Below are 72,089 nucleotides of genomic sequence, written 5' to 3'. Positions count from 1 at the left end.
AACTTCTACTACCCAAAAAAAGGGTTTCAATGGCAGACCTTCAATCAACACTGTTTCTTATGATGTGGGCCGCCTAATGTGGTATACGGCTGATTTTTGGAGGGCGGCCCACTGCCCTAAGGGCCTACAAGATGGATGGTGTGGATATACAAAACACATGACATGGTGGGGCCCATGGCTCGACCTTGAGGACTACTGTCCGTCCGCCCAAATGCCGCAGGCGCTACCTGCGCCTCTAGCAGCAGCAGCGTCTGCTGCATACTTTATTTTTTTTTAAACGTGTAATCTCACGGTTTTTCAGGCATGGGGCCCGCATCGAAGAATCCACCTCACCCAATGGATTCTATAGTCCATTACCAATCCATCAAGCCTAATATTGGGCATGTTTCGGCGTGTAGAAAATTTTAGGTGGATTTAAATGGTGAAAATCACTGTTTGCTAAGGTATGGCCCACTAGTTAATCAGATCAGCTTCATTTTTTGGCTCAACGCCTAAAATGAGTTAGGGAAGAGGATGGACAGCTTGGATTGAGTCCATATGTCATTGTGGGGCCTATATGAGTGGCTCCCCCAAATAGCCTTGAACCAAGGCTACTATTTGTGTTTTCCCTTCAACGTCCAATGTCCAGGGACGCTGGACAGTTGTGCTTTCAAGTGGGCTGGCCACATGGGCCACCAAATGAGGGATGGGGTGGATACAACACTTATAAAGTGGGCCCCAACTATGGATGAGTTGAATAAAATACATGCCTTATGGTAGGTTTCATTTGGGTGGGCCACACAGCCACATCATCACATACCACAAGAAAGAAAAAAAATGAAAGAGAGAGGGAGAGAGGGAGAAAGAGAGAGAGAGAGAGAGAGAGAGAGAGAAAGGGAGTGGGACACGTGTGATGGAGGGTCCCCAACACTATGGGCCCTCCCTTGCATGATTTACAATATACATCAAGTGGGTCCCATTTCATATGGGCCCACCGATCAAAATCAATGGTGAAGATCCCTTCTCCACAAAAATGGAAGGTCTAGATGACCTTCTTTCTAACTAGAAAGTAAACATCATGATGGGGTCTATGGAGAATGGCCCCATCATGAAATGATCATGATAATCAAGGTGGGCCATCGAGCACATTTAGGGTCCAAAGTGAGATCCATACCATCAATCGGTAGGCCTCACTTGGCCCATCATAAAGCATGAAATCTAGGCTATAGAAGCACCCACCATTTCATCTTCTTGGTCCGTTGGAAAGCCGATCTCCTTGTGCTTCACTTTGATGGAAGGTGATGAAACGAGAATGGTTAGGATGAATGAGTTTGGGGTGGAAAGTGGGCCACACACGTTCAATTGCTCTCTTGAAAAACCATGGACGTCCACTCCTCTCTCCTTACTTGGTTACTTAGGAAATGTGAAGCGAAAGAGAGAGAGAGAGAGAGAGAGAGAGAGAGAGAGAGAGAGGGTTGTAAGGAGTGATGGATGTGAGGTGAGTGATGGGTGAGGTGAGAATTGGTTGACTTTTTGGGTTACTTGACTTGTGGAGAAAGAAATCATGGGTTGCTCTTGTACTTGACATGAGATGATTGATTGATTGATTTGAGTGAATGATTGAAGGGACATGTTGTAGAAATTCACTTGGGATTGCAAACGCCCTCCGTTTCTTCGAAATAAATGCCAGCCCACATCTTCTGGCTTGGATATTGGATCGGTGCGTGAGTCGCAGCGTTGGAACCGTTGCAACGGTACGATCGCAATGGTACAAGTCTCGGATTAAGCAAAATCAAATCTATGAGATTCGACTTACGGTTGCGCACAAATGTCGATTATATGTCGCAAGTTGCTGAAATTTGACGTGAAGGATCGTGGGAGTCGACGGAACAGTACGCATGAGGATACGGGTGTTATAGCTCTCCCCACCTAATAAAAATTTCATCCTCAAAATTTAAAATACGACACAACCAATATAGAGCTTAACCAAGGGAGAGAAATCCTATTCGAACACAACATGCCAACATAATCAAACACTAAAGAGATGGGGACAATGCCTGCTAATCTCAACCTCCTACTCCCAAAACACCTCATCAACACTATGGTGATCACATTGAACATTGGATTGTGGAACAGAAATGATCGAAACTATGCAGCCTCACAATCTCAACAGTAGGGAGCTATATCAGAAAATCTCTAAGTTATTCGAACTCGGGGATCTAATCATTCTAAGTTCGCAACAATCACATAGTATAAGGTAGTTATCAGTAGATATGCGATGTTATCCTCAGGTATTCCCAAGTTATGCTCTAATACCAACTTCTGTCACGCACCAAACTCAGAGACCGAGCTCACAAAATTTCCAATCACCGAATCCGATGCCGATAGCCTCCGTAGTGCCTCATTCTCAGATTCTAGCACTCATATGCCAGATTTTGATCTTGAGATCCTATATGGAGGATTTTTCAACGTACATTTGTCTCATAAGAAGCATAACCACAAGTATACCTAAATTATAAAGGCAACATCATCACCACATATCCACTAATATAATCATTTGAATATAATGTTAAAAAGGAAATACATATGTCAAAATCAAAGCTCCAGAGGACAGCTGCATGCTCCAAGCTCAACGCTGCTACAACCTAACACCACCTGCACCCATCTATCGTGCATAAGCTTACAAAAGCTTAGCGGGTGGTGTATATGTGTGCACAAGATAAGTGCCAAGTATACCAAAAAACCCATAAATCATACATCATTGGAATAAGCAGAAATACTGACAAGATCATGAATCATACGATATCAGAGTAAGTGGAAATATACTGTTAAGTCCATGAGTGTTATCAGTTGTATAATGGCTATGCGATGCAAGACATGAAAGAGACGATAACAAATGCTGAGGATGCAATGCAATATGCAAATCCTAACAAGCCACGAATACCATCAACCTCATTTAGGCCATATAAGTGTAAAAAACATAGTAACCCAAAATGCTAAGTACTGTAGATGCAATGTAATATACGGTGCGAATGAAATGGCCATGCTGGGATATGAAGTCGGGATGATAGTACGTAGTATCGCAGGCTACGGGGTCCACCACAAGGGACTTCTATTCAAACCAGTCCCATACCTAAATTTGGATAGTGTGACTTAATGTGGTAAGCTCCTAATCTCAGGTTAGTCGCACGCCCAACCGAAATCCTTGCCGTGTGAGGGTACACGTAACAAATAGTTACGCACCACCAATCCGAGTGAATAGTGAATGAATAAATGAATGGATATGCAATTCTTGCTCAATAAGTCCACATATCAGTGCAGTTGCTCTCTGGGGAAATCACCAGGGTCTATTACACTTGACACTGACTGCCTCCTCCCTAGCTGCACAGCCCAATGAGCGGAATAGACCTCACTATCTGCTTGACCAGTAGTCTATCAATACCTACCCGACTCGTCGATAGCGGATCCATTTACGAGCTAGTTATACTCAGCCTAGCTTATAGCGCCCTCACTCGGGCGGATAAGGCCACACCCCCTTCCAACCGACCACGACAGAATGGGAGACACGACCTCATGGTATAGGCACTGACGCTCATATTCCACTCGGTTTAGACGTTGGAGCATCTCCTAGTACCAAGGAGGTTCTGGAATTTTCACCCAAGGACATCCTACGTGCCTATAGTGCTAGAATCAAGCATTTTCGGTGTCCCATCTGGCCATCCACGATGTGTCTGTGGAGGCCACGACCCTAATGTCGCTAGGGCATACAATGATTAAGTCACATATATGCGAGATGCATGAGTCACACTATCCAATCATGCGACAATTTTGAGCGTACGATGTGATAATGTGGGCACTCCATCTCATAAGGAGTCCCATAAATAGTCTGCCCAATGACATATGCTATGATCAAACATTGCTCATATCAGTCATACGTATGATGCGTATGTGCATGAATCATGGAATTATACTAAGCATTTCATATGGTGATGAACTATCTTCACAACAAAGATAGGCCTTGATGGGCTACACACAAGTATGGGCCTATCAATGGGCCCTAGGGAGAGTTATAATGCAGACATTTAACCAACATTATTCTGACAATGTGGACGTCAAACCAACATTGCTCCCAAGGCATGGCCCACCATAAATGTCATTACATAACCTATGGTGGAATTACACAATGCAATAGACCTTGTATACATCCCACTGGGCCTCGACCCATGGGCCATAGAATACATCAAAATGGGCCTCATCATATGGTCCTCATACACATCACGGTGCGCCTCAATAACGAGCCTTGAATACATCACAAAGGGCCTCCACCTGTGGGCTCCAATTACATCACAATGGGCCTTAACCCATGGGCCCTAATACATCACAATAGGCCTTAACCCACAGGCCCTAATACATCACAATGGGTCTCAACCCATGTGTCAAAAATACATCAAGGTGGGCCCGACGGATGGGCCACAAAATACATCGAGGTGGACCTCATAGATGGACCATAAAAATACATCAAGGTGGATCTCACAGATGATCATATCATGGAGTGGCCCACCGTGATGTGTTCAAGATTCAACCAATTCATAAGTTAACATAGAGCTAGATTAAGTGAAAACAGAATATAAGCTTAATTGGAAGCTACTGCGGCTCCTAAGAAGTTTGAATGGTGGAGGTCACTATCCATATTGATTGTGGGGTCCACTTGAACTTTAATCTAACTCATTTTTATTTTCAAACCTTAAGACGAGCTTTCAAAATTGTTGAACGGCTTGGACGCAACATATGCATCATGGGTGGGGTCCAGGAGCGTGGCTAGCATGCTAGATGGATGGACGGTTTGGATGCAACACATGCATCATGGTGGGTCCCATATAGATGGACGGCATGGTTGAAATAGGAGGGACCCACATAACTTGGTGACATCACATACACTAGCTATATAGCTCGTGTGTGGTACCCCAACTAATTCGCTTCATAAGGTGGGTCCACACGTGTGGCCCACCATAACATATATTTTCCACCCAACGTTGATAGGGTCACATAGACTCTGAGGAAGAGGAAAAAAAATTTCATAACTGATCCAAAACTTCTACTACCCAAAAAAAGGGTTTTAATGGCAGACCTTCAATCAACACTGTTTCCTATGATGTGGGCCGCCTAAGTGTGGTATACAACTGATTTTTGGAGGGCGGCCCACTGTCCTAAGGGCCTATAAGATGGACGGTGTGGATATACAAAACACATGACATGGTGGGGCCCATGGCTGGACCTTGAGGACTGCTGTCCGTCCGCCCAAATGCCGCAGGCGCTGCCTGCGCCTCTAGCAGCAGTAACGTCTGCTACATACTTTTTTTTTTAACGTGTAATCTCACGGTTTTTCAGGCATAGGGCCCGCATCGGAAAAATCCACCTCACCCAATGGATTCTATAATCCATTAACAATCCATTAAGCCTAATATTGGGCATGTTTCGGCGTGTAGAAAATTTCAGGTGGATTTAAACCGTGAAAATCACTGTTTGCTAAGGTATGGCCCACCAGTTAGTCAGATCAGCTTCATTTTTTGGCTCAATGCCTAAAATGAGTTAGGGAAGAGGATGGATGGCTTGGATTGAATCCATATGTCATTGTCGGGCCTATACAAGTAGCTCCCCCAAATAGCCTTGAACCAAGGCTACTATTTGTGTTTTCCCTTCAACGTCCAGGGACGCTGGACGGTTTTGCTTTCAAGTGGGCTGGCCACGTGGGCCACCAAATGAGGGATGGGGTGGATACAACACATCATCACATACCACAAGAAAGAAAAAAAATGAAAGAGAGAGGGAGAGAGAGAGAGAGAGAGGGAGTGGGACACGTGTGATGGACGGACCCCGACACTATGGGCCCTCCCTTGCATGATTTACAATATACATCAAGTGGGTCCTATTTCATAAGGGCCCACCGATCAAAATCAATAGTGGAGATCTCTTCTCCATAAAAATGGAAGGTCTAGATGACCTTCTTTCTAGCTAGAAAGTAAAGATCATGATGGGGTCCGTGGAGAATGGCCCCATCATGGAATGATCATGATAATCAAGGTGGGCCATCGGCCACATTTAGGGTCCAAAGTGAGATCCATACCATCAATCGGTAGGCCTCACTTGGCCCATCATAAAAGCATAAAATCTAGGCTATATAAGCACCCACCGTTTGATCTTCTTGGTCCGTTGGAAAGCCGATCTCCTTGTGCTTCACTTTGATGGAAGGTGATGAAAGGTGAATGGTTAGGATGAATGAGTTTGGGGTGGAAAGTGGGCCACACACATGCACTTGCTCTCTTAGAAAACCATGGATGTCTACTCCTCTCTCCTTGCTTAGTTAATTGGAAAATGTGAAGAGAGAGAGAGAGGGGGGGTTGTAAAGAGTGATGGATGTGAGGTGAGTGATGGGTGAGGTGAGAGATTGGTTGACTTTTGGAGTTGCTTAACTTGTGGAGAAAGAAGTCATGGGTTGTTCTTGTACTTGACATGAGGTGATTGATTGATTGATTGATGGGACATTTTGTAGAGATTCCCTTGGGATTGCAAACACGCGGCGTTTCTTCGAAATAAACATTGGTCCACATCTTCCGGTTTGGGTATCGGATCGGTGTGCAGTCATGGCATTGGAACCGCGGCGATGGTGTGGTTGCAATGGTACAAGTCTCGGATTAAGCTGACTCAAATCTACGGGATTCGACTTACAGTCGCGCGCAAACGTCAATTATATATCACAGGTTGCTGGAATTCGACATGAAGGATCGCGAGAGTCGACAGAACAGTACGGACTAGGATACGGGTGTTACATTATTGGCTGAGAAGGTGGATCAACTTACATGAAGACTAGAGTAAGATGTTGTGGGGCTAGGCTGAGAGGAGCTCCTACGTCAAGGATCCTCTTTGGGGCAGATGGAGATGGTTGAGTCTATGGAGACTTTCATGGAACAAATTCTTTCACCATAGCTTTTTGGTGCTCTGGTTAAAGAACTATCTCAGTCGATGGAGCTTGGGTAATGGTAATGGCGATTGATTTAATTTTCAGCTTATTCGAGTTTTGGTTAGGAGTTGCTACTGATTGAGGTGCCGCTCTTTTCTTTCCTCATAGTTCCCTAGAAGAGAAAAGCTAAACTATGATAACTCAAGGATATTTATTAACCAGCCTTTTATAGTGACTTTCCCACCAATTAATGAAGGTGTCCATCATCTGAGGCTGATTCAGATAGATGGGAATAATGAGAGTTAGACTAGTCAATTGAAAGTAGACTTAAGAGAGTTATAGAGGCCAATTCGATTAACGATTGGCCGAGTGAATGGAAGTTCATTGCAAATTTTCTGAATGAATGGATAGGGAATGTGCTGGATAAGACCGAACTAACGGGCAAGCAAGTTTGGATAGTACTGCTCAATTCTAACCTTGGCATTCTTGCTAGTGTCTATTGTGTCACCGTAGGAGAGATCCCTACAAATGAGATAGCTCTCCTATGTGAGATGCATCTAAGATGGTTCCTAGTTGTCCTCATCCTTGTGTCGATTGGTAAACTAAGCTGGACCAAACTCTCTATCATGAAAAGGAATGAATGACAAACTGCGTTTACTTTTATTCAGAAAAAAAAAAAAAAAGAATAATGAGTCCATGTAAATGGAAAATGTATGGATCTCTTGGGAGAATGGATGATGCGTTGACCGTATGAAGAATAAATAATATTGAAATGAATGGGGGCATGTATAAGTGAAGGATGGAAATACTCATATATCCACATCCAGAGAAGCCACAATGGTCCTCCTCTAAGATACATACCTTTGGTGGTAATTTCAAAAATACCTTTGTATATAGGTGGCCAAGTATAAAAGGTGTCAAAGAAAGTTTTTGACCCTACACAAGCACCTCGGCCAGTTGAATGTACTCATTCATGATCTAAAACCATTCACAAGTAATTGTCGACAAATCTAGAGTAGCAGAAAGGTCGTATGTTCTTCGTAATCGATTAGGCCTTTATATTTGCGGTACACTTGCATGAAGTATGAATAGGCCTTACTGACCTTATTTGCAAATCGTCTTATTTCTTTCTAAATGAAGCCTCAGAAGACTGCCTCATCAAAGAGGAGTTGGGTCAAAGTTGCAATGTCCAAAATTGTTAGACTCATACGGCTTCCTAAGAAGAATGTGTTGGTAGATAAGCTCCAGAATATTGACATTGTTTTGGGAAGAGTAGGGTTCGATAGATAATCGTATATGGAGAGTTTGATGCACTCGTAAATGCTAGAGTCTTTCCATGTCGCTTCATATTGAGAAGAAATGTGAGCGAACCAAACATCTTATTCTGATAATGGTTTTAGCCAAGATCGAGGGCTCTTTAGAGTGTTGGACGGTTTTGGGATGGATTCGAATTGGATCAGTAAAGTTTCACGTGGGCAGATAGGAAAGAGATGATCCATCATGCTAACTTTATTAGTATCAATCCTATGGAAGATGCCGGTCTCATATAATAATAGTCTCCAATCGGTGATTTAAAGACTATTTCATTGGAATATTTCTTGAAAAGAGCATCTATTAGAATGGCCAGGTTGTCTTGGTGGGAAAATGAGGTAGAGGACGATGAGGCAACCATTGTTAAGGTTGGAAAAGGAAGGAATGAATTAGAATTTTGAGGAAGAATGATGAAGAAAGAAGCGTGAAGTGAAAAGAATATTTGAAATGATGCTATATCGGCTGAAGAGACGAAACATTTATTAGGGCATCATTAAAATTTTATTTTGTATGATACAAGTACACACATTGCAACAGGGTTTCCCCTTATTTATTTTTTTAAAAAAATGGTGGTTAGAGTTGATGTGTAGGGCTATATTGGTAACAGACAGTTACTATAGTATTGCAACGTGTACCGAAGAACTATTGTGTTAATGAGGGGTCACACGTTTCTTTCACTTTTTATAAAGGCGAAGTGACGTGGGGGGCAATGTTCATCCCCATTGTTGTCAATTCCTACAAAAGCCAATCAGAGTAAATTGCATGTCATCTAGATAGATTTTCATGGTGTATTTGGAAATCTTTGGAGATATATAAAGAGGATTCTATAATAGTACATCTGGAGAACATAGAGTAATGCCACGTCATCCACTAAGTGGTTGATTGAAGAGTGATCATGCAGAAGCGGTTACTAGGAAAAATGATAGGAGTATAAGCAAAGAAGGGTTAATACGTGTTTAATAGTTATAACAACTGTTAGAATGTGGGAAGCATCTAAATGATCAGCTTAAAGCTATAAATAACAAGGTAATTCAACAAAAGAAATTGTCTCATACCAACCTAATTAAACCTAATATATATTTCAATTACCCGTCATTTACATTCCTTAGTATAATCACTCTACCTTTCAACAAGTCAATTGCATATCTTAATATAATCATTTACTTTTTGCCTCATGTCTACATTCCATAGTGTAATTTGTAGCGTTGATCAAGTAGTTGATAATCTTCAGCGTAATTTGGGTCTACACTCGTATGCTTGATTCAGTTCTCCATCAAGGAAAGTATTTTGTAATTGTTCTTTGCAACCGACCATAAGCTTACATTTTCTATTTTTCGTTTATCCGTATTGAAAAGTCATTTTCTACGGAAGTCAAAGATGTAATCCATCATCAAACGACGAATCCGACCCTATGAATATCACTTAATCTTACTTAGATATTGAACGGCTGACTAAATAGGCGACCAATCTCATTAGTTCATCTACTGCATATCTACCATCGGTATGTTAGTTGGTTTCGATATTGTGTCCCGGTTAATGATTGGACAGGCCTTCTTCTTTTTTCCTTTTTTCTTTTTTTTCGTTTTTAAAGATGCGGCCATTTAATCACATTACAGAAGCAACGGCAGGAAAGCAGTTGTGTCAAATGTTATTCTCGTACAGCGCATTATGTGGTCATCTATCGGGAAAGAGTTTCCTGGGTGGCTCGCGCGTGGAAACATTTAAGAGGCTTTTCGTGCTTACATGCCAACACGTGACACGAGTGCAAAATCGTATCCGTTCATCATCTGTAACCCATCATCTATACCACAAGTAAGAAAAAGAAGTTCGTTTAGAGAGGATTCATCAGTACATTTTTTTAAAGCATGGATCGTTGATCATCTGCTTGATCCATTGGCCATTCACATCGCAGTCTGCATGATGAAGGGGACGGAATATTCTCGCGGGCAGAAGGGTGCGTGATGAGTCGGCCGTGTAAGAGAGATTTCTACCTGGACATATCACACGTGTGACACTGCATGTGTGCCTAAGAGTAGGATTTCTACGTAATCGTGAGAGTAGCCTTTGCCCCGGGGCTGTGTGGGACCACAGAGATGTCCGTGAGAAATCCACTCCGTCCATCTGTTTTGAAAGAGCACAATAGGATAGGATTATAAAAATTAGGAAAATAAAAATACTCATGTCGGTCACGCCAACAAAACAGTGGAAAAGAAATGTCCACCGTTGAAATCTTCCTGGAGCTGACCATGATATTTATAAGCCATCCCAACCGATAATAAGGTTATTACCACTTAGATAAAGTGTACTAACAAATATCATCCTGATACAGCTTCTGTCGTCCTCACCCTCAGGCATTCAATCCCCACTGTCTTATGTGGTATGGTCTAATGAGATTTGGATCTTCCTTGTTAGAATCATGTCCCATTATCGTCTTCTAAAACAGATGAACGGACTTGATTTGCCACAAACATGTCTGTGAGCCCTACACAGCCCCGGGCACTGAAATATTTTCGTGCCCGGGGTCAAGGGGAATCCGCTTCGGAAGCCATAGAATCAATGGCGGTTTATCGCTGAGGTGGGATTTGCCGTATGATGGATGTCTCGTGGATGGAAAACCCGCATTTACTTTGGACGGTTCAGTAGTCCGGGGATCGCATTCAGTTTTTATTTTAAGAGAAATTTACCACTGTACGACCCATTTACGGCCCATTTACCTGTTTGAACCTACTTCTTTTTACCTAACCAGAATAAGCCCCAGATGTACGGATGACTTGCCAAAGGTCGAAAATGCCGCCGCTTTTTCCTTCAGCCGGATCGTCGGTGCTCGAAGACGAGCGCTGATGCTCCTCGAACTCGAAGTTGCATGGACGGTTCAAAAGAGACTAAAGTTACGTGGCCCCACAGTTTTGTATTTATTATATCCACAACGTCCATATGTATTTCGAGATCATTTCGGAGCATTATCCAAAAAAGGAAAAATCATATCCAAAGATTGACTAGACCACACCCAAAGAGCAGCGGAAAATTGATTTTTACTGTTGAAACTTTTCTAAGCCTACCATAACATTTATTTTCCATCCAATCTATTCACAAGGTCACAGAGGTCAGGAGGAAAGACAAATTTCATAATGATCCAAAACTCTTATGACCCCTAAAAGGGTTTCAATGGTAGACATTCAAAATATAATAGTAATGTCGAATGCTATGGTCAGACTTATAGCTACCGATTATAATAGTAGCCATAGATACGATAATCCACAGCTATAGAGGGATTGTCTGGGTGGGTTCGCCGAACTGGCGGCCCCCCACCAGTTGTTGGCTTGTCTGGCAGGACCACACCAATCTACCGGCCTTCTTTAGCTACGGATTATAACTGTAGCCATAGATGGACTGCTATAGCCACAATCCATGCATTTTTTATTTTTTTATTTTTCACATGGAGAACTTTATTCAACCTACAATTTTCTCTAATACATATTTATATAAATACGTACATATAAGCATATAAAAAAAAATTCCCTCATTTTTACATTACTTTCTTTATTCATTTAACAAGAATATCTCCTAAACCAAAATTAGTTACTTGATGTACCCTATATGATTTTGGGTTAGGAGAAGCTACTTTAGCCAACCAACCAGGTTATTTTCCAAGATTCCATCAGGTCAATGGTCGAAAATCTATTTCATTCACTTCGCGATCAATTTTAATCAGTTCGCGGTCAATTTCATTCATTTTATTTACTTCGCGATTAATTCCATGCATTTCAAAGTCCATCCCCATGATTTCCCTCCACTTCACGGTCAATTCCATGCATTTCACGGTCAATTTCATGTATTTCACGGTCAATTCCCTTCTTTTCACGGTCATTTCCATGCATTTCACGGTCAATTCCGACGATTCCCCTTCACTTCACGGTCAATTTCACAGTCAATTCCCCTTACTTCACAGTCAATTCAATGCTTTTCACAGTCAATTACAAGCATTTCACAGTCAATTCCGGCAATTCCCCTTCACTCCACGGTCAATTCCATGCATTTCACAATCAATTCCCTTCACTTCATGGTCAATTCAATGCACTTCACGGTCAATTCCCTTCACTTCACGGCAATTTCCATGCATTTCACGGCCAATTCCAGTGATTCCCCTTCACTTCATGGTCAATTTCATGCATTTCACGGTCAATTCCCTTTGCTTCACGGTCAATTCAATGCATTTCACGCTCAATTCCCTTCATTTCATGATCAATTCCATGCATATCACGGTCAATTCGCTTCACTTCATGGTCATTTCCATGCATTTCACGGTTAATTCGCTTCACTTCACAGTCATTCCATGCATTTCACGGTCAATTCCCTTCACTTCATGGTCAATTCGATGCATTTCATGGTCAATTCGCTTCACTACATGGTCATTTACATGCATTTCACGTCAATTTGCTTCACTTCATGGTCATTCCATGCATTTCACGATCAATTCCCTTCACTCCAAGGTCAATTCAATGCATTTCACGGTCAATTCTCTTTACTTCACAGTCAATTCAATGCATTTCACGGTCAATTCCCTTCATTTTATGGTCAATGCCATGCATTTCATGGTCAATTCCGGCGACTCCCCTTCACTTCATGGTCAATTCAATGCATTTCACGGTTAATTCCCTTTACTTCATGGTCAATTCAATGCATTTCACAGTCAATTCACTTCACTTCACGATCAATTCCATGCATTTCACGGTCAATTCCCTTTGCTTCATGGTCAATTCAATGCATTTCACGATCAATTCACTTTACTTCATGGTCATGCATTTCACGGTCAATTCGCTTCACTTGACGGTCAATTCCTTGCATTTCACGGCCAATTCCCTTTACTTCACGATCAATTCCCTACATTTCACGGTCAATTCCCTTCATTTCACGGTCAATTCCATGCATTTCATGGTCAATTCCGGTGATTCCCCTTCACTTCATGGTCAATTATGAAATGGCCAAGCTATATGTCCTTCCGAGGGGGTGAATAAGACTATGTCAAATTAAAAATAAATACAGCGGAATATGAAATAAAGAATAGATAGCAATCACAGAATAGGAATGGAAAGCAACCTAAAATAGAGAAATAGAAACACAAATTATTCTAAGGACAACCTTATACCAAAAACCAAAGTTTATGATAGGACAACCTTATTTCTAGAATAGATAGTGAAACAGAAACTCAACGTAATAAAGAGATTGCAATAATATAATGCTAAAATGTAAATCTAAATTATTATAACATTGCCCACTGTGCTTGAAATGAAATGGTTACAACATTCACATTCACACATACATTCCACAATTCTGAATGATAAAAAATAGGAAATATAAATCACGCATCCACAACACAAAGAATTATAGTGGTTCGCCTGTGTGTTCACCAACTGTTAAACAACAGCCACACAGAATGCTACTCCACTCCTAATATCCTCACACAGGAGATATTAGCGTTCACTATTAAATAGGTTTTCATAGGTTCATCCAAAACCTTCACAATTGTGTCTTTTTCAAAGGGCTTACACAATTCAAAAACCCTCACTTTTGAGTTTTCTGGCTCTCCTCAGATAACCAACAACTTTGAAATTTTTCTGGCTTAACCTCAAACAAAACCAATCAATGTAAATTACACAAATTGTAAAATACCTAATTTTCTCATTCGTTGTAGCAGCCTAGAAGAACTAAGTCGGAGTAGAGATTTGAATGTCAAAGTTCAATGTCCAATACTCACTTTATAATAGATCTGGGTTCTAATAGATTTTAAATTAAAAAGGGCTAGCTCTAATTGATTTTGATTCTAGAAAAAGGAAAACAATAATTCCTCTTTTCAGATTAGATTGGAATACAACAAACAAAATCAATTAACAAAGCTAAAGAAAGAGAATATTAAATATGCACACTTGGCTTAAATGGAGCACCGACTTATCTCTTAGAAGACCGAATTGATTTAGCTTAAAGTTCTTGTTTTATTCTGAGATTCGTGCTCTATTTATAGGTAAGCAAATCACTCCTTTGACTGGTCTAAGGACCTTTACGATTGATCGTAGAACCAACAGATATTTGAAAATTTCGGGTGCGATAAGATTTGACAGTTTTACGACTGGTCGTAGGTGGTCTACGACTGGTCGTGGGTCTCCTACGACTGGTCGTAGATTCACACGACTGGTCGAAGCAAGACGATTTTCAGCGCTGTACATTGAGTCGAAGCTCTACGACAAGTCGAAGATGCAGTCGACACTGTTCCTACGACTGGTCGAATAGTCCCCAGGACTAGTCGAAGCCTAATGAAATTTTTTGATTTTTGTAACAAACTTATGACTGATCCAGGAATTTCTTAGACAGGTCGAAGTAGTGCTAGGACTAGTTGAACAAAGTCCAAGACTAGTCTTGGAACAGACCAAGTTCACTTATAGAAAACATATGAATTATGTATCCAAAATGACCTACTCTAAAGGTCAACCTAAGGTCAGTCATACCTCAGGAGTAAAGTAAGGACATTGAACATAGGAGACATGTGACCTTTGAAGTCTTGATGGAGCTCAAACCTGAAAGCTTCTTGAGATCTTGAAGTAGAACTTGAATGCATCTTGAGATCTTGATAACAATCTCACTTTCTCGAATCTTGACTTGTGAACAGTGATTGTTAATCGAAATTGATCTTGAGTAGAGCATTGTTCTTCATATATGCAAGCTTCATAGTAGTGTCTTTGGCACCACAAATTTGACAACACAAAGGGCTGTAAACTATGGCACTTACAATCTCCCCCTTTGTCAAATTAGTGACAAAACACACTTTCAAGATATGTTTCATAACACAGAATATCTGATTAAAGAATCATGCACCAGTTATTATCAACCAGCATCTTGCAGACTTGTAAATCAATATTCAGTCCACGTCTGCACACCACTGCACATACTCCCCTTGAGTAACATGCTCATAAAATACCATACAATACAATGCTACAATGCTACTCCCTCCTCATGATAACATCCATATATACATGTCTATAACATATCTATACTCCCCCTTTTTGTCAAGATAGGACAAAGGAAGCACACAATAGATGGCTGAGGAGAAATAATCAATGAGAAATATGAGAGGTAACTAGTCAAGATATGAAAACATAGCATAAGCAACACACATAATTCATAAACTGAGTTAAGTTAAAGAGAATGACAAACTCAAAACAAGTTAGGAGTAATAAAGTTATTACAAATCAGTAATCTTAAAAATACTAATCTGACCCAGATGAAGCAACAGGAATGGAAGGATGAAGTTGATGCATGCCTTTGTTCTAGCGCCTAAGATATTTGCGCATATATTTGAACTGAAAATCATGGGCAACAGACATGTTTTCCATCTTAACATCTAAATTCTCAACGTTATCTTCCAATGCACTCAGACGTGCATCAAATGAAGGCTCATAATTTAGATCATTTGTAGAATCGGACTCAAGCTCTTCAAAAATATCATCCATGTTAATATCATCAGGAGGAAGATCACCAGCTTCTTCCTCATGTTCAGCTTCAACACCACCAACACCATCACCTTGGCCAGGAAGGTAATCCAGTTTCATCTTATTGATATTGGAATTGTTAAATATCAGATGATGGATAGGGGCCTCTCCAACTGGCATGTCGACAGACATATGTGTAGCCAACACAGTCATCAAATATCCAAAAGGAATGTCACTATGACCAGGATGGAGACGAAACTGAATGATGAAATGACAAATCAATGATGATAAACAAATGTTAACACCTCTAACAACAGAATGAAGAATACGAACCATGAAGGACGTTAATTTAGATTTGTTACCTGAACGAGGATACAAATTAGACACAAAGATTTTGTGAAGAATTCTGTATTTGGGTAACAAATACCTTGAGGGAAGCGCATTCCCTTTATGCGTCCATTGTACATCCAAATTGCATAAGTCCTTAGTCAACATACGTTTTTCAGTGACAGAGGGTTTATCATATAAAGTATGGATGGGAATACCCTCATCATTCACTGGAATATCCATAAGGGCTGAAATCAAATGTCGATCAACTTCAAATGGTCCTTCTCTTGTGGAGATAGAAAAAGTTAAATTTTCCAGTGAGAAAGCACATATGCACGTAAACATAGATTAGGCAATGGACCGGTATGCAGGCCCACCCCAAAACAATAAGTTATTCCAACCTACAAATTGGAGCATAGGAAAATATCAAAAGGAGCAACATGATTAATATCAACTAGATGCTCAACAATAACATTACACAATCGGATGTCCCGAACATAAGATGGATCGTCCTTAAGAGCCCTAAGATAATGCTTAGTGATAGGGGCTAACCTGGAAGAAGAAGACGGACCACGGGATGTAGATTTTCTTCCTTTAGAAATCATATGCAAAAAAGATTTCAAGAATATAGAGAGTTGTAAAGGATTGAGAAATGGGTTTTCTCAAATCAGATTTTTCAAAAGAAAATCCTCAAATCTCAACTAAATTCGAAATAGACAACTCCAAGAGAGAAATAGAAGCAATCTAGACACAAATCTACAAGTAAAATGTAAATGGAGCACTAACCTTGAAGATTTTGGAAGATGGGTTTGACTAGTCGTGTGTCGGCTCGTTGGAGAGAGAAGCTGAAATGAAGAAGAAGATGTTTTCCCCAAATTTTAAGTGAATCCACGCGATTCACGACTGGTCGTGGTATACACGACCGGTCGTATCATGACTGGTGGTGGATATTCACGACTAGTCGAGTACAGGTAGAAAAAATAATTTTTGCATATTTTTCAAGATTTGAAAATTAAACTAGCAAATATATACAATATGATACAAATAGGCATAATTAATCATTTTACAATGCACATGCCGAGATCAAATTTCATTTTGTTAAACCTGCTTTTGTCGAGCAGTTTAGTGAAAATATCAGCATGCTGATTCTCGGTAGGGATGTATTCTAAAGATATAACCTTTTCTTCAACTAATTCCCGAATATAATGAAATCTAATATCAATGTGCTTAGTACGAGAATGCTAAATTGGATTTTTTGAAATATTTATGGCACTGGAATTATCACAATATAATAACATAGAATCCTGGTTAATTCCATAATCACTTAGCATACGTTTCATCCAAACAAGCTGTGTACACTCATTACCAGCTGCGATATATTCAGCTTTAGCTGTTGAAAGTGATATAGAACTTTGTTTCTTGCTAAACCAAGAAACTAAACAATTTCTAATATAAAAATAACCACCACTGCTTGATTTTCGATCATCAAGATTACCAGCCCAGTTAGCATCCAAGTACCTAGCTAATTGAATACTAGTCTCATGTGGATACCAGAGACCAAGATTAACAATACTTGCGACATATCTTATAATCGGCTTGATAGCAGTCAAGTGCAACTCTTTAGGTTCAGACTGATATCTAACGCAAATACCAACACTTAGAGCGATATCTGGTCTACTAGCAGTTAAATACAATAGACTACCAATCATACTCCGATATAATTTCAGATCCACATTTTTACTTGCAGAATCTTTTGAGAGTTTCAAGGTTGTACTCATAGGAGTATCAAAGTTCTTACCATTTCAAATCCAAATCTCTTAATCAAATTCATAGCATATTTAGATTGAGAAATGAACACTCCATCAGGTTTTTATTTAACTTGCAACCCGAGGAAATAATTCAATTCCCCAACTAAGCTCATTTCAAACTGAGATTTCATTAAATCTGCAAACTCAGTAGTCATGTCAATACAGGTAGATCCATAAATGATCTCATTAACATAGATTTATACTAATATGATGTGATCCTTATGTTTTTTAATAAATAGAGTTTTATCAACACATCCCATTAGAAAATTATGACTTAATAGAAACTTTATTAGTTTCTCGTACCATGCCCTAGGAGCTTGTTTTAAACTGTAAAGTACCATTTTAAGACGATATACATGATCAGCATTTTTGGGGTCTTCAAAACCCATTGGTTGTTCAACATAAACTTCCTCATGCAGATCGCCATTTAAAAATGCACTTTTCACATCCATTTAGAAAATCTTGAACTTTCTAAAACACGCAATGAATATAAAGAGTTTGATTGATTCAAGACGTGCTACTAGTGCAAAGGTTTCATCATAGTCAATACCTTCAATTCGAGTGTAACCTTATACCACTAGCCTAGCCTTGTTTCTAATTATATTGCCAAGTTCATCAGACTTATTTTTAAAACTTCATTTAGTTCTAATGATGTGTTTATCTTTAGGTCTATCTACAAGATACTAAACATCATTTCTCACAAATTGGTTAAGTTCTTCTTGCATCACAACAATCCAATTTTCATTAGCAGGGGCTTCTTTTATGTTAGATGGTTCTATCTGGGATGTAAAACATACATAATTACATATATGCACAAGTTGTCTACGGGTACGAACACCAGTGAGAGGGTTTTCAAGAATCTGTGTGGTTGGATGATCTTTAACAGTCCTCAATTCAGAATCAATCTGATTTGATGAAGTATCGAATTTATCAATTACTAGTATTTCATCATTATCTGAACTTGAGACTAGTGTATTTAATATATCATCAATGACTACATTGATGGACTCTTAAATCACACCGATCCTTTTGTTCAGAACCCTATAAGCTCGACTGTTTAAAGAATATCCTAAAAAGATCCCTTCATCACTCTTCGTATCAAACTTTCCCAGATTTTCATGATCTCGTAAAATATAGCACTTGCTGCCAAAAACTCGAAAGTATTTGACAGTAGGCTTTTTATCGAACCACATTTCGTAAGCCGTTTTATTATTACCTTTACTAGTGTAAACCCGGTTAATAATATAGCAAGTTGTATTGACTGCTTTAGCCCAAAGATTTTTAGAGAGCTTCATACTATTCAACATGACATTAGCCATTTCTTGAAGCACTCTATTTTTTCTTTTAACTATACTATTTTGTTGTGGAGTTTTGGGCGCTGAGAATTTCTGTAATATTCCCTAATCGCTACAGAACTTCTCAAAACCGCTATTCTCAAATTCAGATCCATGATCACTACGAATCTTACTGACTTGAGAACCTTTTTCAGTTTGAATCCTTTTAAGAACCTTTTTAACTTCTTCAAGGGCTTCTGATTTGTCCCTTAAGAAGACAACCCATGTATATCTGGTAAAGTCATCTACTATTACCAAAATATATCTTTTACCACCTCGACTTTCCGTCCTGGTAGGTCCTACTAGATCCACATGGAGAAGCTCGAGTGGTCTTGATGTGGTATTGAAATTCACCTTTTTGTGTGAGTTCTTAGTTTGTTTGCCAATCTGGCATTCCCCACATATTTTATCTAATTTTTGTAGTTTGGGTAGACCTCTTATAAGTTCTCATCTGCTCAATCTATATAGATTTCGGTAATGTACATGTCCAAGACGTTTGTGCCACAAATCAGACTCGTCTATTTCGACCATGTAACATAATTGATTAGATGAGTTAGATTCGCTAACAATATAGTAGTTTTCAGATGTTTTACATCCAGTTAGTATTACTGAACCCTTGTTGTTTAGAATCTCACAACTTTGATTAGAAAACTGTACATTATGGTTATTGTTGCATATTTGGGATATGCTAAGCAAGTTATGTTTTAGACCTTCAATATATAAAACATTTTTAAACAAAGGAAGGTTATAGAGTTTAACAGTACCTTGGCCCATAATCTTACAGTTGTTGCCATCACCAAATATGACTTAACCATCAGTCATGTCTTTGAGATCGGTGAATAAACCTTTATCACCAGTCATATACCTTGAGCATCCACTGTCTAGGTACCACTTTGAATGACTTGTAGCTTTGAAAGCGGTGTGAGCAACCAAGCAGGTAACTTTAGGAACCCATTCCAGAACTGTTTTGGGTTTAGGAGTATAGTTGGTTTTCTTCTGACTGATGTTGTAAGAAAGACCTACTGAGTTAGATTTTAAGAGCTCCTTGAGTAAATCTACTATCTTTTCAATAAGAGGGTTTTTTTTTTTTTTTTTAAAGTTGACATGACTGCTTTTAGGTTTTTGAAAAGATTTTGTATTTTTAGAAAAACTTTGATAAGTACTTTTCCCTTCTAAGTTTGAGGACTCTCCTTTCAAAAACTTGGGAGGAGTATACTTTTGATTAGGAGTTGTATTCTTATCATAACCCAATCCGAATCGATCGCCACTTTTTATTGATCCAGATAATAGTTTTTCTAACTTTGGATCTCCTTGGGCATACCTCCATGTATCCTTTAAACTCAGAAGAGAAGATACTTCATTTTTAAGTATCTCATTTTCAAATTTCAGATTTTCAATCAGCGAGGTTTTGAATTCTAAATTGTATTTTGATTTTTCAAAACAATCTAAATTTTGAGATTTTTCTAAAACAAGTGATTCAAAATATTCTTTGAGTTTAAAAAACTTTTCTTTTTAAAGTTTAAGTTTGATAGCAATTTTACAACTTTCCTTGTATAGGGCATTGTAAGCATCTTGAAAATCATCTTCATTTTCATAATCACTGTTCAGATTTTCTTCGCCAGTCGAATCATCTTGATCTGAAAAAGTGAATTTAGCTAAAGTCATAAGGGCTTTAACTTCACTGCCCGACTTGGTCTCAGAATCTTCTGATTCAGAAGAAGCTTCAGAATCAAATGATTCATCCCAAGTAGCTAACATACCCTTTCTTTTTGCTTTGTCCTTTTTAAGACATTTATTTGCTAAGTGCTCATACTCTTGGCAGTTGTAACATTGACTATCTTTCAAAGACTTCCAACTTTTAGATCTAGGTTTAGATCTTTGCTTATTATTTGATTTTTGAAAATCTACCCATTTCTTGCTTTTGAAAATCCTATAAAATTTGTTCGCTAATAGAGCCATATCGTCTTCGGAATTTTCTAAATTCGAGTTTTCTTGATAAATAACTTTAGAAGATTTGAGAGCAATGGATTTACTTTTAAGAGCTTTAAAGTTTAACTCATAGGTTTGTAAAGAACCAACTAGTTCTTCTACCCTCATATTATCTGTATCACGAAGTTCCTGAATCGCGGTTATCTTAGAGTTGAACCGTTTAGGAAGTGAGCATAGTATTTTTGCATACACTTTACTTTCAGAAATTTTATCGCTAAGACCCCACATTGAGTTTACAATGTCATTTAATCTTGTGTAAAAGTCCATAAACATTTCATTTTCCTCCATATGAATTTCTTCAAATTTAGTTGTGAGGAGTTGGACTTTAGATTTTTTGACAATTGTAGTACCATCATGTGTCATTTCTAATATATCCTAGGCTTGCTTTGCAGTATCACAGGATACGATTCTTTTGAACTCATCTGGTGATAGTGCGCAAGTGATTGCATTTAGTGCTTTTGCATTGGCACTACTTTCATTTTTTCTGAAGGGTTGTCCATGAGAAATATGGTGCTACTTTCATTGATTTTGAATCATCAATACTAGTCACTTCAGTGGTAGGTGGGTTCCATTCAGTCACTGTGGCTTGCCACACACTCTCATCCATTGATTTGAGGAAGATTCTCATCCTGGCTTTTCAATAGGCATAGTTGGAGCCATCAAAGGGTGGAGGCATGCTGACTGATAGGCTATCAAAATTTGACATCTTATATATAGCTTAGATCGTTAGCTCATGAATTAAATGCAAATAAAAAGCAATAAGAGTGAGCAATTAGGCTTTGATACCACTTGAAATGGCCAAGCTATATGTCCTAGAGGGGAGGGGGGATGAATAAGATTATGCCAAATTAAAAATAAATACAACGGAATATGAAATAAAGACTAGATAGCAATCAAAGAATAGGAATGGAAAGTAACCTAAACTAGAGAAATAGAAACACAAATTGTTCTAAGGACAACCTTACACCAAAAACTAAAGTTTATGGTAGGACAACCTTATTTCTAGAAGAAATAGTGAAGCAGAAACTCAACGTAATAAAGAGATTGCAAAAATATAATGTTGAAATGTAAATCTAAATTATTACAACATTTCCCACTGTGCTTGAAATGAAATGATTACAACATTCACATTCACACATACATTCCACAATTCTGAATGATAAAAGATAGGAAATATAAATCACACATCCACAATACAAAGAATTATAATAGTTCGCCTGTGTGTTCACCAATTGTTAAACAACAACCACACAGAATGCTACTCCACTCCTAATATCCTCACACAGGGGATATTAGCGTTCACTATCAAATAGGTTTTCACAAGTTCACCCAAAACCTTCACAATTGTGTCTTTTTCAAAGGGCTTACACAATTCAAAAACCCTCACTTCTGAGTTTTCTGGCTCTCCTCAGATAACTAACAACTTTGAGATTTTTCTGGCTTAACCTCAAACAAAACCAAACAATGTAAATTACACAAATTATAAAATACCTGATTTTCTCCTTTGTTGTAGCAGCCTAGAAGAACCAAGTCAGAGTAGAGATTTGAATGTCAAAGTTCAATGTCCAACACTCACTTTATAATGGTTCTAGGTTCTGATAGATTTTAAATTAAAAAGGGCTAGCTCTAATTGATTTTGATTCTAGAAAAAGGAAAACAACAATTCCTCTTTTCAGATTAGATTGGAATACAAGAAACAAAATCAATTAACAAAGCTAAAGAAAGAGAATATTAAATATGCACACTTAGCTTAAATGGAGCACCGACTTATCCCTCAGAAGACCGAATTAATTTAGCTTAAAGTTCTTATTTTATTCTGAGATTCGTGCTCTATTTATAGGTGAGCAAATCACACCTTCGACTGGTCTAAGGACCTCTACGACTGATCGTAGAACCAATAAATATTTGGAAAATTCGGGCGCGATAAGATTTGGCAGTTTTACGACTAGTCGTAGGTGGTCTACGACTGCTCATGGGTCTCCTACGACTGGTCATAGATTCACAGGACTGGTTGAAGCAAGTCGATTTTCAGCGTTGTACAATGCTCTACGACAGGTCGAAGATGTAGTCGGCACTATTCCTATGACTGGTCAAACAGTCCCCAAGACTAGTCAAAGCCTAACAGAAAATTTTTAATTTTTGTAACAAACTTACGACTGATCCAGGAATTTCTTAGACGGGTCGAAGCAGTGCTAGGACTTGTCGAACAAAGTCCAAGACTAGTCTTAGAATAGACCAAGCTCACTTATAGAAAACATATGAATTATGTATCCAAAATGACCTACTCTAAAGGTCAACCTAAGGTCAGTCATACCTCAGGAGTAAAGTAAGGACATTGAACATAGGAGACATGTGACCTTTGAAGTCTTGATGGAGCTCAAACTTGAAAGCTTCTTGAGATCTTGAGGTAGAACTTGAATGCATCTTGAGATCTTGATAACAATCTCACTTTCTCGAGTCTTGACTTGTGAACAATGATTGTTAATCGAAATTGATCTTGAGTAGAGCATTGTTCTTCATATATGCAAGCTTCATAGTAGTGTCTTTGACACCACAAATTTGACAACACAAAGGGCTATAAACTATGGCACTTACAAATTCCATGCATTTCACGGTCAATTCCCTTTACATCACGGTCAATTCAATGCATTTCATGGTCAATTCCCTTTACTTCACGGTCATTTCAATGCATTTCACGGTCAATACACTTCACTTCACGGTCAATTCAATGCATTTCATGGTCAATTCCCTTTACTTCACGGTCATTTCAATGCATTTCACGGTCAATACACTTCACTTCACGGTCAATTCCATGCATTTCACGGGGTCGATCGGGTATAGATGGGGTCAACCCCGTTCGGCTAAAAGATGTTTGGGCTCTGCTTCTTATTTATACCAGCACCTATTGAAAGCAATTGGCGTGAAGGTCAACGTAAAAGATGTATGTGAGATAATTTCAAAGGGTCTAATGTTAATTTCTTGGAATCACCGTATATTAAGAATCTATAATTTTGGACCGTGAAATGCATGGAATTGACCGTGAAGTGAGGGGAATTGACCATGAAATGCATTGAATTGACCATGAAGTAAAGGGAATTAACCGTGAAATGCATGGAATTGACTGTGAAGTGAAGGGGAATCACCGGAATTGACCATGAAATGAAGGGAATTGACCATGAAATGCACGAAATTGACCATGAAGTGAAGGGAATTGACCGTGAAGTGAAGGGGAATCGCTGGAATTGATAGTGAAATGCATGGAATTGACCGTGAAATGAAGGTGAAATGCATTGAATTAACCGTGAAGTAAAGGGAATTGACCTTGAAATGCATTAAATTGACTGTGAAGTGAAAGGAATTGACCGTGAAATGCATTGAATTGACCGTGAAGTAAAGGGAATTAACTGTTAAATGCATGGAATTGACCGTCAAGTGAAGGGGAGTCGCTAGAATTGACCGTGAAATGCATGGAATTGACCATCAAATGAAGGGAATTGATCGTGAAATGCATTAAATTGACTGTGAAGTAAAGGGAATTGATCGTGAAATGCATCGAATTGACCGTGAAGTGAAGGGGGAATTGATGGAATTGGTCGTGAAATGCATGGAAATGACTGTGAAGTGAATGGAATTGATCGTCAAATGCATTGAATGATAGGAAAGTAAAGGGAATTGACCGTGAAATGCATGGAATTAATCGTAAAGTGAAGGGAATTAACTGCGAAATTCATGGAATTGACCATGAAGTGAAGGGTAATCATCAGAATTGATCATGAAATGAAAGGAATTGACCGTGAAATGTCGTGAAATGCATTGAATTGACCGTGAAGTAAAGGGAATTGACCGTGAAGTACATTGAATTGACCATGAAGTGAAGGGGAATCACCGGAATTGACTGTGAAATGCACAGAATTGACCGTGAAGTGAATGGAATTGATCGTGAAATGCATTGAATTGACCATGAAGTAAAAGGGAATTGACCGTGAAATGCATGGAATTAACCATGAAGTGAAGGGGAATTGCCGGAATTGACCGTGAAATGCATGGAAATGACCGTGAGGTGGAGGGAATTGACCATGAAATGCATTGAATTGACCTTGAAGTGAAGGGAATTGACCATGAAATGCAAGGAATTGACTGTGAAGTGAAGGGGAATTGTCGGAATTGACCATGAAATGCATGTAATTGACCGTGAAATGAAGGGGATCACCAGAATTGACCGCGAAATGCATGGAATTGACCGTGAAATGAAGGGAATTGACTGTGAAATGCACAAAATTGACCGTGAAGTGAAGGGAATTGACCGTGAAATGCATGGAATTGACCGTGAGGTGAAGGGGAATCACCAGAATTAGCCATGAAATGCATGGAATTAACCGTGAAATGAAGGGAATTGACTGTGAAATGCATTGAATTGACCGTGAAGTATAGGGAATTGACTATGAAGTGATGGAGAATTGTCACGCCCCAAACTCAAAAACAGGGCTCACAAAATTTTCGATCGCCGAATCCGGCGCCGACAGCCTCCTTAGAACCCCATTCCTGTCTCCCAACGCCCATTCGCCAGGTTTCGATCCAGGGATGTTACGAGGAGGATTTTCAACACCAGTTTGATTCATAATAAGCATAACCAAAAGCATAGCCCACAAACAACAACCAAAAACTCCATGACATTTTCACTATAATCAAAAACTCTACAAGTACAATGAGCATAAAGGGAAATACAATGATAATGGACAAAAAGCTCCAAGATGATCTGCTATGCGCTCCTGCCTCAGCGTTGCTGCGGTCCAACGTCACCTGCACACAACAGTCATGCATAAGCTTATGGAAAGCTTAAAGGGCGGTGAAAGTGTGTGTGCAAGGTACTAGTTATACAGTATCAAAGTAATGCGGACATGCTGATAAATTCATGAATACCATTAGCTGTACCAAAGTTATGCGATGCAAGGTATGAATGATGTCGGCCGTACCAAGGTCATGCGATGCGAGATGCAAATCAAGCATATGAATCCTCATCTAAGTCTACATATCAATACGGCTCAACTCTGGAATATCACCGGGGTCTAGTATACTCCAACTAGATTGCCGCCCCATCGCACGTAATAAGGTAAGTGGAAGAGACCTCACTATCCGCCTGCCAATATTGGGCTCGACTCGTCGATAGCGGACCCATTCCTCGAGCTGGTCAAACTCAGCCTAGCTTTGCCCCCTCCTCTCCGGCTGGTAAGGTCGCACCCCCTTTCAATCGACCATGACACAGTGGAAAGCACGACCATCTGGTAATCGACACTCGGCGCTCCTGTACCCACTTGGTGTAGACGTTGGAGCAACCTTTTGGTACCATAAGGGTATAGGGACTTTCACCCAGGGATATCTATAGTACCCCATGTAGAAAAAGATTTCTGGTATCCAATCCTACCAACCACGATATGCCTATGGTGGCTATGGCCCTGATGTCGCTAGGGCGTATAGTATACATTTCACACAATACGAGATGCATGAATCACGTAATCCAGTCATACAACAATCATGCGTGTACTACGCGCTCATGTGGGCATCTCCCTCTATCAAGGAGTCCCATAACAATTTGCCTAATGGCATGAGCTATGATCAATCACTTGTCTCACACAAACATGCAGATGATGCGTATGGGCATGTATTATAATGTCATATTGTCACATACTCATAATCGATATCGATAACCGGCGTCGGCCTCAGCAATCGGCACCAATAATCAGCATCGGTAATCAGCGTCGATAATCAGGGTCGATAATCGGCGTTTGTCTCGACAATCGGCACCGATACTTAGCATCGGTAACTGGCATCGATAATCAGGGTCGATAATCACCGTTAGCCGTGGTTATGAAGTCATTCGTCTACAACGAATGGGGCCCACTTATTTGTGTTAACCCACGAAGAGAATGGGCCTAACAAGGCCTAAGGGAAGGTCACAATGAGGACATCTAACCATCATTGCCCATCATTGTGGACGTCAAACCAACATTGCTCCTAAGGAGTGGCCTACATAAGGAATTTATACACAATGCAACGACCACACATACATCACATTGGACCTCGGTCATGGGCAGCCTCGCATACATTGCATCAAGCCGATTAAGTGGGCCGATCAGATGGGCTGATTCGAATGGGCCGATTTAAGTGGGCCGAATCAAGTGAGCCGATTCAAATGGGCCTCATAAATATCAAATCGAGCCCATCCTTACATATTTTGAGATCCAACCTATTCATAATTAAAATAGAGATAGATGAAGTGAAAACTAAGTATCAACTTGGGTGGGAACCACTGTGGCTCCTAAGAAGTTTAAATGGTGGATGTCATTGTACCCCATTATTATTGCAAGTGGTGGGGTCTACTTGAACTTTAGATCTCACTCATTTACCTCATGCCATGAAATAATCTCACAAGTGGTTGGACGGTATGGATACAACACCTGTTATCAAGCCCCAAACCCGGAGATTAGATTCACAGGAATCCCGATCACCAAATCCGGTGCCGATAGCCTTTGTAGAACCCTATTCTCGGCTCCTAGCGCCCATACGCCAGATTCCGATCCTGGAATCCTACGAGGAGGATATATATATATATATATATATATATATATATATATATTATCTTGTAATAAGCATAACCACAAGATTACCCAATTCACAAAGGCAACATCATCATCATATATCCACTAATATAATCATTTGAGTACAATAGTGAAAGAGAAATACATAAATCGAAAGTTATGCTCCAGAAGACCGCTGCATGCTCCATGCTCAACACTGCTGCAACCTAACATCACCTGCACGCATCTATCATGCATAAGCTTATAGAAAGCTTAGAGGGTGGTGTAAGTGTGTGCACAAGGTAAGTACCAAGTATTCAATACAATGCCGTCATCATACAATATCGGAAATACTGGTAATCCATAAATCATATAATATCGGAATAAGCAGAAATACTAATAAGATCATGAATTATCAAGGTAAATAGAAATACTGACGAGATCATAAATCATACGATAACAGAGTAAGCGGAAATACAGACAACTCCATGAATCAATCAATATTAGAATACACAATATAGAATAGCTATGTAAATGAGGAGTCATAAAGAACCAGATATCGAATACCAAGGATGCGATGTAATATGTAATTCCTGATGAGTCCACGATTAGCATCAGCCGTATCTAAACCATATAATGCAGAAACACAATAACCCAAAATGTCATATGCCATAGATGTAATACAATATGCGGTGCGAATGGAGTGACCATGCTGGAGTGTGAAGCCGAGATGATAGTACGTAGTTTCGCAGGCTATGGGGTCCACCACAAGGGACTTCTATCCAAACCAGTCCCATACCTAAATTTGGATAGTCAGACTCAATGTGGTAAACTCCTGATCTTAAGTTAGTCGTGCGCCCAACCAAAATCCTTGTCATTACGAAGGTACACAACAATCAGTTGCGCACCACCAACCCGAGTGGATAGTAAATGAATGAATGAATGAGTATGCAACACCTACTCGATAAGTCTACATATCAGTACAGTTCTTCTTTGGAATCATCACCGGGGTTTAGTACACTCTAAATGGCAGTCTCTCCTAGTAGCAGAGTCCAAGTGAGCATAAGAAACCTCACTATCCGCCTGGCCAATAGTCTGACAAAACCTATCCGGCACGTCGATAGCGGACCCATTCACAAGCTGGTCAAACTCAGCCTAACAATGCCCCCTACCCTCGGGCGGGTAAGGCTACACCCCCTCCCAACCAACCATAACTCAGTGGGAAACTCGGTCTCCTGGTATTCGGCACTCGGACGGTCATGTATCCACTCGATCTTGACGTTAGGGTGTCTCCTGGCCTCAGAGGTTTAGAGATTTTCACCTAGGGACATCTATGGCACTCGTATGCTAGAACCAAACATTTTCGGTGTCCCATCTAACCATCCATGATATGTCTGTGGAGGTTACGGCCCTGATGTCCTAGGGCACATAATGCAAGATGCATGAGTCATACAATCCAGTCATGCATCAATCATGCGCATACCGTGCACTCATGTGAGATAACCTCTGCCTATCAGGGAGTCTCATAACAACCTACCTAATGACATATGCAATTGTCAACCACATCTCATAACAAACATGCAGATGATGTGTATGGGCATGTATGATGATGCTATGCTGTCACATACTTATAATCTGTATCAACAATTCACCTCGACAATGTGGACATTTAACCAACATTGCCTCGAAGGAATGACCCACATAGAGCCAGGCCTCAGACAAAGGCCTGATATACAACACAGTGGGCCTTACTCAAGGGCCACATATATACAACAGGTGGGCCCTGCTCATGGGCCTCAAATACATGACATGTGGGCCCTACACATGGGTCTCAAATACATCAAATGGGCCATGCATCGTGGGCCATGAATACATCACAATGGGCCTTCCTCATGGGCCTAACATACATCATAATGGGCTTCATAGCCTAGTCCTCAAATGTATCCCAATGGGCCTCATCGCATAGGCCTCATATACATCATATTACGCCTTAAACACGGCCTGAACACACATCATAACAGGCCTCAAATACGAGACGCATATACATCACCTTGGGCCTCAAACACGGACATAATACACATCACAATCGGAATCCATAATCGGTCACGATGATTGGCCTCGATCAATAATCGGTCAATCGGCCATGACAATCATAATCAGTAATCGGCCACGATAATCGGCCAATCGGCCATGACAACCATAATCGACAATCGGCCATGATAATCAGCCTCGATCGATAATCAGTTAATCGGCCACCACAATCATAATCGGTAATCGATCACGATAATCTGCCTCGATTGAAATCAGTCAATCGGCCATGACAATCATAATCGGTAATCGGCCACGATAATCGGCCATGATAATCATAATCGGTAATCGGCCATGACAATCGGCCAATCGGCCATGACAATCATAATAGGCAGTCGGCCTTGATCGATAATCAGTTAATCGACCACGACAATCGTAATCAGTAATCGGCCACGATAATCTGCCTTGATCGCTAATCAAAATCAGCAAATCGGTCATGACAATTGGATTGGTAAGAATGGGCCTAACAAGGCCTAATGGAAGGTCACAATGTGGTCATTAAACCATAATTGCCTATCAATGTGGACATTTAAGCGACATTGCTCCCAAGGAGTGGCCCACGTAGAGTCAAGCATATAGTAAGCCCATGGCCTCGCACAAGGGCCTAATATACCTCATCATGGGCCTCACCAAAGGTCACGAACACATCACAGTGGGCCGCGCTAATGGGCGTCACACACATTAGGTGGGTTGCATCAATGGGTCACATCAATGGGCCTAATACCTTGGGCTTCAAATACACAACACAGTGGGCCTCATGGGTGGGTCACAAATACATCAAGGTGGGCCTCATGAATGGGCCATAAACACATCAAAAGGTGGGCCTCGCATATGCTAAGTGGGCCGCATCAACGGGTCGCACCAATGGGCCTCACTCAAATGGGTCGAAATACGTCATGTTGGGCCTTAGCAAATACAACATGTTGGGCGTCTTAAAGGGCCTTATCAAATGAGCTCCAAGTACATCACATCAGGCCTCACCAAATGGGCCCCAAATACGTCAGATGGGTAGTATCAAATGGACCAAGTCGAATCAAATGGGCGTTCTCAAATGGACTAAGTTGAGTCAAATGGGCCGTATCAAATGGGCCTCAATAATGGGCTTTATTTTCATTAAGTGGACCCACCGTAACATTTATTTTCCATCCAATCTGTTCACAATGTCACATGGACCTAACTTAAGAGGAAAAACAAATTTCATACTAATCCATAACTTCTATGACCCCAAAATCGGGTTTCAATGGTAGCCGTTCAATCCCCACCGATTTTGTATTGTGTGTCCAACTGATAGATGGCGTGGATATACAATATATTCATTAAAGATGGACCACACATGTTGTACATGGGCAACACATAAAATGGATACAATAAGGTGGGTCCCATTAATCTGAACAGATGGACAACTTAGAGAAATACGTGCATCACAGTGGACCCTTGAGATGGACGGCATGGAATAAAGTACATGCATTAAGGTGGGGTCCACGTTCCCTTATTGGATAGACGGAGTGGATTACACATACATCACGGTGTGCAACACCTACCACCATCCAAATACGGACGATGTGGGTACAAGATACTTACATCAAGGTGGGCCTGCACCTCAAAATACGCCCACCAGATGAATAGGGTGAACATAAAATACATACATCGTGGTTAGTCCCCGCAGCACCGTCCACATGGACGGTGTGCATATTCAGCACATACATCATGGAGGGGCCAACATAAATGAACTGATGGCATGGACGATATCCACACATCAGTGGGTCCCACCGTCCAAATAGATAGTGTGGATCACACACCCACAGAAACTGCTGACAGCTCATACAGCAGCTATATAGATGGTGTGTGACGTATGCCAACCAACCCTCTTCTATAGAGGTGGGTCTCACGTGGGGCCCACCATAACGTTTACTCTCCATCCAATCCATTGATAGGGTCACACGGACCTGGATGTAGGGGAAAAATAAATTTCAAGTTGATCCAAAGCTTCTGTGAACCCAAAATGGGTTTCAATGGCCACCATTCAATCACCATTGTTCCTATGATGTGGGCCACCTGAGCTACATGTATGGCTGAAATTTGGAGGGTGGCCCACTGCCCTAAGGGCCTACAAAATGAATGGTGTGGATATTGAAAACGCATCATGGTGGGGCCCATGGCTGGGACCCGTGGTCCCTGCCCGTCCGCCCATGGCTAGCGCAGGACACTGCTACGTCCTTGGGTTATCAGCGACAGTAGTGCTTGTTGCTGCTGCATTACATATATATATATATTTGAAAAACAGAAATTTTTACAGTTTTTAGTATGCGGGGCCTATATCAGGTGAATCCACTCCAACCATTGGATCTTAGGAGTCGAGACGGACCAAATAAGTCCAATATTCAATATATTTTCAATGTATAAAACCGTCAGGGTGGGTTTCAATGGTAAAAACCACCATTTGCTATGCTATGGCCCGCTAGAAGCTCGGATTGACTTCAATTTTTGGCTCAACGCCTAAAATGTGCTGGAGAGTGGAATAGATGGCGTGGATTTGACCAATACATCAAGGTGGGGCCTGCATAGGTAGCCCTCCTCAAAAGCCTTAAAACGCTTCCCTTTTTCTTTCTTTTTTTTCTTTTTCCTGCGTCTGTTCACTCTTCAGTGAAGACGTCTAGGGACGCTGGACCGACCGCATACCCACATTAATCAAGGTGGGTCCCACGTAAACGTGGCCACCCCACACGACAGGGATGAAATACATCAATCACGGTGGGGTCCACACGGACCAAGCCGATATTTGTTATTTCCTCCATCTTAGCTGGCCCAAAACGGGCAGTAAGACAGGCCCCATTCGCTGGACATCTAAAAAATCTAGATAGTTCAGATTGTTGATCAGGTGGGCCATACACACATATCATCATATCATAAAAAGAAATAAAGAGAGGAGAGAGAGAAAGAGGGATCTAACCATAGGAGACACCTACCTTAGATCTTCTTAGACTTTTTCTCCCATCAATGCATGCTAAAGATCTAATGGATGGACTTCAACGGTTGAGATCGACTTAAGATGGTGGAGATGGGAGATGGGAAGGTGGGCCACACTAGCTCTCTCATGGGGAGCTTGGACGTGGGTTGCTTGGGAGGGAAAATGAGAGAGAATGAAAGAGAGAGATGATGGGAGAGGAGTGATGGGGTGTGTAAGAGATGGGATGCAAAGGTTGACTTTGGGGATGGTGTAGGGTACTAAGGGGATGGGATAGGGAACTTGACTTGATGGGTGTACTTTGACAAGTGAAGTGATTGATGTGATGGATTCTTTATGAATTGCAACACGCGACATTTTTTCGTGAACTGAATGCGGGCCTACATCTCCTGGCTCGGGTATCGTCTTGGCGCATGCGACGCGGCATTAGAACCTCGGCGATGGCGCGGTCATAATGATACAAGTCTCGGATTAAGCCGACTCAGATCTACAGGATATGACATAGGATCGTGCGCAATTACCGATAACAGATTGCGAGTCACCGAAATTTGATCGGGAGGACCGTGGAAGCCTACGGAATGGTACAGGGTGGGATATGGGTCTTACACCTGCGTTATGGTGGGCCCCACCACCCAAACAGTGGGCCGTGAAGATAAAACACATCATCCTGTTGGCGCCTACACATCGAATAACAGTGGGACCCACAAAGCTAGACGGTGTGGATTGTATCCACACGTGCAATAGGTCTCACGGACCTAGCTGATGCCAAGGGAGCAACTTGCTACTTAAAAAAAAAAAAAAAGAAGAGGTGGGTCCCACGTAGGGCCCACCACAACTGGTAATATAAAATGTGTATATATATATATATATTAAAGATGTCAGCTACTGTACATGCAGCTTTTCTGCATTAATGAGGGAGATATGTATATATATATATATATATATATATATATAATATACACATAAAACATATATATTATAATATAATATTTAATATATCATATTATATATTAATATAATATAATAATATTATATTTAATATACAAGCAACGTCCAGGCCCTAGACAGCTTGGACATACACACACATCATGGTAGCCCACATGTGGGGGTGGGTCCCACCGTCCAGGGATGGTGGACGGTTTGGATAAAACACATGCACTGTGGTGTGGCCCACCAAACTAGATGGACAACGTGGGTGGGTCCAACGGAGCCCACCGTCAGCACACACCTCCCTGTTAGCCACCTGCATGGCAATCAATGCCAATACCTTAGCATTGAAACGAGGTATCCTTCACTCTGTCTACCACTTGAGCTATGGGACGTGGGTCCCACGTTGAAACAAGGTGTCTTTCACTCAGTTTACCAGTTGAGCTATGGATTTGGGTGCTACCAGGCATATCAAGGAGGGCCCCACACGGGTGTCGATCCCACTGTCCAGGTTGGTGGACGGTCTAGATAAAGCACATACACCATGTATGGCCCATCTAAAAGGGTGGACGGCGTGGATGGGTCTCATTGACCCCACCGTCAGCACACACCCACTGTTAGTGTACACCCACTGTCAGTCCACACTCTACGTTAGTACACATACTTCAGGTTAGCCACCACCACAGGGATCGATACCAAGACCTCCAGTGTTGAAATGAGGCATCTTTCACTCGGTCTGCCACCGAAGCTATGGAGCTGGGTGGGCCCACGTTGGGTCACACTTCACTGGCAGCCACCCCCACTATTAGCCACCTCAAGGTGGGCCCTCCCATGGACGGTTGGGATGACATATAAACATCATGGTGTGTCCCACTTAGATGGGGTCCACCGGATGGCATGGATGATGTACACACACTAGGTGGGCCATAATCATAGAGAGAGAGAGAGAGACATCGGCGAAGATGGAGGGGCCTCGCCACTATGGGCCCCTCTTTGATACAAAGCCTACATCAAGGTGGGTCCCAATAGATATGGACCCTTAAATCAAATAAATGAATGAAAGACAAAATTCAAAATCACTCACTGCTTTCTTCTTGGCCCCTTGGCTTCCTTTGCTCCTTAGCTTCGATCCTAACGGAGGAGATGAATTTTTTATGGTTGAGATGGGAGATGAGAGGGGAGGAAGTGGGCCACACACAAAGTTCTCATGGAGAAGGGAAAGAGCTTGGACGTGTGAGGCTTTCTCTTGCTTGGGAAAATGAGTTGAGAAATGAGAGAGAGGGTTGTAAAGAGAGAGATGTGATAGAGTGATGGATGGGAGAGAGAGGGATGGGTGTGTAAGAGCCTTTTTGACTTTTGTGGTAAAGTGTGTAAGAAAGGTATGGATGGTGTAAGAAACTTTTAACTTTGGAGGTTGCTTGGGGAAGGGTGTGAGTTGATGTGCACTTGACATGATGAGATTGATTGATTGATTGATTGATTGATTGATGTGACAAGTCATAGAGATTCTCTCGAAATTCGTACGGGAGGCATTTTTCTCGCATCGAATGCTAGCCCACATCTCCTGGCCAGAGTATCGGATCGGTGCGCGAGATGCGGCATCGGAACCATGGTGATGGCGTGGTCATAAGGGTACAATTCTTGGGTTAAGTCAATTCAGGTAGACGTTGTGTGACTCAAGGTCGCGCGCAAATGCTGGTTAAGGGTCAAAGGTTGCCAGAATTTGACCGGAAAGACTGTGGAAGCTTACAAAATGGTACAGTCTAAGATACGGGGATTACAGCTCTCCCCTCTAATTAAAAATTTCATCCTCAAAATTTACACAATCATCGCAACTAGTCATAACTCATGAGGGAGAAGAAACATAACATCACTATATAAAATTAGAGATAACATACAAAATATAACACATAATTAGTCATCAAGAGATACGAATAACGCTCTCGAAACTCAACCTCACGCTCCCAAGAAGCCTCCTTGAGAGAATGGTGACCCCACTGAACCTTCACCAACGAAATGACCTTGGTCCGGAGGACCTGCTCCTTCCAATCAAGGATAGGAACTGGCTGCTCAATATAGGAAGCGTCCTCCTGAACCTCTAACGGCTATTAATCAATAATAGGAACGATGTCTAACCCATATTTTCTCAACATAGAGACATGGAAAATGTTGTGGACGTCAGAAAACTGAGATGGCAGGGCAAGCCGATAGGCCATGGCGCTAACGCGCCTAGTGATCTCAAAAGGTCTTATGAATCTCGAAGCAAGCTTACCCTTCGCTCTAAATCGAACTACGCCCTTCATGGGCCAGACCTTGACATACACATGGTCCCCTACATCAAACTCTAAGGGGCGACGCCAACGATCAGCAAAACTCTTCTACCGGTTCTGAGCTGTGTGCATCCTCTTCCTGATGATATCAATAGCCTCTGACGTCTCATGCACAAGCTCGAGACCTAGGAGACGGTGCTCTCCAAACTCAGTCTAACAACTCGGTGATCTGCATGGTCTACTATATAGTGCCTCAAAAGGAGCCATGCCGATGGTTTCCTGATAGCTGTTATTGTCTGCGAATTCAGCCAATCGCAGATGCTCATCCTAGCTACCCCCGAAATCAATCACACAGGCTCGAAGCATATCCTCAAGGATCTGGTTGACCCTCTCGATCTGGTCATCTATCCGTGGATGATACACGGTACTGAGCTGCAAATCAGTCCCCATCGCTCTCTAGAAGCTCCCCCAAAACTGAGACGTAAACCTCAGGTTTCGGTCAGAAATGATCGAAACTGGAATGCCATGCAGTCTCACAATATCCTCGATGAATAATCTCGCAAGCCGGTCTAAAGGTCGAGTCGTACGAATCGGAAGAAAATGCGCCGACTTCGTCAAACAATCAATGACAACCCAGATGGAGTCATGACCACGTTGAGTCCTTGGCAAGCCCATAATGAAATCTGTCCACACGTGATCCCACTTCCACATCGGAACACTCAACGGCTGCAATAGACCAGGGGGTCTATGATGATCGGCCTTGACACGCTGGCACGTGTCACATTAGGCCATAAAATTGGCGATCTGGGGCTTCAACCCCACCCAAAAATACTGTCACCTCATGTCACGATACATCTTCGTCGAGCCAGGATGGATAGAAAACTGCGATCGATGTGCCTCGGTCATAAGATCTCTGCATAACTCAGGAATATCTGGGACATAAGTGGTCTCTGAAGCGAAGTCCACCATTTGTACCAATCTACCAATCTGCCCGACTCTCAGATGCCGCCTCAGCCATATAACTCTGCAATGACTCATCAACCTGTTGAGCCTCGATCACCCTTGCGACAAGAGAGGGCTAAATCGACAGGCTTGATAACTGCACGATAGAAAACTGCAGGCCGAACTCAAAATCATACTCTGCCACATCCTCAAGCATCCGCCACTCCTTAATCATCATATGCGCCACCAGGCTCGTGACTGATGGCTGAGGGCATCCGCTACCACGTTCGCCTTGCCCGGGTGGTACTGAAGATCGAAGTTATAGTCCTTCAGGAGCTCCATCCAGTGCCTCTGCCTCATGTTCAACTCAGACTACGAGAAGTGGTACTTCAAGTTCTTGTGGTCGGAGAAGAGCTCGAACCTAACCCTATAGAGATAGTGCCTCCACACCTTTAGTGTGAAGACAACTGCAGCCGGCTCTAAATCATGCGTGGGGTAGTTCAGCTCATGGATCTTGAGCTGACGAGACGTGAAGGCCACTGGTCTCCCGTGCTCCATTAGAATAGCACCCAAACCAATATGCAGTGAATACAATAAATCCATTACTCCCAGAGGGAAGAGTGAGGACAGGAGCGGACGTGAGGCGATCCTTCAACTCCATAAATGCTCACTCGCAGGCGTTGCTTCAAATAAACTCCACGCTCTTCCGAGTCAACCTGGTCAGCGGGGCTACAATACAGAGAAGCCCTCAATAAAACGCCGGTAGTAGCCCGCTAAACTAAGGAAACTATGGATTTCGGATGCAGTCGTGGGCTGGCCCCACTGATGTACTGTCTCAACCTTCGAGAGGTCCACTGCGAAGCCCTCCCTTGTCACCACGTGACCAAGGAACTTTACCTCCTCCTGCTAAAACTCGCACTTCTCTAGCTTCGCATACAGCTGGTGTGCGTGGAGGGTCTGCAACGTAACTTCCAGATGCTGCTCATGCTCCTCATGGGTCCTTGAATAGATCAGAATATCATCGATGAAGATTACAACAAACTAATCTAGATAAGGGCAGAAGACCTCGTTCATCAACTGCATAAACACCGAGGGCCCATTGGTCAGTCTGAAGGACATGACCTGGAACTCAAAATGACCATAACGCGTCTTGAAAGCCATTTTCGGATTGTCCTCCTATCGGACCTGAATCTGATGATAATTGGAACATAGGTCAATCTTCGAAAAGAATTGCGCACCCTGCAGTTGATCAAACAAATCATCAATCCTCAAGAGTGGGTACTTGTTCTTGATCATGACCTGGTTGAGGTCGCGGTAGTTTACGAAAACCCTCAATAAGCCATCCTACTTCTTCACGAAGAGTACTGGCACTACCCACGAAAAACTGCTCGGACGGATAAAGCCCAACTAGCGCAACTCGTCCAACTACTTTTGCAGTTCCCATAACTCCAATGGTGTCATATGGTACGGGACCTTCGAATAGGCGTGGTACTGGGCACGAGATCAATCTGAAACTCGGTGTGTCGGTGAGGCATTAATCCTGGAATTTCTTGGAACACGTTAGAAAAATTACAGGCAACTGGTCGATACAAGTGGCAACAGGCTTCTCAATGGCATAGGACATCAAGGACGACAATGGCCCTCCCTGGGGTTCTGCAATGAACTGAAACTGCGGCAAGCCTGGTATAAAGAACGTGACTATTCTCGTGGAACAATCCAATATGGCGTGGTACTCGGCAAGCCAATCCATGCCCAAGATTACGTCGAAATCTGACATCAGCACCATGTATAAGTCAGCGGGCAAGAAAATCTTTTCCACTAACATAGGGTAAGACAAACAGAAGTGGCTTAATACTGTAGTCTTTCACAAGGGTGTCGATACGGCTAACTCCTCTCGACCAGACTCTGTCAGCAATCCAGTTGAACGAAAAAATCCCTCGGACATAAACGAGTGCGAAGCACCGGAATCAAATAAAACTTGACCGATGCATGTAGAGATTGGAAGTATACCCTCAACGACTCCTCCAGATGACTGAGGATCCTACTAGGCCACGTAGAATCTAGCCTAAGCTGGTTGGGGAGGTGCCTGTCCTCTCTGAGCGTGTTGTTGCTATTGTTGTCGCTGAGGTAGTCGAAACTACTGCCTCTGCTGCTGTGGCCTCGGAGGCTCGGGCTGATGATGCTACAGAGGTGGCCTCGGTGGTGGGGGCTACTGTCGCTGATACTGTGGGGGTCTCTGTTGCGGTTGTGGTGGAGGCTGTTGTGGACCTCTAGGCTGGTGTTGGGGGCGGGGACACTCCTACATATGGTGCCCCATCGCATCGCACCTAAAACAAGAGCCGGTGAACTGCCTCGGAAGTGGTGCTGGAGGTGCTACTAGTGCTCGGAAGGCTGGGTGACCTGTGCACCTCTGTTATGGTCGACCCTGCTGGGAATCACTGGAAGGAGCCTGCCTATTCCGGTCTCTCCTCTGACCACGATCAGAATGAGAACCGGCCCACTCTGCCTTAAAAATCTGGGCCTTCCGTACCACCCCCTCAAAAGTCGAGAGCTTATGCCCAATGACACGACCTTGAAGACCTTAATGTAAGCCGTCCTCAAATCGACAGGCTCTCCGCTCCTCATCATCCACCAAGTACGGTGCAAATCTGAACAGTGTGACAAAATGAGCCACGTACTGAGCCACTGTCATATCACCCTACACCAAGGCCTCGAACTCCAACGCTTGCTGTTGTCGGATGTGATCAAGAAAGTACTGTCGGTCAAACTGATCCGCAAAATCCTCCCATGTCCACACAAAATCGACGCCTGTTGCTCGAGAGTCTGATGTCCACCAGTGCTCAGCCTCACCATGGAGAAAAAATGCGACTAATCAGACTTGCCGCTCGGTCGTACATTCCATCGTATTGAATATCTTCTTCACATCGACGCTCCATCTCTCAGCTACCATTGGGTCTGGCTCGCCCTGGAAACGTGGGAGATCGAGCCATCGAAACTCTCAAAGGAGGGCACTCGTGTGCTCTTGCTCGGCCTGGGCAGTTGAAACAATGGGGTGCCTGACCTACCCCTGAAGTTCGGCCGTCACAGCCTGTAACATCTGCTGTAACTGAGAGGCACTCACAGATACAGTCGGATCCGCATCGGTCTTTGGTGGAGGAGCAGCATCCTTAAGATGGGTGGTAGGAACTTCTGATGGTGGAGTGGGGATTGTAGGTGGTAGGGCAGGAGCCGCAAGTGGTGGAGCGGGAGTCTTAGGTGGTGGTGCGAGAGTCGATCGGGTCACTCTCCTGCGTGGCATGTCCTAAAGAAAAGAGTAAAGGCGCCTATCAACTTTGAAAACTCTTAAAGGCATGCAAGTTAATTGCCTATCATGGAAGATCGCTAAGCTATCCGAACTTCGGGACTTAGTCATTCTAAACTCATAGCAGACATGTAATGTTATTCTCGGTTATTCTCAAGTTATACTCTGATACCAACTTTTTTCATGCCCCAAACTCAGAAACCGGGCTCACAAAATTCCTGATCGCTGAATCCGACGTCGATAGCCTTCGTAGAACCCCATTCTCGGCTCCCAGTGCCCATTCACCAGGTTACGATCCTGAGATGCTAAGTGGAGGATTTTCAACACTAGTTTAATTTATAATAAGTATAACCAAAGGCATAACCCATAAACAACAACCAAAAACTCCATCACATTTCCATTATGATAAAAAACTTTACAAGTACATGAGCATAAGGGGAAATACAATGATAATGGACAAAAAGCTCCAAGATGATTTGTTATGCGCTCCTGCCTTAGCGCTATTGCGGTCCAACGTCACCTGCACGCAACGGCAATGCATAAGCTTATGAAAAGCTTAGAGGGTGGTGAAAGTGTATGAGCAAGGTAGTAGTTATGCAGTATCAGAGTAATGTGAAACATGCTGATAAATTCATGAATACCATTAGCCGTACCAAGGCTATGCAATGCAAGGTATGAATGATGTCGGTCGTACTATGGCCATGCGATATGAGATGCAAATCAAGCATACGAATCCTTATCTAAGTCCACATATCAATATGGCTCAACTCTAGAATATCACTGGGGTCTAGTACACTCCAACCAGATTGCCGCCCCATCACGCGTAATAAGGTGAGTGGAAGAGACCTCACTATCCGCTTGCCAATATCGGGCTCGGCTTGTAGATAGAGGACCCATTCCTCGAGCTGGTCAAACTTACCCTAGCTTTGCTCCCTCCTCTCGGGCGGGTAAGGCCACACCCCTTCTAACCGATCACGACACAATGGAAAGCGCAACCATCTAGTAATCGACACTCGGCGCTCCTAACCCACTCGGTCTAGACGTTGGAGCAACCTCTTGGTACCATAAGGGTTTAGGGACTTCACCCAGGGATATCTATAGCACCACATGTAGAACAAGATTTTCGGTATCCAATCCTGCCAACCACGATATGTTTGTGGCGGCTATGGCCCTGATGTTGCTAGGGCGTATAGTATACATATCACACAATGCGAGATGCATGAATCACGCAATCCAGTCATACAACAATCATGCGTGTACTACGCACTCATGTGGGCATCTCCCTCTACTAGGGAGTCCCATAATAATTTGCCCAATGGCATGCGCTATGATCAATCACTCGTCTCATCACAAACATGCAGATGATGCGTATGGGCATGTATTATGATGTCATGTTGTCACATACTCATAATCGATATTGATAACCGGCGTCGGCCTCAGCAATCAGCACCGATAATTAACATTGGTAATCGGCATCGATAATCAGGGTCGACAATCGGCACCGATACTCAGCATCGGTAACTGGCACCGATAATCATGGTCGATAATCAGCATCGACTGTGGTTATGAAGTCATTCGTCTACAGCAAATGGGGCCCACTTATTTGGGTTAACCCACGAAGAGAATGGACCTAACAAGGCCTAAGGGAAGGTCACAATGAGGACATCTAACCATCATTGCCCATCAATATGGACGTCAAAACAACATTGCTCCCAAGGAGTGACCTATATAAGGAATTCATACACAATGCAACGGCCACACATACATCACATTGGGCCTCGATCATGGGCCTCACATACATCGCATCGGGCCGATTAAGTGGGCTGATTCGAATGGGCTAAATTAAATGGGCCGATTCGAATGGGCTAAATTAAATGGGCCGATTCGAATGGGCTGATTCAAATGGACCAATTTAAGTGGGCCGAATCAAGTGGGCTGAATCAAGTGGGTCGATCAAATTGGCCGAATCAAGTGGGCCGATTCAAATGGGCCGAATCAAATGGGCTTATTCAAGTGGGCCGATCAAATGGGCCGAATCAAGTGGGCTGATTCAAATGGGCCTCATGAATATCAAATCGGGCCCACCCTTACATATTTTGAGATCAAAACTATTCATAATTAGCATAGAGATAGATGAAGTGAAAACCAAGTATCAACTTGGGTGGGAACCACTGTGGTTCCTAAGAAGTTTAAATAGTGGATGTCACTATACCCCATTATTATTACAACTGGTGGGGTCTACTTGAACTTTGGATCTCACTAATTTACCCCATGCCATGAAATAATCTCATAAGTGGTTGGGCAGTATGGATACAACACCTGCATTATGGTGGGCCCCACCACCCAAACAGTGGGCCGTGAAGATAAAACACATCATCCTGGTGGCGCTTACATGTCCAATAACAGTGGGACCCATAAAGCTGGACGGTGTGGATTGTAGCCACATGTGCAACAGGTCCCACGGACCTAGCTGACGCCAAGGGAGTAGCTTACTGCTTTTTTTAAAAAAAGGTAGAGGTGGGTCCCACGTAGGGCCCACCATAACTGGTAATATAAAATGTGTATATATATATATATATATATTAAAGATGCCAGCTACTGTTCATACAACTTTTCTGAATTAATGAGGGAGACATATATATATATATATATATATATATATAATATACACATAAAACGTATATATTATAATATAATATTTAATATATCATATTATATATATTAATATAATATAATATAATATATTAATATTATATTTTATATACAAGCTACATCCAGGCCCTGGACGACCTGAACATACACACACAGCATGGTAGCCCACACATGGGGGTGGGTCCCACCGTCCAGGGATGGTGGATGGTTTGGATAAAACACATGCACTGTGGTGTGGCCCGCCAAACTAGATGGACGACGTGGGTGGGTCCCACGGAGCCCACCATCAGCACACACCTCCCTGTTAGCCACCTACATGGTAATCAATGCCAATACCTCAGCGTTGAAATGAGGTATCCTTCACTATATCTACCACTTGAGCTATGGGACATGGGTCCCACGTTGAAACGAGGTGTCTTTCACTCAGTTTACCAGTCGAGCTATGGATTTGGGTGCTGCCAGGCGTATCAAGGAGGGCCCCACATGGGCGTGGGTCCCACCGTCCAGGTTGGTGGATGGTTTGGATAAAGCACATACACCATGTATGGCCCATCTAAAAGGGTGGACGGCGTGGATGGGTCTTATGGACCCCACCGTCTGCACACACCCACTATTAGTGTACACCCACTGTCAGTCCACACTCCACGTTAGTACACATACTCCATGTTATCCACCACCACAGGGATCGATTCCAAGACCTCCAGTGTTGAAACGAGGCATCTTTCAGTCGGTCTGCTACCTGAGCTATGGAGCTGGGTGGGCCCACGTTGGGTCACACTTCACTGGCAGCCACCCCTACTGTTAGCCACCTCAAGGTGGGCCCTCCCATGGACGATTGGGATGGCATATAAACATCATGGTGTGTCCCACTTAGATGGGGTCGACCGGATGACATGGATGATGTACACACATTAGGTGGGCCATGATCATAGAGAGAGAGAGAGAGACATCGGCGAAGATGGAGGGCCCCCGCCACTATGGGCCCCTCTTTGATACAAAGCCTACAACAAGGTGGGTCCCAATAGATATGGACCCTTAAATCAAATAAATGAATGAAAGACAAAATCCAAAATCACTCACCGCCTTCTTCTTGTTCCCTTGGCTTCCTTTGCTCCTTGGCTTCGATCCTAACGGAGGAGATGGATTTTTGATGGTTGAGATGGGAGATGAGAGGGGAGGAAGTGAGCCACACACAAAGTTCTCATGGAGAAGGGAAAGAGCTTGGACGTGTGAGGCTTTCTCTTGCTTAGAAAAATGAGTTGAGAAATGAGAGAGAGGGTTGTAAAGAGAGAGATGTGATAGAGTGATGGATGGGAGAGAGAGGGATGGGTGTGTAAGAGCCTTTTTGACTTTTGTGGTAGAGTGTGTAAGAAAGGTATGGGTGGTGTAACAAACTTTTGACTTTCGAGGTTGCTTGGGGAAGGGTGTGAGGTGATGTGTACTTGACATGATGAGATTGATTAATTGATTGATTGATGTGACAAGTCATAAAGATTCTCTCAAAATTCGTACGCATAACGTTTTCCTCACACTGAACACTGGCTCACATCTCCTGGCCAGAGTATCGGATCGGTGCGCGAAACGCGGCATCGGAACCGCGGCAACGGTGAGTTACAAGGGTACAAGTCTCGGGTTGAGTCAATTCAGTTGACAGCGTGTGACTCAGGGTTATGAGCAAATGCCAGGTAAGGGTCAAAGGTTGCTAGAATTCGACCGGGAAGACCGCAGAAGCCTATAGAATGGTACAATCTACGATACGGGGCTTACAGGAATTGCCGGAATTGACTGTGAAATGCATGGAAATCATCGTGAAATGATGGGAATTGACCATGAAGTAAAGGGAATTGACTGTGAAATGCATGGAATTGACCGTGAAGTGAAGGGGAATCGTTGGAATTGACCGTCAAATGAAGGGAATTGACCATGAAGTAAAGGGAATTGACCGTGAAATGCATGGAATTGATAGTGAAGTGAAGGGGAATCACCGAAATTGACCATGAAATGTATAGAAATGACTGTGAAGTGAAGGGAATTGACTGTGAAATACATTGAATTGACCATGAAGTAAAGGGAATTGACCGTGAAATGTATGGAATTGACTGTGAAGTGAAGGGGAATTGCCAGAATTGACTGTGAAATGCATGGAGTTGATCGTGATATGAAGGGAATTGACCGTGAAGGAAAGGGATTTGATCATGAAGTGATGGGAAATCGCCAGAATTGACCATGAAATGCATGGAAATGATCGTGAAGTGAAGGGAATTGACCATGAAATGCATTGAATTGACTGTGAAGTGAATGGAATTGACCGTGAAATGCATGGAATTGACTGTGAAGTGAAGGGGAATCACCGGAATTGACCATGAAATGCATGTAATTGACCATGAAATGAAGGTAATTGACCATGAAATGCATTGAATTGACCGTGAAGTAAAGGGAATTGACCGTGACATGCATGGAATTGACTGTGAAGTGAAGGGTAATTGCCAGAATTGACCGTAAAATGCACGGAATTGACCGTGAAACGAAGGTAATTGACCGTGAAATGCACGGAATTGACCGTGAAGTGATGGGAATTGACCGTGAAATGCATGGAATTGACCGTGAAGTGAAGGAGAATCGCTAAGATTGATCCTGAAATGCCTGAAATTGATCACAAAGTAAATGAAATGAATGAAATTGACCGCGAACTAATTAAAATTGACTATGAAGTGAATGAAATGGATTTTCAACCATCGACCTGATGGAATCTTGGAAAATAACTAGGTTGGTTGGCTAAAGTAGCCTCTCCTACCCCAAAATCATATCGGGTACATCAAGTAACTAATTTTGGTTTAGAAGATATTCTTATTAAACGAATAAAGAAAGAAATGGAAAAAAGAGAGAAAAAAATTTTATATGCTTATATATACAAATTTATATAAATATGTTTTAGAGAAAATTGTAGGTAGAATAAAGTTTTCCATGTTAAAAAAATGCACAGACTGTTGCCGTGACAATCCATCTATGGCTACAGTTATAATCCGTAGCCCTAGGGGGCCGCCAGATGGGCGTGGCCCTACCGGACAAGCCAGCAACTGGTAGGGGGGCTACTAGTTCGGCGAGCCCACCTCGGACAGTGCTCTATGGCTATGGATTGTGGTATATATGGCTACGGTTATAATCCGTAGCCATAGTTCTTACTGTAGCTTTCAAAAATCATGTTTCTGAAAAAGCAGGGGGCATTTTTGACCTTTGACAAATCATCCGTACAACTAGGGCTTATTCTGGTGAGGTAAAAAGAAGTGGGCTTAAACAGGTAAATGGGTCGTACAATGATAAATTTCTCTTATTTTAAGGTATCCTTGTCGTACATTCTAATGCAGTTGAAGCGGGCGGGGTTTGGGTCCATCTCCGGATCCACCAAGGTCGGTAGATTCTTATCTGTGGGGCCCACAGTGATGTATGTTACTTACATCCACATTGTCCATACATTTTTATAGCTCATTTTAGGGCATGCTCACAAAAATAAGGCAAATCCAAATCTTAGTTGGACCATACCACAACAAACAAGTTATTGAATCCCCACCATTAAAAAGTTTAGAGTGGCCACCGGAATCTTTATTTTCTATCCAACCTGTTTAAAAGGTCATAAAGACATGGATGAAGAGACCACACAAATATCACCTCGTTTCAGAACTTTTATGGCCCACAAAAGGTTTCTAATGGTTGATTAACACTGTTTACTGTATTTTGGTCTACCTGATGTTTAAATTTAATTTGTTTTATGAATCATTCCTTTTCAAACCGGATGAATGGCGTAGATATAAGGCACACACATCAGGGTAGGCCCCACGGTCAGGGGATTCGACCCACCTAGGTGAATTTGGGGATTAACTGAAGCCATGCCTAGTTGAAGTTAGAGCCGGCAAAATCTGACCTGATCTTATTAGAACTGAAGGCCAGGATTGGGTCGAATTGAGTAGGCCCACTTAGATTTGATTGTACATCGAGTGGAGTTAGAATTAGTGGCTAATCTGGACCAATTCGATCCGGGATCCAATCCGATTGGATTTGATCCACACAATGTTCATTGAACACTATTTCCTGTAATATTATCCACTTGAGATTGGAATATACCTCATTTTTTATTTAATACCATAAAACGATCTAAAAAAATAGATGGATGCCATAAATGAAATAAATACATCATGGTGGGTCCACATAACACCGACCATCAGCCATTGGCCGGTGGCAAGAGAGTAGCCAATCCCTCCTCTCAGCTCATGGCTCAAGGTGCATCGAGCACCAAACTCTGACATAGAGACAAAAAAGTGGTTCAATGCGGTCGAGCTCATGGGAACTTTCCATGAGGCAAAGCTGTGTGGGGCCCATCGTGATGCATGTCGAACATCAACATTGTGCATTTAATAGGTCCCCTTTAAATTATGGGATATCCCAAAAATTAGCTGTATATGGACTCAGGTGGGCCATACCATCTAAAATCATGTGAAGACATTCCTAAAACATATAAAGCACTTGGTGGGGCCCACCTAAAATTTGGATGCATCTGAAACTTAGTCTGACCCCTCATCCAAGTGGGACACACATAATGGATGGTCTAAATTTGTGAACCACACCTTGGTGGCCCTAAAAAATTATCATGAATATTTTAATGGTAGGGTAACCCGTAACCCTCTCAACGTTTGCATGTGAAGCGGACTGGCAGATGTACCAACGCACTAGGCCATCTAGTGTATTGACGTCAACAAGTTCTGTGGGTCCTATCATGAGGTATGTGTTATATCCAAACTGTCCATCCATTTAGCAGGTTCGTCTTAAGGCTTAAGCCAAAAAATAAGATAGATCTAAAGATCAAGTGGACCACACTGTAAAAAGCAGTAGGGGGTTGAACGTCTACCATTGAAATAGAGGATTTGATCCAAACCGTACCCAACCTTATCTGACTTGGTTTCCTTAACCGAGTTGGACTCGGTTCGGGTCAAGCCAGCAGTGTGACAGATCGGATCGAGTTAGAGGAACCAGACTCGGACCCGGATCGGATCGAGTTCTGGTTAAGGCATTGAAAGCTTCGGACCACATGGAGTTGGACCAATCTGGTCAGACTCAACTCGATGCCCACCTCTAGTTGCAATGGACCTTCTTTACTCTTTGCCTATTGACTGGTAATAGGGAGCATGTGTCTAAGATCCCAGATGCATACGAGGGAATCTTCACTTTGCTCATGTCATAGGTGAGACCATCTAGTTGACCATGCCGTTTGTGTATTTCTTGCTACTTGAGTGACCCACTTGATGAGCAGTTGGGTTGTACTTTTGATGAATGTAACTTCATTGTGGGGTGCAACTTCTAAATAGTTCGGATCTTGCCCATGTTTTTTGTTGGTTGAAAGAAGTACCTAGGCAGGTGCTCTTTGTGCGACTCACTAGGATATGCAACTTACAAGGTTGTGTCCCATAAGTCCGGACGCCAATTTCCTGTGAAAGCTTGTCGAAGGAAGTTCCTACGATGGTATGCAAGGTGGGGTCCACCATGATGTTTATTATCAATCCAACCCGTCCATCAGTTTTCGAGCTCATTTTAGTATCTGCGACAAAAAATGAGGATCCAAAGCTCAAGTGGGCCATGTGAGATGAAAACAGTGGGGAAAGGAATGCCTATTGTTGAAACCTTCCTAGGCTCCACGTTGATGTTTATATTCCATCCAAACCATTTATAAGGTCATTTTCACTGGGATGAAGTGAAAACACAAAAAACTTAAACCGATACAAAACTTTCGTGGCCATATAAATGTTTTAACGGTGGCCACTAAATCTCCATTGTTTCCTCTCGTGTGGCCTATTTGAGTTTTGGATACACCTTAGTTTTAGTAACAAGTCCTAAAATGAGCTTGAAAAAATGGATGGACGAAGTGGCTTTCTCATAAACATCACAGTGGGCCCCACTCAGAATCCCGATGCAACTTTATGCGAAAGGCTTTAACAAGCTTTATCTCACCTTTTACCTACCTGTTTTTTTAAAATTTCCCAAACTTTCCTTTCCCATACTAAATCATTGCCTTTTTCTATAAAAAATACCTCTGCAATACAAACCCAGTTTCTATAATCTTCTCTCCTCTCCTCTTCTGCAAAAAGTCATTTTCTATATTCTTCTCTCCTCTTCATACAACAATACCCCTCTACCTAAAACCCATTTTCTGGAATCTTCTCTTATCTTTATATAGAAATATTCCTCTATCTAAAACCTATTTTCTAAAATATTCTCCTTTCTTCAAATAAGAATACACTTCCATCAAACCGTTACTTCTTTTTCTTCATTTTATTTTGTCAACAAAGGACAAAAATGGTGCCTTCATCGAAGAAAGTCAAAAGGGCGAGCTCTCAGTCCTAGAGGGGGGAGGGGGGGTGGGGGGTGGGTGAATAGGAATATGCCAAATTTAAAAAATGCAGAAAATAAATGCAAATAGCTGAAGTAAATAGCAACCTCAAATGCATTAGTCTTGAGAGGTTGATACAAACGTTGTTCTAAGGACAACCTTACACTAAAAACCAAGGTTTATGGCAGGAAAACTTGATTTCTAGAACTTCAATAAGTATCAAAAACTTAAACCGATACAAAGGCAAAAGAAAGAAATCTAGCTATTACAGCATTTACTACAAATACATAAAAGAGATACAAGCATTCACACACAAATATCAAATACAACATCCACCACAACTCCAAGAATTATAGTGGTTCAGAGTGTACACCAACTTTTCACAAACAGCCACACCTACTCCACTTCCAATATCCATAACCCACTTTGTATTAGCTTTCACTATGAAAGAAGGTTTTCCAAGGTTCACCTAAAACCTTTATGGATGTGTTTTTCATTTGGGCTTACACAATCTAAAACCCCACACTGAGATTTTCCTTACTGATCTCAGTCAAAACCAAAACGAAGATTTTTCTAGTTGAATCTCTCAAACCAAGTACAGAAAATTATAAAAATACTTATTTAAAGATTCTTCTTCGATGTAGCCGGTAAAACCGCTTCTTTGCAGATGTAGATGTTCAAAATTCTATCTCACAAATGAAAAGGGTTCTAGGTCTAGATGAATTTTAAATTAAATCTAACCTTTGGTAACTTGGATTCAATTTCTTGAATCTCAAAAAGGGTTAAAACACATTTATCAAATAAGATTGAAAAACAAGAGATCAAGAAATTCAAAACTAAAAAGCTATATAAAACAATCTTAAATACCATATAATAGCTTCATAATAGCGAGGACGTAGTTCTTAGAGAGGTGGCTTGAATTGGCTTGGAATGAATGAAAAATTTAAGAAAAGTCCTCTATTTGTAGGTTACAATTCGGTTCCCTCAATTAGTCTAAGGTCTGCCTCGACTGGTCCTAGCAGTAACCAATTTTCAAAATTTCTACCGCGATCGAATAAACCCGTCACTCGACTGGTTGAGTGGGTAAAAATATCATTGCTGGAGTTTCTAGACTGGTCAAGAAGGGTGCTCGACTGGTCAAAGAACCACCAAAGTTATCCAAAAATTCGAGTAAATTTCTAGACTGGTCGAGAAAAATCCTAGATTGGTCGAGCTAGTGCCTAAACTAGTCGAACCATGACTAGGACTAGTCGAAGCAAATTCTAAAATAAGTACATTGACCCAATATAAATATACAACATTAATGACCTAACCCTAAGGTCTTTCTAGGGTCATATATACTTTAAATGTGAGCATAGAACTTGTAACATAGGTCACTTCGGTAGATAGTATACTTGAGATACTTTGAAGCTTTATCTTGTACACTTTGAAGCTTAAAACTTATGTACTTGATCTTGAGCTTGTAAACTTGAACTTGAGCTTGTGTACTTGATCATGAACTTGATCATGTAATGCACTTGGACTTGAACTAGTATTTGCAGTTGAACATGCACTTTGATTTGAATTAGTAGAAGCACTTTGATGTTGATGTAGATGACTTAAAACTCATCTTCAAATGAAGGTAAACTTTCCATCTATTGAACTTGAAGGTGAACTTTCCATCTATCAAACAAGTCAATCACTCTCAAGTGGTTTGTCACTACAAAATTTGACAACACAAGGTGTTAGATCTAAAATATAGCACTTACGGAAAGTACGCATTACAGGTACATTTGAACAAATTGCCATAAACCCTAAACTAAAAAAATTTACAGCTGCATAAGTTATCAGTCAATTTCATCGATTGCTCGGTCCATTTGCTGGAAGTGGTGTCACGCCCCAAACTCGAAAAACTGGCTCACAAAATTCTCAATCACCAAATCCGATGCCGACAGCCTCCGTAGTGCCTCATTCTCAGATCCCGACACTCATATGCTAGATTCCGATCCTGGGATTTTACAAGGAGGATTTTTAGTATGATTTTTTATTTTTATTTTTTGTAATGGAGCATAACCACAAGCATAACCAAGTTACAAAACAACATCACCACATATTCACTATATCAAAAACTTTAAGTACAATGCAGAAAGGAAAATATAGGGTGATCAAAAAGCTCCAAAATAATTCGATACGAACTCCTGCCTCAGCACTGCTGTTATTCAACGACACTTATATGCAATGGTTGTGCATAAGCTTACAAAAGCTTAGAGGGTGGTGTAAGTGGGTGCGCAAGGCAAGTGCCAAGTATACAATATCAGAGTAATGCGAAAATTTATGGGTAAGTTCACGAATGCCATAAGCTATACCAAAGCTATATGAAGCAAGGCATGAATGCTTGGGCCATACCAAGGCTATGCGATGCAAGGCTTATATAGCCAAATGTCATATGCAAAATGCAAAGCAAGTATGCCAGTCCTCATCAAGTACACATATCAGTAGAGTTTCTCTCTGAGAAATCATCGGGGTCTAATACACTTCACACTGACTGCCGCCTCCCTAGCTGTACAGCCCAGCAAGTGAAAGAGACCACCCTATCCACCTGACCAGTAGTCTGCCAATACCTACTCGGCTCATCGATAGTGGACTCATTTGCAAGCTGGTCAAACTCAGCCTAGCCTACAACCCCCTCACTTGGGCGGATAAGGCCACACCTATAAGACCAGTATCCTAGCCCGTACTGTTCCTTAGGCTTCCACGATCCTCCTAATTAAATTTTGGTGACCCATGATCTTTTATCGGTAGTTACGCGTGACCTCGAGTCGTATCCTGTATTACAGAGTTGGCTTGACCCGAGACTTGTACTAGTGCGACCGCGCCATCGTCGCGGTTCTGACGCCGCGTCTCTCGCACCGAGGAGATACCCAGGCCAGGGGATGTAGGCCCGCGTTCAGTTCATGAAAAACACGGCGCGTTGCAAATCCCAAGAGAATCCATCACATCAAATGTCAAGTATACTCCCATCACTCACCATCACTCACACCCATCTCCAAGTACAACCACCCTCCCCAAAAGTCAACCTTTTCTTACAACAAGTACCTACTTACATCACTCACCATCCCTCTTTCCCATCACCTCTCTCTCTCTCTCATTCTCTCTCTCACTTTCCCAAGCAATCTAAGCCCCAATGTCCAAGCTTCTCAAGCTTCCATGGAGAAGCTAGTGTGGCCCACCTTCCTATCTCCTAATCCCACCCTTCAAGCCTCATCTCAACCGTTGGATCACATTCTTTGGAGCTATAGAACGTGTTGATGGAAGAATGAATAAGAGATCTTGAGGTGGGTGCTTTTATAGCCTGGATTTCATACTTTTATGATGGGCCAAGTGAGGCCTACCGATTGATGGTATGATCTCACTTTGGACCTTAAATGTGGCCGATGGCTCATCTTGATTATCACGATCATTCCATGATGGGGCCATTCTCCATGGACTCCATCATGATGTTTACTTCGTAGTTTGATAAGGGTCATCTAGACCTTTTATTTTGGTTGAGAAGGAATCTCCACCATTGATTCTTGATTTGGTGGGCCCTCGTGTATTGGGACCCACTTGATGAATGATTGAATGCAAGGGAGGGCCTATAGTGTCGGGGTCTCTCCATTACGCGTGTGTGTCTATCTCTCTCTCTCTTTTTCTTTCTTTTATGGTTTGTGATGATGTGGTTATGTGGCCCACCCAGATGGATCCCACCATGAAACATGTATTTGATCGAAGCCATTTGTAGGTGGGGCCCACTTTATATGTGTATGTTCCACACTACCTAGCCATGTGGTGGCCCACCTAAGCAAGGCCCACCTTAATCGTTTATTTGCACGCCCAAAAAGAGTCTAGCATCTGGACGTTGAATGGAAATCACAAATATTAGCCAATGCTCAAGGCTACTTGGGTGAGCCACTGGTATAGGCCCCACATGGATGTATGACTCAATCCACGCCGTCCATCCTATTTACCAACTCATTTTAGGCATTGAACCAAAAAATGAAGTAAATCTGATCATTTGGTGGGCCATAGCATAGAAGGTAGTGGGTGTACCATTGAAATCCACTCCAAAGTTTCTGTACTCTAAATATATGCTTAATATTGGGCTCGTTTGGCTTTTCTTGAGCCCTGGTGACCAACGGTTGGATCAGATTCACTTGATGCGGGCCCCACATGTGAAAAACCATGGAAAAATTAATTTTTTTTAAAAAATAAAAAAATAAAAAAATAAGTAGGTAGCACCTGCTACCGTTGATAGCCCAGCAGGCTTTGCTACACTAGGATGTCCCTAGCTGCACTAGGACGTCCCTAGCCGACTGTGGGACACCAAAAGTGGGCCCCACCATGATGTGTTTTGAGAATCCACACCGTCCATTCTGTAGGCCCTTAGGGCAATGGGCCTCTCTCCAAATATCAGCCCCATCTAAGGCTCAAGTGGCCCACATTATAGGGAACAATGGTGATTGTATGACTGCCATTAAAACCCATTTTTGGGTTCACAGAAGTTTTGGGTCAGATGAAATTTTTTTTTCCACTTCATTCCAGGTTCGTACGACCTTATCAACAAGTTGGACGACAAATAAGCACTATCATGGGCCCCACGTGGGACCCACATCCCAATAGTTCTGTGGGGTCTGACCGTGATGTATGTGCTTCTATCCACACCGGCCAGACTTCTGGACGAATCTGTCCAATGCTGTGGACCGCCATGATGTCTGTATTGATCCAGACCGTCCCTCTTTGTGGACCCCACCGATATTTATATTTCGTTCATGTCGTCCATCACATGGACCATTCACATGTGTGGCATCCATGGCCACTTGATGCATGTATCCAGCCTTCCATCACTAGACGCTGAACCTACTGACCCGCATAACAAAATAATATAATAATAGTAATAATAATAAATAAAATATTATATATTTATATATGTTGAGGTGTTTATCCGTACGTGCGGGACCCGTGTGCGACCCACCTTTTTGAGGGTTTGGATGGCTGTCGTGCGTTGATCAGTAGCCAGCCATGCGGCTGTTGTATTTACAGTGGGCCATCACTTGGCACCCACCTTGATGGTGTGTTGCATCCACCGTCCAACTCATGGACGGTGGATCCTCATCATAATGCATGTGTATTACCTATGTCGTCCAACTGTTTTGCTAGGGGACCCCCCTTACTATTGACACCATCACATTCTGTGGGTCCCACATGATGTATATATACATCCAAGCCATTCTGAGGGTGGGACCCCCTGCTGGATTGACGTCAACACATTCCATGGGTCCCACGTGACGCATATGTACATCTCAACTGTCCTGATAGTGGGACCCGCTGCTGGACAATGTTTGGATGGTGCTGATGCACCTGGACAAAATTTGAATGGTGCTGATACACATAGACAACGTTTGGACAGTGCCAATTTACATGGATAATGTTTAGACGGTGCCATGAGCTCCATCATGATGCATTTGTTATCCACGCAGTTCATCTTATGCAATGCGGCCCACCTTGATATATGTATTTTATGTTTACACCGTCCATCGCTAGACGGTGCCATGTGGGGCCTACCATTGACGCATGTATTGTATATCTCCGTCGTCTACCCCTTAGATGTGTGGACTACCTTGAGGTAAGTGTTGTATCCAAACTGTTTAGCCATCTTGGTCACCCAGACCATCCAGATCATGGGACCCACTTAATGTGTATGAGGCCCATTAGTGCGGCCCATTGATGTAGCCCACTTGATGTGTATGAGGCCCATTAGTGCGGCCCATTGATGTAGCCCACTTGATGTGTATAAGGCCCATGTGCAGGGTCCACTTATTATGTGTTTATGGCCCATGAGCAGGGCTCACCTGTTGTGTATATGAGGCCCGTTGGTGTGACCCATTGGTACGGCTCATGGTAGTTGTATGAGGCCCATTGTGATGTACATTAGGCCTTTGTGTGAGGCCATGGGCTCACTTTATGTTTGGCTCTATGTGAGCCACTCCTTGTGAGCAATATTGGTTAAAGGTCCACATTGATGGGCAATGATGGTTGGATGTCCACATTGTGACCTTCCATTAGGCCTTGTTAGGCCTGTTTTTATCGATTCCGATTGACGTGACTGATTTGCCGATTTTGATTATTGATCGATTCTGATTGTCGTGACTGATTGCCGATCAGGATTGACATGACCAATTTTTTTATTTCAATTATCGATCAATTCCATTTATCATGACCGATTGTCGATTTTCAATTGACGTTACCGAATTGCCGATTTCGATTATCGATCGATTCCGATTGTCGTGACCGATTTGCTGATTCTGATTGTCGTGGCCAATTGCTGATTCCAATTGACTTGGTCGATTTGCCGATTCCGATTTGTCGAGGCCGATTATCGATGTCGATGCCGATTATTGATTCCGAATGCCGATTATCAATTTCGATTATCGAGGTCGAGGCCGATTCCAATTGTCGATTACTAATTTCGATTATCGAGGTCGAGACCGATTCCGATTGTCGATTACCGATTTCAATTATTGAGGTCAAGGCCGATTGCTAATTATCGATTCTGATTATCGAGGCCGTCTCCGATTGTCGACGCCAGATATCGATGCGAATTGTCGACGCCCATTGTGCTGTATCTTAGACCCATGTGAGAGGCCCGTCGGGATGAGTATTGAGCTCTTGAGTAAGGCCCATGGTGTTGTATATTAGGCCCTTGTGCGAAGCCATGAGTCCATTATATGTTTGGCTCTATGTGGGCCATTCCTTGGGGGCAATGTTGGTTAAATGTTCACATTGTCGAGGTCGATTGTCGATGCCGGTTGTTGATACCGGTTATGAGTATGTGACAGCATAGCATCATCATACATGCCCATACGTATCATCTGCATGTTTGTTATGAGATGTGGTTGACCATTACATATGTCATTGGGCAGGTTGTTATGAGACTCCCTGATAGGCGGAGATTATCTCACATGAGTGCATGGTATGCGCACGATTGATGCATGACTGGATTGTATGACTCATGCATCTTCCATTGTGTGCCCTAGCGACATTAGGGCCGTAGCCTCCATAGACATATCGTGGATGGTCAGATGGGACATCGAAAATGTTTGGTTCTAGCATACGGGCGCCATAGATGTCCTTGGGTGAAAATTCCTAAACCTCCGAAGCCAAGAGATGCCCCAACGTCGAGACCGAGTGGATACATGAGCGCCCGAGTGCCGAATACCAAGAGGCCGCGTCTCCCACTATGTTGTGGTCAGTTGGGAGGGGGTGTGGCCTTCCCACCCGAGGGTAGGGGGCATTACTAGGCTGAGTTTGACCAGCTCGTGAATGGGTCCGTTATCGACGTGCCGGATAGGTATTGACAGACTATTGGCCAGGCGGGTAGTGAGGTTTTTTATGCTCACTTGGACTGTGCAGCTAGGAGAACGGCAGTGCCATTTGGAGTGTACTAAACCCTGGTGATGATCCCAAAGAGGAACCGTACTGATATGTGGACTTATTGAGCAGGAGTTACATACTCATTCTTTCATTCATTCACTATCCACTCGGGTTGGTGGTGCACAACTACTTGTTACGTGTACCTTCTCAATGGCCAGGATTTCGGTTGGGGCACGTGACTAACCTGAGATCAGGAGTTTACCACATTGAGTCTGACTATCTAAATTTAGGTATGAGACTAGTTTGGATAGAAGTCCCTTGTGATGGACCCCATAGCCTACGATACTATGTACTATCATCCCGACTTCACACTCCAGCATGGTCATTCCATTCGCACCGCATATTGCATTACATTCGCGGCATACAACATTTTGGGCCACTGTGTTTCTGCATTTATATGGTCTAGATACAGCTGACGTATTTGTGAACACATAAGAAATTGTACATTACATTGCATTCTCGACATTTGATATTTGGCTCTTTATGAGTCCTCGTTTGCATAGTTATTATATATTGCGTATTCTGATATTGATTGGCTCATGGACTTGTCCGTATTTCCGCTTACTCTGTTATCGTATGATTTATGATCTTGTTAGTATTTTTGTTTACTCTGATAATTCCTGCTCTTATTAGTATTTCTGCTTACTTAGATAATTCATGATCTTGCTAGTATCTCTGCTTATTCCGATATTATACGATTTACGGATTACCAGTATTTCCAGTTTGTATGATAATGGCATTGTATTGAATACTTGGCACTTACCTTGTGCACACACTTACACCACCCTCTAAGCTTTCTATAAGCTTATGCACGATAGATGCGTGCAGGTGATGTTAGGTTGCAGTAGTGTTGAGCTTGGAGCATGCAGCAATCCTCTAGAGCTTGATTTTTGATTCATGTATTTCCTTTTTCGGCATTGTACTGAAATGATTATATTAGTGGATATGTGATGATGATGTTACCTTTGTAAATTGGGTAATCTTATGGTTATGCTTGCTGCGAGTTAAATGTAAAAAATAAAAAATAAAAAATTTCATCCTTGTAGATTTCCAGGATCGGAATCTGGCGTATGGACGCTAGGAGCTGAGAATGGGGTATTATGGAGGCTGTCAGCACCGGATTCGCTGATTGGGATTCTTCTGAATCTGATTTTCGAGATTGGGGCATGACAACACCCCCTTCCAACCGACCATGACATAGTAGGAGACACGGTCTACTGGTATTTGGTACTCCTGCGCTCGTGTATCCACTCGGTCTAGATGTTGGAGCATCTACTGGTACTAAAAAGGTTCTGGAACTTTCATCCAAGGACATCCTAAGTGCCCGTAATGCTAGAACCAAGTATTTCTAGTATCCGATATGGCCATCCATGATGTGCCTGTGGAGCCACGACCATGATGTCGCTAAGGTGTACAATGATTATGTCATACAAATGCAAAATGCATGAAGCACACTGTCCAGTCATGCAACAATCTTGCGCATACCATGTGCTCATGTGGTTAACTCCTATCAGCGAGTCCCATAAAGAGTCCGCCTAATGGCATATGCTATGATCAATCACTACTCATATCAAGTAAACATATGATGTGTATGGGCATGAATCATGGAGTTACACTAAGCATGTTATAAGGTGATGGATGAAATATCCTCACAATGAAGATGGGCCTAGATGGCCTACACACAACAAGTATGGGCCTATCAATGGGCCCTAGGAGAGTTACAATGCAGACATTTAACCAACATTGTCCTTACAATGTGGATGTTAAACCATCATTGCTCCTAAGGCATGGCCCGTCGTAAACATCATTACACAAAACATGGTGGAATCACGCATTGCAATGGACCTTATGTACATATCATTGGGCCTCGACCCATGGGCCTCAAATACATCAAATAGGCCGCATCACATGGGCCTCACATATATCAAGATGGGTCTCAACAATGGGCTTCATACATCACATCAAGGTGGGCCTCAACAACGGGCCTCGTATATCACATCGGCCTAATCAAATAGGCCGAATCAAATGGGCCGAGTCAAATGGGCCGAGTTGAATGGGCCCAGTCAAACAGGCTTAACACAATTCATCTATATTTTTTTAAAATCAATATATATATATATATATATATGTATAAATGAATCATATTAAAAGATCAACTGGACCATACCATATATAATTGTAGTGATAATGATTTCCACGGTTAAATTTTAGTGGGCCCCGTCATAGGGTTTATTTCTCGTCCATTCTATTCATGAGGTTACAAAGACCTGTATTTAGAGGAAAAACAAATATCATATTGGTCCAAACCCTGTAGCCCATGGGTTTTCATGGTGGACATTCAAACCCACTATTTTCTATAACGTGGTCCACTTGATCCTAGATTTGTCTTATTTTTAGCCTTAAGCCTTAAGACGAGCTTGCCAAAGGGTTGGACGATTTGGATGCAACACTTGCATCATGGTGGGTCCCATAGGGATGGACAACATAGATAAAGCACATGCCTCATGGTGGGGGCCACACCAATGGAAGGTGTGGAACACATACATCAGTGGGTCCCACATGGGGCCTACCATAATGTTTATTTTCCATCCAATCTGTTGATAAGGTCACCAGACCCGAATGAAGAGGAAAAACAAATTTCATAATGATTCAAAACTTCTGTGACCCAACAACATCTCAATGGTAGACGTTCAATCATCACCCTTTCCTGTGACATGGGCCACCTGAGCATTGAGTACGGCTGGATTTTTAGGGTGGGGCTCACAGTTAAAAGGGGCCCACCATATGCACGGTGTGATGTTCAACACACATCATGTGGGGCCCATGGCTGGGACCACGTCCCTGCCTCCAGCGAGTCGCAGCGGCAGAGGACGATGCTGCAGTGTCCTCTGGATGTTAGCAGCAGCAGCCCTGCTGCAAGCTATTTTTTTAATTTTTTAATTTTTGTTTTTCTTAGGTTTTTCCATGGTATGGCCCGCATCCGGAGAATCCACCCTGCCCATTTGATCCTACGGCTCAAGACAGTCTAAAGGAGCCCAATATTCGATGTGTTTTGGTGCATAGAAACATCAGAGTGGGCCCTTAATGGATTTAAACGGTAATAATCATTGTTTTCTAAGCTATGGCCAGCCAGAAAATTGGATTGACTTCATTTTTTGGCTTAACACCTAAAATGAGCTAGGGAATGGGATGGACGGTGTGGATTAAATCCATACATCAAGGTGGGGCTTGTATGAGCGATCCAGCCAAGTCTTAGAATCAAACTGATGTTTTTGTTTCACTAGACGGTACACCACGCCGTTAGTTCACACTTCATTGATGTCTAGCGTCCAGGGACGCTGGACGATTTTGGATACAACACATATTAAGGTGGGCCCCACCTTCAGACGTGCTGTTTAGGTGGGCCACCATATGCACGGATGGTGTGGATAATACATACACCAAGGTGGGGTCCATCCGAGTGGACCACATGGCCACATCATCACACAAAGAAAAATGGAAAAGAGAGGGAGAGAGAGAGAAAGAAGGAAGATTGAGTGATGGAGGGTCCCCGACACTATGGGCCCTCCCTTTCCATGCATTGAATCATACATCAAGTGGGTCCCAATGCATGTGAGCCCACCAAATTAAAGATCAACGGTGAAGATTCCTTCTCCACCAAAATGGAAGGTCTAAATAACCCTTATTAAACTAGAAAGTAAACATCATGATGGGGTCCATGGAGAATGGCCCCATCATGAAATGATCATGAGAATCAAGGTGGGCCATTGGCCACATCTAGGGTCCAAAGTAAGATCCATACCATCAATCGGTAGGCCTCACTTGGCCCATTATCAAAGCATTAAATCTAAGCTTATAAAGCACCCACCATTCAATCATCTTGGTCCGATAGAACGACGATCTCCTTGTGTCTCACGTTGATGGAAGGTGATGAGAGTTGAAGGGCTAGGATAACGGATCTTGGGAGAGGAAGTGGGCCACACACAACACTTTCTCTCCTTAGAAATGCATGGACGTCCACCACTTCTTTTCGTTTCTTTGTTGCTTGGAAAATGTGAAGAGAAAGAGAGAGAGAAAAATAGTGGTTGTAAGAGAGGTAATGGATGTGAGGTGATAGTGTACTTGACTTGAGAGTTAACTTGGGTGGTTACTTGACTTGAGGAGAAAGAAAGCATGGGTTGTGTACTTTGATTGATTGATTGATTGTTGGGATGGGTCGTAGAGATTCTCTTGAGTTCACAAATATATAGTATTTCTTCGAAAGAAATGCAGGCCCACATCTCCTGGCCAGGGTATCGGATCGGTTTGCAAGACGCGGCGTCGAAACTAAGGCGACGGTGTGGTCGCAATGGTACAAGTCTTGGATTAAATTGACTCAAATCTGTGGGATACGACTTAGGGTCACGCGCAAACATCGTTTATAGGTCGCAGGTTGCTGAAATTCATCGAGAAAGATCACAGGAGTCAATGGAATAGTACAAACTAGGTTACGGGTCTTACATCTCTCCCCACCTAATAAAAATTTCATCCTCAAAATTTATACTACCATCACAACTAAGCATAAATCATAAGGAAAAAGGAACATAACATCATATATAATCAAAAAATAATACAACATACAATCAAACATCGAAAAGATGGGGATAACGCTCTCGAATGTCCGTCTCGTGCTCACAAGATGCCTCATTCACACTATGATGGCCCCACTGCACCTTCACCAAGGGAATGACCTTGGTCTACTAGACATGCTCCTTTCGATCGAGGATACAAACTAGCTGCTCAACGTAAGAAGCGTCCTCATGAACCTCCAACGGTTGCCAATCAATAACAGGCACGATATCTGACCCACACTTCCTCAATAAAGAGACATGAAAAATGTTGTGGATACCAAACAACTGAGATGGCAAGGCAAGCCGATAGGCCATGACACCAATGCGCCGGTGATCTCAAAAGGTCCTATAAATATAGGGGCAAGCTTGCCCTTCACTTCAAAATGAACCATACCTTTCATGGGTGAGACCTTGAGATACACATGATCTCCAATGGCAAACTCCAAGGGACGACGCTGACAGTCAGCAAAACTCTTCTGCCGGCTCTGAGCTATGCGCATGCTTTGCCAGATGATATTGATAGCCTCTGACGTCTGTTGTACAAGCTCGAGACCTAGGAGACGCCGCTTTCTGACCTCAGTCCAATAACTCAGAGATCTGAACAGTCTGCCATATAATGCCTTAAAAGGAACCATGCCAACGGTCGCCTGATAGCTGTTGTTGTACCCGAACTCAGCCAATCGCAGGTGCTCGTCTCATCTACCTGAGAAATCAATCATGCAGGCCCAAAGCATATCCTCAAGGATTTGGTTGACCCTCTCAGTTTGGCCATCGGTCTACGGATGGTACGTGGTGCTGAGCTGCAAGTCAGTCCCCATCGCTCTCTGGAAGCTTCCCCAAAACTGAGACGTGAACTTCATGTCTCGGTCTGAAACAATCGAGACAGGAATAGTGTGCAGTCTCATGATCCAATCAACAAACAGCTTAGCAAGCCGGTCTGCATGCTAGGTCTCAAAAATCGTAAGAAAATGTGCTGACTTCATCAGACAGTCCATGACAACCCAGATGACATCATGACTTTGTTGTGTCCTTTATAAACCCATGATAAAATCAGTAGATATGTGCTCTCACTTCCACATTAGGACGCTCAACGGTTGCAATAGACCAGAGAGTCTCTGATGATCGTCCTTGACACGCTGGCATGTGTCACACTCAACCATAAACCTAGGGATCTAGCATTTCATCCCCACCTAAAAATACTGTCGCCTCATATTGCGATGCATCTTTGTTGAGCCAGGGTTGATAGAGAACCGTGATCGATGTGCCTCGGTCATAAGAGCTCGACGCAACTCAGGAATATCTGGGACACATAATCAACCTCTGAAGTGAAATCCACCATCAAAACTAATCTGTCAATCTGACTGACTCTCAGATGCTGCCTCAGCGTGATAACTCTACACTTACTCATCTGCCTGCTGAGCCTCGATCACCTTTGCAACAAGAGAGGGCTGAATTGACAAGCTTGATAACTGCACAATAGAAGAGTGCTAATTGATCTCGAAGTCAAAAGCTGGCATATCCTCAAGCATCCTCCACTCCTGAATCATCATGTGCGCCACCAGGCCTTATGGCTGACGGCTGAGGGCATCCGCAATCACGTTCGCCTTGCCCGAGTGGTACTGAAGATCAAAATCATTGTCCTTAAGGAGCTCCATCCAATGCCTCTGCCTCATGCTCAGCTCAGACTGAGAGAACAAATACTTCAAGCTCTTGTGGTCAGAGAAGAGTTCGAACCTCACCCTATAGAGATAGTGCCTCCACAACTTCAGGATGAAGACAACTGCTGCCAGCTCCAAATCATGCGTAGGGTAGTTCAGCTCATGGACCTTGAGCTGGCGAGACGCATAAGCCACTAGCTTCCCGTACTACATCCGGACAGCACCTAAGCCAACTCGCGAGGTATCGGTAAATGCAATAAATCCATCACTCCCAGAGGGAAGAGTGAGGACTAGAGTGGACGTGAGGTGGTCATTCAGCTCCATAAATGCCTGCTTATAACCGTTGCTCTAAATGAACTCAGCACTCTTCCCGGTCAACCTGGTCAACGGGGCTGCAATGCGAGAGAATCCCTCAATGAAATGTCGGTAGTAGCCCACCAAACCAAGGAAACTGTGGATCTCGGACACATTCGTGGGTTGGCTCCACTGACGCACGACATCAATCTTCGAGAGGTCCACTACGACACCCTGCCTCATCACCACATGATCGAGGAACTTCACCTCCTCTTGCAAGAACTCACACTTCTCCAGCTTCGCATAATGCTAGTGTGCACAGAGGGTCTGCAAGGAAATCTTCAGATGTTGATCATGCTCCTCACGGGTCCTCGAATATATCAGAATATCATCAATGAAGACTATAACAAACTGATCGAGATACGGATGGAAGACCTCGTTCATCAACTGCATGAATACTAAGGGCGCATCGGTCAGTCCGAAGGACATGACATGGAACTCAAAATGACCATAGTGAGTCCTGAAGGCTGTCTTCGGGATATTCTCATCTTAGACCCAAACCTGATGATAACTAGACCACAAGTCTATCTTCAAAAAGAACTGTGCCGTCTGCAGCTAATCAAACAAATCATCGATCATTGGGAGCGGGTGCTTGTTCTTGATTGTGAACTTGTTGAGCTCGCGGTAATCTACACAAAGCCTCAACGAGTCATTCTTCTTCTTCATGAAGAGTACTGATGCTTCCCATGGCGAACTGCTCAGACAGATAAAGCCTAGCTCACATAACTCATCCAACTACTTCTGTAGTTCCCGCAACTCCAATGGTGTCATACGATACGGGGCCTTTGAAATAGGCGCAGTACCAGGCATGAGATCAATCTGAAACTCGGTGTGTCGGCGAGGTGGTAACCCCGGAATCTCATGGAACACATCAGGAAAACTACAAACGACTGGCATCTGGTCGATACTCAAAGCAGCTGACTCCTCAATGACACACGACAACAGGCAGGAAAGCTGCTCTCCTTTGGGCTCAGCAATAAATTGGAACTCTGGCACGCTGGGTATACAGAACGTGACTGTCCTCACGGAGTAGTCCAATATGACATGGTACTCAGCGAGCCAATCCATGCCCAGGATGACATCAAACTCGGACATCGACAATACGAACAGATCGACAAGCAAAAAGATATCCCCAATTAGAATGGGGCAAGATGAGCAAAATCAGTCTAACAATGCAGTCTTCCCCAAGGGCATCGATACTGACAAACCCTCGTGGGTAGACTTCATTAGCAAACCAATCGATTGAAAGAAATCATCGACTACAAAGGAATTCGATGCACCAGAATTAAATAATATACATGCAATGCATGCAGAAACATGGAGAGTACCCTCGACGACTCCTCTGATGGCTGAGGTCCTAATGGGTGACATAAAATCTGCCCTGGGCCTATTAGGGAGGTGTAGGTCCCCTCTGAAGTCTCTGCTGATGTTGCTATCACTGTGGTGGCCTGGTTTACTACCTCTGCTGCTGCGGGGGAGGTCCTGGAGGCTGGTGCTGCAGTCGCTACTGCTACCATGGGGGTTATCGCGGAGGCTGATATGGTGCCCTTGGTTGCTGCTATTATGGATGGGGACACTCATGCCTACAATGTTCTGTCTTACTGCACCCAAAGCAAGTACCTGAAAACGGTCCCAGAGGTGGTGCCAGGGGTGCCACTGGTGCTCGGAATGATGGGCAGGTCGTGCGTCACTGCTATGGACGATGCTTCTACTATTGTGAGCTATCAGAGGGTGCCTTCCTCTTCTGATCTCCCCTCTGGTCATGGGCTCTCTGCAACTGGCCCAATCTAACTCGTAGATCTGGGCCCTTTGCACAATTTACTCAAATGATGGAAGCATGTGTTCGATCCAATGGCTCCTGAGTGTAGGACGCAAACTGTTCTCAAAACGGTGGGCCTTCCGTCCCTCATCATCAACAAGATACGTCATGAATCTTGATAGTGTGATGAAACATGCCTCATAATAGGACACAGTCATGCCTCTCAGGACCTGAGTCTCAAACTCTAATGTGCGCTGCTGCCACACATGCTCGAGAAAGAACTTCCGGTCAAATCGGTTTACAAAGTCCTCCCAGGTCCACACGAAACTGGCCGCTACCACTTGGGTGACAGATGTCCACCAATGTTGAGCCTCACCCTGTATAAGAAATACAGCTAATGGGACCTGCTGCTGGATCGTACATCTCATGGTGTCGAATACCTTTTCCACCTCAGAGCACCATATCTCTATTGCAGTAGGGTCTGGCTCGCCCTGAAAATGCGGGGGATCGTGCTGTCAAAAGTCCTTAAGAAGGGCGCTCGCACACTCCTACTCAGCCTCGGCTGGTGTAATAGTGGGACGCCTGCTCTACCCTTAAAAAATAGCGGTCATCGCCTATAGCATCTACTGTAGCTGGGGGGCACTCACAGGTATGGTTGGATTCACACCGGTCTCAAATACAGGAGTGACATCCTTAGGATGGAAAGTAGGAATATCTGGTGGTGGAGTGGGAGTCGCAGGTGGTAGAGCGGGAGTCGTAGGTGGAGTGGGAGTCATAGGTGGTGGAGCGGCATTCGCTCGAGTCGCTCTCCTAGGTGGCATGTCCTATAAGAAGGAACAAGGGCTTATCAGCCTTGAGAATTCTCGAAGGCATAAACGGTGAGGGTCTATGTTGGAAAATCGCTATGTCATTCGGACTTAAAACCTATTCATTCTAAGTTCATAGTAGATATTTGATGTGATCCTTAGGTATTCCTTAGTTATTCTTTGATACCAACTTCTGTCATGCTCCAAACTCGAAAAACGGGCTTACAAAATTTTCAATCACTGAATCCAGTATCGACAGCCTCCATAGTGCCCCATTCTTGGATCCTGACATTCATATGCTAGATTTCGATCCTAGGATCTTACAAGGAGAATTTTCAGTATAAATTTTTTATATAATGGAGCATAACCACAACATAACTAAGTCACAAGACTATCATCACATATCCACTATATCAAAAACTTTAAGTACAATGCGGAAAGAGAAATACAAGGTGAACAAAAAGCTCCAAACTAATTTGATACGCACTCCTGCCTCAGCGCTGCTATGATCCAACGACACTTGCACGTAACGGTCATGCATAAGCTTACAAAAGCTTAGAGGGTGGTGTAAGTGTATCTACAAGGCAAGTGCTAAGTATACAATATCAGAGTAATGCGAAAATATGTGGGTAAGTCCACGAATGCCATCAACTATACCAAAGCTATACGATGCAAAGCATGAATGCTATTGGCCATACTAAGGCTATGCAATGCGAGGCTTATGTAGCCAAATGTTATATGCAAAATGTAAAGCAAGCATGCCAGTCCTCATCAAGTACACATATCAGTACAGTTTCTCTCTGGGGTATAACCGGGGTCTAATACACTTTACACTGACTGTCACCTCCCTAGCCGCATAACCCAGCAAGTGGAAGAGAGCACACTATCCGCCTGACTAGTAGTCTACCAATACCTACCCATCTCATCGATAATGGACTCATTTGCGAGCTAGTCAAACTTAGCCTAGCTTAGAACCCCCTCACTTGGGCGGATAAGGCCACACCCCCTTCCAACCGACATGACACAGTAGGAGACGCGGCCTACTGGTATTCGGCACTCCTGCGCTTGTGTATCCACTCGGTCGAGATGTTGGAGCATCTCCTGGTACCAAAAGGTTCTAGGACTTCCACCCAAGGACATCATAAGTGCCCACAGTTCTAGAACCAGGTATTTTCGGTATTCAATACGGCCATCCACGATGTGATTATGGAGCCACGGCCCTGATGTCGCTAGGGCGTACAATGATCGTGTTATATAAATGCAAGATGCATGAAGCACACTCTCTAGTCATGCAACAATCTTGGGCATACCATGCGCTCATGTGGGTAACTCCTATTAGTGAGTCCCATAAATAGTCTGCCCAATGGCATATGTTATGATCAGTCACTACTCATATCAAGCATACATATGATGTGTATGGGCATGAATCATGGAGTTACACTAAGCATGTTATAAGGTGATAAACTATCCTCACAATGAAGATGGGTCTAGATGGCCTACACATAACAAGTATGGGCTTATCAATGGGCCCTAGGGAGAGTTACAATGCAGACATTTAACCAACATTATTCTTACAATGTGGATGTCAAACCATCATTGCTCTCAAGGTACAGCCCGTCATAAACATCATTACACAAACCATGGTGGAATCACACATTGCAATGGACCTTATGTACATATCATTGGGCCTTGACCCATGAGCCTCAAATACATCAAATGGCCCGCATCACATGAGCCTCACATATATCAAGATGGGTCTCAACAACGGGCTTCATACATCACATCAAGGTGGGCCTCAACAACGGGCCTCGTATATCACATCGGCCTAATCAAATGGGCCGAATCAAATGGGTTGCGTCAAATGGGCCGAGTTGAATGGGTCGAGTCGAACAGGCTTAACACAATTCATCTATTTTTTAAATCAATATATATATATATATATATATATATATATATATATATATATATATGAATCATATCAAAAGACCAAATGGACCATACCATATATAACCGTGGTGATAATGATTTTCATGGTTAAATTTCAGTGGGCCCCATCATAGGGTTTATTTCCCATCTAGTCTATTCATAAGGTTACAAAGACTTGTATTTAGAGGAAAAACAAATATCATATTGGTCCAAACCTTGTAGCCCAAGGGTTTTCACGGTGGACGTTCAAACCCACTGTTTTTTATAATGTGGTCCACTTGATCCTAGATCTGTCTTATTTTTAGCCTCAAGCCTTAAGACGAGTTTGCCAAAGGGTTGGACGGTTTGGATGCAACACATGCATCATTGTTGGTCCCATAGGGATGGACAACATAGATAAAGCACATACCTCATGGTGGGGGCCACACTAATGGAAGGTGTGGAACACATACATCAGGGGGTCCCACGTGGGGCCTGCCATAATGCTTATTTTCCATCCAATCTGTTAATAAGGTCACCGACCCAGATGAAGAGGAAAAATAAATTTCATAATGATTCAAAACTTTTGTGACTGAACAGCGTCTCAATGGTAGACGTTCAACATCACTATTTCCTGTGACGTGGGCCACCTGAGCATTGAGTACGACTGGATTTTTGGGGTGGGGCTCACAGCTAAAAGGTGCCCACCATATACACGGTGTGATGTTCAACACACATCACGTGGGGCCCATGGCTAGGACCACGTCCCTACCTCCAGCGAGCCGCAGTAGCAGAGGACACTGCTGCATGCTATTTTTTTAAAATTTTAAAATTTTTATTTTTCTTAGGTTTTTCCATGGTACAACCTGCATTCGGAGAATCCACCCCACCCATTTGATCCTATGGCTCAAGACAGTCTAAATGAGCCCAATATTCAATGTGTTTTGGTGCATTGAAACATCAGAGTGGGCCCTTAACAGATTTAAATGGTAACAATTATTATTTTCTAAGCTATGGCCAGCTAGAGAATTGGATTGGCTTCATTTTTTGGCTCAACGCCTAAAATGAGCTGGGGAATGGGATGGACAGTGTGGATTAAATCCATACATCAAGGTGGGGCTTGTATGAGCGGTCCACCCAAGTCTTGGAATCAAACTAATTTTTTTTTCACTGGATGGTACAGCACACCGTTTGTTCACTCTTCACTAACGTCCAGCGTCCAAGGACGCTGGACGATTTTGGATACAACAAATATTAAGGTGGGCCGCACCTTTAGACGTGCTGTCCAGGTGGGCCACCATATGCACGGATGGTGTGGATACGGCATACACCAAGGTGGGGTCCAACTGAGTGGGCCACACGGCCACATCATCACACAAAGAAAAATGGAAAAGAGAGGGAGAGGGAGAGGGGGAGAGAGAGAGAGCGAGAGAGAGAGAGAGAGAGAGAAAGAAGGAAGATCGAGTGATGGAGGGACCCCGACACTATGGGCCCTCCCTTTCCATGCACTTAATCATACATCAAGTGGGTCCCAATACATGTAGGTGAATGTAATGCCCTGGAATTCGGGGGTCGAGCATAACTCAGCTCCCGAGTTCCAAAACATCACTTATGCAACATATTTAATGATGGATGTATGTTGACTGTATTAGTGCATAAAACATGGAATAGATTAAGCCAAAACACAGATATGATTCAGGGATAAGTGAATAAAGCAAGCGGAAGACTTATAGTAAAATATGTGTACAAGTGTAAATCCCTGAATTACATATACAAGCCAGATCATTTGAAAGTGTTATTTGACAAAATTATAAGTATTAATTACATCATTTCAGTCCCAAAATAATCCCAGAAATCCTGCGCATCAAACCGAGGCTCGCTAGAACCCGTCTGAAAACTGCATATAGGAGAAGGCAGCCTCGTCGTCATCCAGCTCCCGCTCTGCCTCAGAAGTCGCATCCACATCTGCAACATCAGATCCTAAGACAGAGTCTGGTGGGTGTGTAACACCGCCCCAGAAACGTGGGAGTGAGTGATCAACTCAGTGGAACAATAAGGCACTGGTTAACATGTTATCAGTTCAATCAAATAGTAATGATAAAGCAAGATAAGTAAATAAATCCTAAGCACTCTTGTTAATGCAGCTATGAATGCAATATGATGCGTGCCCTCACATGTACACCCTCAGCGTCTTCATCTTATGTTACGCATGACATCGCCTCAAAGTGCGCCACATCTACAAAGCACATGCAAATGCGGTGCATGGATATGATTACCAAGTTGTTATTAGTCCAATTCATACAGCAGGATTGGGAAGCTAAGATACCTTCCTCATGTCACCATCGAAACAGTGATCCATTCTAGGGTCGTCAATCCAAAACACAAGCTCGCAACATATCTTCCAGGACTTGATTCACGCGCTCCGTCTGCCCATCTGTTTGCGGATGAAAAGCGGTGCTGAACTTCAGTTTCATACCCATTGCTTCCTGGATACGAGTCCAGAAGATAGATGTAAAACGCGTGTCTCTATCAGACACAATCTCCAGGGGAACTCCATGCAGACGTACTATCTCCTTGATATACAACCTAGCCAACTCGTCTGCAGAGTAAGTGACTCTGATCGGTAAGAAATGCGCCGACTTTGTTAATCGATCGACGATCACCCAAATAGAGTCAAATCCCTTCCTCGTCCTTGGCAACCCAGAAATAAAATCCATAGAGATGAAATCCCACTTCCATTCAGCTATGGGCATGGGCTGCAACAATCCAGGAGGTCGGCGATGCTCTGCCTTGACCTGCTGGCACGTGAGACAACGAGAAACAAATTCAGCAATCTGGACCTTCATATTGTCCCACCAATAAGATCTCTTCATATCCTGATACATCTTCGTGCTACCTGGATGCATCGCAAGCTTAGAACTATGGGCTAACTCGAGAACCTCACGTCTCAAGTCAGGGATGTCAGGAACACATAACCGGCCAAGCGTAGGCCCCCATCAGAACTAATACTCCGGTCGGAGTTCTCATCTGACCAACCCGCTGCCTCATCTTCACCAAAAGCTCATCATCTCCCTGAGCTGCAACAATCCTCTCGTCGATAACGGGCTGTACACGAATGTGTGCGATAACCTCATACGGCTCAACCACCGTAAGCTTCTGCTCAAAATCGCGCACGAACTCCAACATATCCCACTCTGCTATCATCAGCGGAGCCGCAAACTCCAAAGCCTTCTTGCGACTCAACGCATCTGCCACAAGGTTCGCCTTACCAGGATGGTAAGAAACATCGAACTTGAAGTCCTTCAATGTTTTCATCCATCTGCGCTGCCTCATATTTAAATCACGCTGCGTGAAAATATACTTAAGGCTCTTGTGGTCGTAAAAGAGCTCGAACTCCTCACCATAGAGGTAATGTCTCCAAAGCTTTAATGCGAAGATGACAACTGCCAATTCCAGGTCGTGCGTAGGGTAATTCTCTTCGTGTTTCCTTAACTGACGCGAAGCATAAGCAATCACCCTGTCCTTCTGCATAAGGACACAACCCAGACCAACGCGAGAGGCGTCAGTATATATAATATACTTAACCCCTTGCTCTGGCAATACTAGCACAGGGGCGTACGTCAACTTGTCCTTCAGCTCCTGAAAAGCTAACTCCGCCTGCTCACTCCAAGCAAACTTCAAATCCTTCCGTGTCAGCTGCGACAACGGTCTGGCAATCTTCGAGAAGTCCTGAATAAAGTGTCGATAATAGCCTGCAAGACCCAGAAAACTCCTCACCTCAGTAACTGAACCAGGATGCTTCCAGTCCTGAACTGCAGCTACCTTGGCAAGGTCGACGGCTATTCCTTCCTTGGACACCACATGTCCCAGGAACTTGACTTCCTCTTCCCAGAAATCACACTTCTTAAACTGTGCGAAGAGCTGATGCTTCCTAAGAGTATCCAAAACCACTCTTAAGTGCTCCTCGTGCTCTGCCCGGCTAGCTGAATAAATCAAAATGTCATCAATAAAGACAATGACGAATCGATACAGGAAAGGCCGAAACACCCTGTTCATCAGATCCATGAACACGGCCGGTGCGTTCGTCAGACCGAACGACATCACAAGGAACTCATAATGACCGAAGCTGGTCCTAAAAGCGGTCTTCTGCACGTCCCCATCCTTGATGCGCAACTGATGATACCCTGACTACAGATCAACCTTCAAAAAGTACCGTGCCCCCTTCAACTGATCAAACAGATCATCAATCCTGGGCAAAGGGTACT

The 72,089-nt window shown here is 42.9% G+C and overlaps 1 protein-coding gene across 1 annotated transcript; it reads right to left on the bottom strand.

Annotated features, from left to right (window-relative positions):
• Positions 1-39,826: 39,826 nt before the first annotated feature.
• On the bottom strand, positions 39,827-64,422 carry LOC131246352 (lysine-rich arabinogalactan protein 19-like). The gene is made up of 3 exons (XM_058246399.1): positions 64,243-64,422; positions 40,076-40,255; positions 39,827-39,919 (listed from the first exon to the last, which is right to left on the bottom strand). Exons 1-3 carry the CDS (start codon positions 64,420-64,422, stop codon positions 39,827-39,829), a joined length of 453 nt encoding a protein of 150 aa, XP_058102382.1.
• Between the last annotated feature and the right edge of the window lie 7,667 nt (positions 64,423-72,089).

This window comes from Magnolia sinica, chromosome 1 (genome assembly GCF_029962835.1).
Source record: "Magnolia sinica isolate HGM2019 chromosome 1, MsV1, whole genome shotgun sequence".
Classification (NCBI taxonomy): Eukaryota; Viridiplantae; Streptophyta; class Magnoliopsida; order Magnoliales; family Magnoliaceae; genus Magnolia; species Magnolia sinica.
This window is presented reverse-complemented; position numbering and strand designations above follow the sequence as displayed.

Excerpts from the sequence above, each read along its gene's own strand:
- LOC131246352 (XM_058246399.1), bottom strand. The coding sequence starts at position 64,422 with ATGGATTGGCTCGCTGAGTACCATGTCATATTGGACTACTCCGTGAGG. Across the intron at positions 40,256-64,242 it reads GTATCGACCAGATGCCAGTC|GACATGCCACGCAGGAGAGT; the intron begins GTTTGTAGTTTT and ends TCTTTTCTTTAG. Across the intron at positions 39,920-40,075 it reads ATGCGGATCCGACTGTATCT|GGCGAGCCAGACCCAATGGT; the intron begins GTGAGTGCCTCT and ends CCACGTTTCCAG.